Genomic DNA, 72,089 nt, shown 5'->3' on the forward strand with positions numbered 1-72,089 from the left:
ACAAGAAGAAACAAGAGCTTCTTGGAGAAGTCGCTGATCCTAGGTCTGGGGCAGGAAATGTACAAGAGAAGCCTGGAGTGTATTGTCCTACTAGAGAGCAAGGAAACTACCAAAGACTACTGGGGTCACGGCCAAAGGACTTGGGAGCCAACCTGAAGAGGCGCCCGCTGGCCAAAGATGAGACAACTTGAGTATCAGAAAAATAATGACTTCAATGGATCGAATGCATCAAATATGTTTAAATCCATAATTTCATTATAAAAATCTAATCACTTTAGCACAATGAGAGAGAGCCAATTCATTATTGTGGAAATTTGTAATTAAAAGGAAAGAATTGGTATGAATCCTACATTTCTGTATGGACTATACTACTGGATAACCAAACAGTAGATGAGGGAAATTTCTCTTTATAGAAGTACTGTATAAATGAAGCATGAATATATATGAATATACTGAACAAGCAAATATAAGTGAATAAAAAAGAATGTACTGAATAAATGGAGAAGTAATTCAAGTTAGCATATTACTAATAAAGTAGTGGGTCCAGGCATTGAGCAACATCCAGAGGCTTGATGTGATTTAGATTTAATCTGGGAGGGAGCAAGAATAATATGTCATAGGTGGTGTTGGTGGCCTCATTCAGAAGGCACATCCCAGAAAAGGGACACACCCAGACAGGATGTACCTTCTGAATGAGGCCACCAACACCACCTATGAATTATTCTTGCTCCCTTCCAGATTAAATCTAAATCACATCAGGCCTCTGGATACAACTATCAATTCATAAGAACATCTTAACCTGGACCATAGGGACACATCAGCAAAATTCAGATTGTGAGAAACTACATGAAAACATCTTGGTTTATTCAGCAAATAAATTACAAAGGGGAAAAAGGAGATGGAGAGGATTCCTATAATTTTAAAAAGTCCTGAAAGACATAGTCACCAATTGTAATATAGGGACTTTATTTAGATCCTGAATTAAATGAACTGTGTGTGTGTGTGTGTGTGTGTGTGTGTGTGTGTGTGTGTGTGTGTGAGAGAGAGAGAGAGAGAGAGAGAGAGTAGGAATTTGAACACTGAACATATATTTGATTACATTAAGAGATTGCCGTTTATATTTAATAATAGTATCGTGGTTACGTTATAAAAATATTTCACGTCTTTTAAAAAATGATATATATGTGTGTGTGTTTAATGTTTTCATCTATTTTTGAGAAAGAGCATGAGTGGGGGAGGGCAGAGAGAAGGAGACAAAGGATCCAAAGTGGGCTCTGTGCTGACAGCACAGAGCCCGATGTGGGGCTGGTACTCACGAACTGCGAGATCATGACCTGAGCCGAAGTGGCTCAATCGACTGAGTCCCCCAGGCGCCCCCACATCTTTTAGAGATACATCCTGAAATATTCACAGATGGCTCGCTACAAATCTGGAATTGCTCTAAAATAACGTGGGAGGACCGAGAACCGGCCCTGAACTGACCACCATTGAAACTAGGTGATAGGTATGTGATGGCTTATCAAGCTGTCCTCTCAACTTTGTCTATTTTTCATTTTCTATTATTTTTAAGCTAAAGGTCAAGCCATGAGAAGTGGCAGAGAGGGAGGAGGACAGGCGGAGGTCCTCTCAGGACTGACCACTCCCAAACGGGAGGAAGCTGCCACCTTTAGCAAGATCAGTCTTCTGGGATCTCCTAGTCTTTGGTCCTCAGGGACACGAGAACCCTGCCTCTGTGACTCCTGTCCTCAATGACCATCTCAGCACAAGCCCTTATTCCTAAACCAGTGAGGATGATTTTTTCTAAAAAAGCCTCTCTACTCAGAAGGCTAATCTGAAACACAGCTTAATGCTACTATGGGTTTTTAATTATTGTGGCCGTCAATTGATCTCAATGTTGTAGTGAATGGTTTTCGTATGCTTCTGGCCTAAGACTTTAAGCACAAGGCACAGTTGTAAACCTCCGATGTTCTCGTAGCCATATTTCCATAGCGTTTTAATACTTTACAGAGAAAGTCCCAATTACAGTTATTTGTCATAGCTCACACTGGGAGGTGACAGCGGTGGCAGTTTTGTGGAAGGAACCTTGAACTAGATATCGGAACACCGGGGTTTACATTTCATGACTCACTGGTTTAGCCTCAGCAAGTATCTTGACCAAGGTGAGCCTAGGTTTCCTTGTTTGTAACAGGGAGATGATGTGCCTGACTGAAATGGGTGTTTTGAGACTCAAAGTGAATAATACGTGAACATACCTTCTAAACTGTAAAATGTAAGGCACATATAAAAGATACACACTCACTTATACAAGTGAGAAAATATGCAATAATGTGAAAAGCCCAATCACTAGCTATTTAATTCATGGAGGCCTACCGAATTTTCATCATCTTCAAAGGCAGACTTCTCTCCCCCTTCTTTCTTCCTTTTTTTAAGTTTAATTTATTTTGAAAGAGAGCGAGAGTGTGCATGCACACGCTCACTCACACACATACACGCGTGCGCATACAGTGGGGGAGGGGCAGAGAGAGAGGGAGAGAGAAAATCCCAAGCAGGCTCCACACTGTCAGTGCAGAGCCCATGTGGGGCTCAGTCTTACAAACCCTGAGATCACGACCTGAGCTGAAAGCAAGAGCGTGACACTTAACCAACTGGGCCACCCAGGCACCCCGCCCCTCCCTTCCCCTTATTTCTTAGAGCCTGCTTGTGTCTGCAGTGTCTGTGAGCAACACAAGGGAGACACCACATACATACCCACAGTTCCGGCCACAGAGGACCCTTGGCACTCACTTACCACAGCAGAATGAACTGGAATGTGCTCCATGGCACTTTCCCCCCTCCAAGTTGTGTTCAGCCTCCATTTCCGGGCCTCCCTGAGAGCCACCACACCCTATACTCCAGACAGATGACAGCAGTCAATAAATGGCCCCCTGCAGCCAGCCACTTACAGGCATCGGTGACAGCATCTGACAGCAGGCTCTCTCATCTTGGATGGTGATTTGGAACTACCTACGTTTCAAATACACTTAGTTTTATCTGCTTGAAACTTTACCTTTATTAGAATTTGACCTTGTATGGATCATAGATATGTGGTTCTTCCCCTAATTTTTAGAGAGATTGGCTCTTACAACAGGGATGCTGCTACTTTCTAGGGTTCTGACTCTTGTCAATTTCACCCCAGACTGGGAAGGTGTCTAAGCAACAAGATCTATACATGAGTCACAGCCAGAGTCATTGGCAGATAGGATTATAGGTAAAATTGGACGAGGCCCAGTGTGAGCAAACAGCTGGTAAGAGAAGTAGCCAAAGGGTGGCAAAAGTTATAGCACTGGTGGGATTGGGCAAAGTTCAAGGAAGCCAGGAGGAGCAGGTCCAATAGAGGCTTGTTTAGAGGGTTGTTTAGAGAACCTCTCTCTGTTGACAGAGTAGATTGCAAAAACATTTAAATATCCTAGCTAGCAGGGGCACCTGGGTGGCTCAGTCAGTTAAGCATCCAACTTCGGCTCAGGTCATGATCTCAACGGTTTGTGAGTTCGAGCCCCCCGCGTCATGCTCTGGGCTGACAGCTCAGAGCCTGGAGCCTGCTTTGAATTCTGTGTCCCCCCTCTCTGCCTCTCCCGCTTATGCTCTGTCTCTCTCTGTCTTGAAAATAAATAAACTTTAAAAAAAAAAAAAAAACAAATAAATATCCTAGCTAGCTTCTTCGAAGTTGCTTGGACTGAAGATGTGTTCTGACTTCTGCCTCCGAATTTCACTGTTAGTCATTTGGCATTCAGTTCCAATTGCCTCTGCTCTGCGGGATCCTCAACCCAGTCACTTTCCAGGCTGGTGGTGGAGCACCTCTGGCCTGCCTTGGAGCTCCAAGACACTTCGGAAAAAATGATGCCAGAAGGCATAAAACAGAAGGTCAAAGATACACCCACAGATGCAAAGTAAACAGCATTGGTATTATGACTATCAAAGTAGAGTTCAAGGCAACAGAATTAAGCAGAACAGATTTTAAATAAGTAATAATAGTGATGAACCTAAACACGCCAAACAATCCGACATCAAAATTCATAAAGGACAACTTCTAGAACACGATGAAGCCAGAGATGTAGAAGGACCCACGTGGTGGAGGGCCTTGAATGCTTCTCAAGGAATCTGTATCCTACAGGGGACAGGAAACCAAACAGCCTCTCGGCTCCTTGTGTGCATCCTATAATTTCCTGCTTGTGTCAAGCTGTGTCTGTGAGCAACACAAGGCCGTGGTCCCTTATTCCCAGTATCAGCTACAGCAAACACAAAGGACATCCAGCTGACCACTCTAGAATGAATAGGAATGATCTCTACAGCGCGTTTCTCCATCTGAACTATCCTCATTCTGGCAGACACAGATCAGGGCCTACCTCCTAGATCAAGGCTTCTTCTCACCCCAAGTCTCCTATGGCCCCTTCCTCTCACCTCTGGGCCCCTGGAACTATTATCAGTAGAACCCTGGGAAATTAATCACACACCTTGCCTTGTGACCTATCTTCTTTCATATTATCTGTTTTAACTATTGCTTGAATCTCGCCCTGTCATTTCACGTGTCACAAGTTCATGTTTATCTCCCCAACTTGGCTATACCTGCCGGGGATCTGGTCTGGTCTACAGTTCTGTACACCTGCTCAGAGTGCTTTTTGAGGAAGAGGGCAGCTGGGCTAAGAGTCAGGAGACCGCCTCCGATCGGAACCAGCTATAATCACCCAAGGCAACGGAAAGGAGCTAATACGTGCCTGTGCTGATAAGCGGCATGGGAGGGATCCAATGGCAGTGAAATCTCATGAAGAATCAGAAGGGCTGATGAGCTGAGAGGAATAAGAAAGACTCAAGGACCTCTCCAACTGAGCCGGGCATGATCTCCAGGGTTCCAAGCGTGGCACTGACATCGGTGACCCGCATCAGCTAAGCTCTTCACACCAAGAGGGCACGTGTAAAAAAATTTACACCCCGAGCCATTTGCTTAGCTGGTTGAGGGCCAAATCATCCAGTGGCTCTGACGGCACTAGGATGGCACAGGGACAAAGGAAGCGGGGCTCACCAGAGGCCACTCCCCTGCGAGCATTCCGCCTGCGGTCCTGGCACTCCCAGCTAACTCCCCGCCCTGAAGATTATCCACGCTCTTTGCGGACTGAAAGTAAAGCTCCCTATGGCGGAGCTCAGGACACCCCTGGGGCCCCCAGAACCAACGATAAAATACTGGCCAACCTTGGCTGGAGGCCATCAGCTCTAGATGTCAGGCCAAAACGGGCTCCCCAGAAAGCCTGATTCTGCGCCTCCCACGTGTCCTCAGCAACAGGCCGCGGCTCTGCCGCACAACTCCCGCCCCGCCCCACGGTACCGAGGGGCAGTCCGTCCTCTGTGGCCCGAAAAGCCCTAGGAAGCTGGCCTCCCCAGGTGCCCACAGGCACAGGGAGTGGTTCCTCGCAGATCATTCAGTCTGAACCTCTCCAGGGAAGAGGGAAAACCTCAGGGACTCAGGAGTCGGAGACACCTGGGCTCATAGTTTTGTGACCGTGGACAAACCATTTCCCATCTCTGGGGTCAAGTATCCCTCCCTGCACAGTGGCCCAAAGATGGTAATAATACTTACCCAGCAGGTTGTTACCGGGGTTCCATGGCGCCCAGCACAAGTGGGCACTCAAGAAGCAAAAATAATTAACTGCTATCACTCTCCGTTGTGGTAGAGCTAGTCAGGGAAAGGTCTAGAAAGGGAGGCCATCTGTGAGTCTCTGGAGGACAGATTGCTGGGCTTCTGCCTCTCCCCCAGGACACGGACGCACACATCCACGCATGCTCACACAGGCCTCCCAGGGCTCGCCGGAGGCCTGAGCAGAGTCCCACCCCGGTCTGCCGCTCGCACAGGTGAGCCTCATAATTGTTCAAACCGTCCCCACAGGAGCCCCAGCAGAGGTTGAACTCCCCTTCCTGGCGGCCAGGCCGGGAGCCTACATCTTATCTGCATACTGATGAACATCAGTGGGAGAAACGTGCGGTTTTGATCCTTGTCGGTGTGCAGGGTATCCTTTGCCGGCAAGAAAAGAATTCAACGAGCAGCAGCATTTCAGTCTTCCAGCCCACTCCGTCTGCTTTCCCCCTGGAGCTACAGCCAGAGAAGTGGCCTGAGCTGTGCAAGAAGAGCTTGCCAGCACCGTAGGCAAATCTCGTGCAGGGACTCGGAGTCCGTGACCCCAGCCCCTTTGGTGTGTGTTCTGCTTGCCAGTTTCTAAGGCACTTCCACAGCCAGGATCCCTTTTAGTCCTCTGAGCAGCCCTGGAGGGGTAATGTTGCAGGCACCCACTTTACAGAGCAGGAGACCCGGGGCTCAGAGAGGTAAGGTGAGTCATTGGAGGTCTCCCCGCCCACCCCTCTTCTACCCCCTAGCGATTCTGAAGCTCAAATTCCAACCTGAATCGGGACTCCACACTCCACATTCCTTCTACCGCACGCCACTACTTTGTATCCCTTCCTTCCTTTCTTCTTTACTACTGAGCCCACAATCTCCACCGTGCCCTGATTTAGCCTCTTTTTTCTGCGGCTCTTGCTCACCTAAGGAGTTTTATGGTCACAGAGTATGGCCAAGCCCTCCGGCCACAAAAATGAAGACCTGGCAGCTTCTGTTTTTAACAGTTTAATTTCAAAGGAAATGGACCTCACTTAACTAAATTTCCCCTTCTATTTTTTCTGGCTATTAAAGAACTTGCATATCTAATAAATATTTAATAGGAATTCCCCTCCAGCTGAATTCAGGCCCCTCAGCACCTCATTACCATGTCTTAGAATAGTGTCCTCATTGTCACTTGCTTAATTATGCTAAGAAAGAGTTGAATTGTGTGGCTGTTGGGATCAGAAAGCGATTAAATTCACTTGGCGAGACTTTGGATATCTCATTACGATCCTCATTTAGCACTTCTAATGGAGTTATTTTTTTTCCCCAATACTGACTTGGGAAAGGCTGGCTCAGGGTAGCTAAGTATTTCCCTAAGCCCTGCACAACTTTGCACCGTGCCAGAAAAGATCAGAAGTTACTTCACACATCATTTGCACTCCCAAGAACACCAGCCACCCAATGAGCAGTGACGTAAAGCCCTGGAGAAAGGGGTGAGGCAGGTGACGGGAGACAGCGTTCAGATCAGGCAGCGCAGGCCCCTCTGGTGACTGAATCCTTCCTCGGTGGCGGTGGCGGCATCAAGGGCTCCTCCCTGCCCTGCTTGCGTTCCTCCGATGTCAGGAAACTCACTTCTCCCTGAGGCAGCCTGTTCCCTCCTTGGACCACTCAGTAAGTCCTTCTCTGCTTTCAGTCACTGGTCCTCTCCCCTCCGGGTCCTCCGTGTTGTTTTGTTCTGTTTCGTTTTTTGTGGTTTTTTGGTTTGGTTTCGTTTTTGGTTTTTTGGTCTCCTTGCTTTTTTGGATGACAAAGAAACCTCATCTCTGTCCTGGCAGGCAATCCTGAGATCCTTCATTCTTCATAGGACAGGATTTCCACTCCCTTCCTCATCCAAATAAGGCCCCCCTGGCTTCCCTCCTCCCTCCATTCCTTCCTGCCTTCTTTTCTCCTTGAGTGCCTGTCCGACTAAGGGACAGCATTGAGCAGTGAATATTGCAAACGTGACCTCTGCTCTCTCGGGACTTAGCGTCTAGGTGGGGAGGCAAACAGCACAGAGACATCTATACTCATAACACGAGCAGTATGTGAGTCACAACACGAGGGGCAGCATCTAGAATGTACTGCATGCTCTGTGCTGGGGATGGTCCATGGATTACTTCGCTTATTCCTCACAACAACCCATTCCACAGAGCAGGAAACTGAGGCACACGGAGGCTAAGGAATTTCCCCAGGATCACACAGTAAATAGCAGATTGAGGATGTAGACCCATGGAATGCACTGTTATTGGGTTGCCCTAGTACGGAACCCAGATTTGGATTCAGTACCCCCAAAGTCCTCTGACCAGTCAGGGAAGGGCGCCGCATTCCCCTCCCTTCCACGAGCTGGTTCTTATGACACTGCTTGCCTGTTGCTCATCCCAGTGGCCCCTCGCTGAGCCCCTCCCCACCTCGCCCTTCCCCAAGACTTTCCCTCAGCAAGCTCCTGCCAGGCCCTCGCACCCCGGCCCACGTGCTTGTAGGACCAGGGTTCGGCCAGAGAGAACTGCAGCCTGGAAGAGTGGCCTAAAGGGAGGCCCCACTCTCTGCTGCATGCTTCTCAGCATCACTGGGCCTTATTATTTGTAAAAGTCTGCTCCTTCTGTCCGTGAATAAAATAGACATAAGAGCGCTAAGCACAGGCCGAAGCCTGAGCAAAATTTATTTTGTTCTTCTCTCCTCCGTGGTGGACCCCATCTATTAGAAAGTATACATGCCGGGGTAGGCCAATACGGCCAAGTTGAAAAGTGTGTAACCCTCTGATGTCCAAGAAGTTGTGAGCCTGGGCAAGCCCCTTCCCTCCGTGGGCATCCACTTGCTGGAGAAGGAGCAGTTTGGGCCCCCCTCCACGGGCCTTCCAGCTGTAAGACAGAATGGGGTCAAGCCCACTTATTACATGCTCTGTCTTCCAAGAACATCTTTGAGTACCTACTAAGTGCAAACCCCTGTGCAGAGGGGTGATGGGGATTCTGGGGAAGAGTGGCCAAGGAGGCAGAGATAGCCACCGGATGCAACATTTTGGCCTTCCTGAAACCTCCTTTGTGCCCAGTTGCTGGCTTTTTGCAAGCCCAGTCGCGTGTCCCCGCGAAGCACCCACACTGCACAGCAGGCCAGAGGGGAGGGAGGCCCAACCTCAACCACAGGCTGCCTTCTAACAACTTCCAGGCTGCTTTCCCAATCGTCGCCCAGCCACCTGGGCTCTGGGACTAGAGTTCCTTCTAACTGGCCTCTGCCCAGACTAGGGAGGAGATGGAACTTTCTGAAACCGCACAGAACCATTGTTAGTATCCGTCACTCTTGGGGTTATTACCTGGCCTCAAACACAGTAGGAAAGGCAGAGGGGTGATATCTGAAAAGAAAAGATGTAGCTCAGAAGAACACTGAGACACATCCCCGGGACCAGCCTGCCAGCTGGCAGTCTGCATTGCGAAGCTTGTATGCTGATGTGGTCGTTATCTCAGGGCTGACTAGATATGGGAGAGCTCACCCACACCCTGAGAGCTGCCAAGGTCCTAGGGAGGGGAACAAAGAGACCCTTTACTGGATTACAACGAGAAAGAAAACTGCTGAGGCGCCTAGCCCCTCTCATCACTGGGTCCCTGGGAAGCCAACTGGCCGTGAGGAAGTTGCCTGAGGAACATGGAAGCATGGCTGTGGGTCCTTGTACGAGCCACACCCCTGGGGGCTTGGGTGCCTCCCTGGGTACGTGGGGCAGTTGACCCAGGCAGGCTTGGATCTCCTATTCAGCCCTTCAAATGCAGAGACCCACCGCGAGTCCTCTAAACTGGACGCCTGCCCGCGTCTTCTCCCCCTTCGGCATGTTGCTGCTTGCCACGCTGTCAATCCTCGTGTCTCTGCCTTCCCACCGATGCAGTCATTGCCACCTGGCCAACAAGGCTTTGCATACAGGCCTCACTCAGCAACCTGCTTTTCACACTTCTTCCCCCTGGGCCTCCACATCCCCTGTGCGGTAATGACAATGTAAAACAGCCCTCAGTGCCAAATCCACCCCGTACTGCCTTAGAGTCTATTGCTGCCGCTTTTGGCGGGGAGAAAAAATGAAACATTTTCTTGGAACTTCCGACCCAAATAGAGTCGTCTTCTCCAATAACCCAAACCTCTGAAAGGGCACACAGGCGGTAAGTACATAGCCCGAATAGACCCATACATTTGAATCAAGTGACTTGGCTCAGGAGCACTTTTCCCACAGGCACCGGGTAACGGAGGACCACAGGGTGGCAGGCTGGAGCTGGAAGGGCACAGCAGAGGGGGGGTCAAAGGGCGGGGCTTCAGAACTCAGGCTGACCTTGATTAGGCAGATGATCTCGAACAACTCCTTTTATCCCTCTAAACCTGTGTCTCCGGCTGCAATATGGTGCGAACAGACTTGGTGTGAAAAACAAAACAAAACAAGATGCTAAGGGAGGAATGTAATTGACAAATAATTTAATTGACCAAAAACACGGCATTTACAATGTGCCTACCAGGACTCTGTCCTAGACCCTTTACCGGCATTAACTCATTTGACGTGCATCGCAATCCTTTGAGGTAGATACCATTGTTATTCTCTTGTTATACAGAACACTAAGGCACAGAGACGTTAAGTAACCTGCCCAAGGTCACATAGCTGGTGAGCAGCAGAGGTGGGATCTGAACCCTGCTAACCTAGCTCCAGAATCCGGACATGTAACCGCCATGCTATGCTGAGGAACGGAGGCAGTTTTCACTGTCTCTGATTTACAGGTGGCTAATAGGCTTGGACTCCATATCCAGTGTCTCCCCCGTACTTGGCATTGCCTCTCACAGAGGCAGTGCTTGGTGCTCCTGGGAAGTCTCACGAGAGACTGGATTCTGAGGTCCACAGCATTGATCTTACACACAGCAATGCCCTCATTTATCATGATTCTTTGATCGATAGCTATTTCAGCAACTGGAACTTTGGGCTGGTACTCATGGAGATGACACTTGGCCAGGGCCAGTCTTCTTTCAAGAGGCCAGTGCATGTCCCCAGTCAGAGAGAAGCTCCAGGGCTCCTGCCATTCCCAAAGCATGAGCCTTTTTCTCTGCAGAACTGAGGCCACAATTCGAAGCTGTCACTTGGCTTTCGGATAATAAATGTCCGGCTTGGGAGATTAACGGACTTCATTTCCTTTTCCCTCATTTTATGCGGCCTACTTGGCTTACAGGTTGCTTTAAGAGCAAGAAAAGGAGTTGGAAGCACCTTCTTAGAAGCAAGGCAGAGCCCTGTCGGTCCCCTGCAATGTTTTCCACCTGTCTCCTCCTGTAGCGTCCCCTTCAGAGAGCGGGACTGTCAGAGGCAAAGTGCCTCTATCACACTCTGCAGCCTGGCACATGAATCTCCCTCTCCTGAGACACACACCAAGCAGCCAGCTCAGAACGTTCTCCCGCCCCTGAAGCTCTAGAATGTGTTTCACAGCCCTCTCGGAATTCTCCTATCTCAACACATTGAGGTAATAAAACTACTATCAAACTACAGCAACGTGGTAAAACAAAAATGCCTGATGGCTTTTTGTTTTTTCTTTTTGTAGCCTTTATCTCTGGGATGGAGAAACATTCGTGCAGACGCTTTGAGGAGGGAGCCCAGCCTCCAGAGCAGAGGATGCCTATGTCCCCCGCCCCTCCCCTTACAGGACACATGCTTTTAATCCACGTCCTCACCACTAAGGTCATGTTTCTAAGATCACTCCGGCGAGGAGAGGCAAGACTGCAACATAAAAATAACTCCCACATCATGCTTTTTTCCAGGTCGAAAAGGAACGCACGCACGATCAGAAATTCTTTGTGATGAAGCACAGGGAAAATGGTGGAAACAGAGGAAATGGCTGAGTGGATTAAATCTGGAAGTATGCCTCTGTAGATAAACAGCCCCATCGTGGGCTCTTTGAGAAGAGTCAATACAGGCTCCTTGATGGCATTCAATCAGGGAAATAATGGATGGAAGGAAATCAATATTCGCTGAGTTTCTAGAGAGCTGAGGGCACACTACTAGCTGCTGTCCTGCGTGCCCCCTCATTTCAGCTGCAGAATGCCCCCGTGAGGGAGGTGTTCGCTGGACAGATGAGGAAACCAAAGCTCGAAGAGGGCGTGGCTTCCCAGGGGTCAGATGACCAGGAAGGGGCAGAGCTGGGCCTCGCACATCATGATGCGTCGCCCTTTCTGAGGAAACTAGCGAGAGGCACCATAGGAAATACAGCTTATCATTTTGACGTGCAGAAACCTAGCATTTCCTGGAGTCTGAGTTCCTACAACACATAGTGCCTGTCCACCTAATGCCTTCGCTGAAGGAGTGAGAAAAGGTTTCCCTGGGGAGCGCTGGTATCCTTTCAGTTGCAGCTATTCAGTTCCCTGCTTCACTCTTCTGGCATTTTCCACAAGCCACAGAATAGATCCTCACCCGTCTCCGTTACTTAGGAATCTTGTGGTTACAAGTGACAGAACCCAAACTCAATCTAGCCTAGGCCTCAGCCCAAAAACCCACGTTTTAGATAAAAAATCCAAGGCCTGTAAAAGGCAAGAGTCCTCAGAAACAACAGGAAGGAGGGGTTCAAATACCATCAGCTAGTTTACCCATGAGCATGTGCACTTTCACTCAAGAATTCTGTGTGTGTGTGTGTGTGTGTGTGTGTGTGTGGTTAAAACTTTACAAGGTGGTGTAGCTTCAGGCCTGACTCTTTTGAGGTCAATTTCAAAAATCCTAGAGAAGAGAGTTTGTTCCAGCTTGGGATAATGTCTCCACCCGTGAACCAAACAACAAAGGCCCAGAGGGCCAGATCGGAACATAGCAGCACTGAGGGGAGCAAGGAGAGAGGCTCAGGAAAGGCACGTGAGACAGGCAATCCTACTGAAGCCTGTAGTTCATTTTGTGGGTTAGCTACCCTTACGAGCGCCCATCCTGGTCCCGTTGGCTACAGCCGAGGATACTCGAGTTGTACTGACTGTGTTTGACCAAGAACGACCTGTCGAGCTGGGGCTGAAGGTGAGACAGGCATTAGACATATCAGAGTAGACATATCAGAGACGTAGTCAGAATCCAGGAACTACAGACACTCTTAGACGTAGCAGTCAGCCCGTCACAGCCACGTGTAAGGGCTAAGGCTCAGAAAAGCTGTGCACTGGAGCATCAGCACACACTTGACCCTGATTCAGGCTCCAGCTAGTAGACAGTCCTGCCACAACCAACCCAAGGGTCATTAGGGAAATATTCTTATGGGAAGAACTTTGCCACGAAAGGACCAGCATGAGTCCTGCTCATCAGCCATTTTATTTAATGTCAGCTCATTTTTCCATATCCACAGAGACCATATATCACCTGCTACACTTGGCCTCCATTTCTTTTCCCGTCACCGGGAACAGGATCGGTGTCCATGTTTGTCTTCCCTGTGATGAAGCCCAAAGATGAACTCAATTCTCATTACCATCTCATCTGAGGTTCTGAGAATTTTCTCCTCCTTCCCTCATTTTCAGAGATTGCTGGCCGACCCTGGTCCGCAGACCTGCCTTGTATGGCAGGTGGTGTTTTAAAAACTCTGAGTTACTTGCCAACACTTAGAACTTACGGGATTTGTACATCAATATGCAAGTTTCCAGCTTCTCATGAAAACTTGGGAGACCTGGTCACACCTGGCCTCCAGGCCTTCCTGACAACATTCAGCCGAAGCTGAGTGAGGCCGACATTTCTGTGGGGCCTGTGCTCTCCAGGTCACCCTCTCTTGTCTAAAACCCCCTTCACTCACTACCTGCACTCATGCTCTGTCTGGTCTCTGTAGACCTTTGCCAACCCTTGCCTTCAGCAGATTTTTACTTCCACTGTGTAGAACGAGGCTCATGTATTTATCTTCTACCTTACATCACTTTCTTTTGGAACCTGACTGCTGGTAGATCATGAAGGGTCTGGAATGTTTTGCTAGAGTTTGGACTTTATCCCAGACCCTTCATGATGTACCTCCCAATGATGTTTCCAGGCCATAGCCGCCACACTCCACCATGTGCACTCTCTGCAGGCGCCGCACCCAGCCCTCCTTTATTCCCCAGGTACAGCATTGTGATCTCCCACCTCTGGCACACTTTATGCTCCCTGTGCTTAGAATGCCCTCTGCCTGGCTGCTCAACTCTTCTGGGCTCTAGCACAGCCCAGATGAAATGCATCTCCTGTCCACAGTCCTTCCAACCACATGCCCACCCAGGGCCACCTGCTAACCCAGACAGTGTCTTAGTGGAAATTGGAAAAATGTGCCCCTTCCTCAAGATTTGTTCTTTTATCTGCTAGAAAACTGTCCTGATCAATATCTACATTCAAATGCTTGCAGTGTGAATGCTTTCTAAATTTAGCATCTTTGTGCAATATGTGTGTTGCACAGCTGTACTTGGTGGACTAGCTCCTGCCAGGGTAGAAGGAGAAACTCCTCTGTGCTCCCGCAGGATTGCCTCACACCCCCACCAGAGAGTAGGAGACATTGTAGTATAATGGGCTGCTCAGGCCTGTCATCCCTGCAGACAGGTCAGGAGTCCTCAGAAGGCAGGAACCACATCTCAATGATCTCAGGATTCCCAGAACCCATGGAAGGCAGTCCATAATGGGCATCGAATCAGTTTTTCAACTGTTGGATTGTGAACACTTGGCAGCTGGAAAAGAGCAAGATCAGACAGCCCAAGGGCGTTACCAGAGGGAGGGGGTGTCAGCTCACAGGCAAAGGGGCCCAAGAACCCCTTCGAAGCAATTGGTTCTGAATTGTCAGGAACAATATTATACTTGGAGATCTATAATGCCATTAAAAGAAAAACCAAGGAAACTGAACTAAAATGTGTTGTGTTATTCCATTCTCCAAATGGATTTTTCTTTATATTTTCCTGACTCCTAATACAATCAAATAGCTTCAGCCTGACAGCCATCTTACTTAAACGAAAACATGATTTAATGAAATGATATTTTATGAGTTGTAAGCCAAGCAAATATTTGATATAAAATAGAGAGGGAGGGAAGGCGAGGAAGGGTAAGGAAGGCAAGAAAACGCAAAAGAAAGCCGCTTCTGGGGGGCGCACGCAGGCCCAGTTTACAGTTGTCATGCCTCCCAGTAGGGTTCCTGACTGGTGTAAGGGATGAGCAGGGAGAATGAGGTCAAGCAGGTAGGAAGAAAGAGACAGGAAAAGTCACAAAAGGCAGTACAATCAAAACAGTAAGCTTTGCTCAGCAGACATGATGGCACCACTGACCACAGAGCCCTTGGGTTGACAGGGCCTTTCTCCCTCCGCAGCCCACGTCTGTGGACTGGCTGCGCCCCCAGGGTAGTACCACCAGGACTTAAAAGGATCCAGGCCAAAGTGGCATCTTGTCCCTCCAAGGTCAGGAGTCATCTCAGAGCAGCCAGGTCTGAAGCCAGGGCCCTAACTTCCGGCTTAACAAGAAGTTCAGGGTCTTGTTGGGTCCGGCCCCAGGGAAACAATCCAGGCTCTTGCTTACCTTTTGTAGAACTTCTCTTCCCTCAGCGCTGCAGCCCATGCCTCACCAGTGGAGGAGTCAAGAGGTATTTTCCTTGCCCGGTGCTTTGAAACTTCCTTTCCTGTGTTTTTGGCGGAAAGAGAAGGTCTACTACCTCCTCCTGGACTAGAGGAACCAGAGGCTCCATAGAGCATCGTCCATTTCTAAAGAGCAAACATCCCGAGAGAACAGGACCAGTCTCCTGCCTCACCCCAGTGTATATTTCTTAAACCACAGCTCCGGCCCCATGTCACTGCCCTGTTTCGGGGCTCACACTATACCGGGCCCGGTGCTCGGTGTTTTCCAGGTAATTAAGCATGCAAACATCACCTCAGTCTCACTGGGCAGGGACTGTTATTACCCACCCCCATTTCAATTTCACAGATGAGGCTTAGAGCAGTTAATTCATGCACTTAAAGTCACGTCATTAAATAAGTGGTTGATCCCAAATTTGAACCCAAGCTTGCCCAAGGCCAAAGGCCCATACTTGTAATCACTAAATTAGGACTTCCCAAGAAGGGTGCTAGAGGATCTTGTTACAATGTGGATCCTGACTCAGTGGATCTGGGATGGGGCCCGAGATTCTGCATTTCTGGCAAGCTCCTGGAGGATGTTGATTCTGTGATCCCCAGACCACACTGGTAGAATGGCACGGCTCCAGAGTTTTGTATTTCCCAGAGGATAGACGCTATAATTGGCGTTCTTCTACCTTAGAAGCAAGAAGACTTGTAGCATACGTACTCTGTCTGGTCCACCGGCCAGGGGTATCATTCACCAAAAGCCATCAGGGCCGAGAAATGAGCATGATTTTCCCAGCCTTCCTAGGCAATGACAGAGGGAAGAAGCTAATAGAAAAGCCATCACTTCCACATCCCTACATTTATGGCCATTCAACGCTTCCTCCCATCTCCCTCCGGCAAGTCTCTGATGTTTGCTCCGCGTGAAACTGGGCCTAAGAGTGAAGTCCCAAATAACCTCCCCCTTTGAGCTGCTAATCGAGCACCTAAATAGCCTACTTCTTTAACCCACAAGTTGCTGAGATGGCCCCAGACAATAGGCCAGAGGGACTGTGGGGCTGTATGAAGACCTCCACCCAACACTAAATTCCACTGAGACGCTACACATCTTGTCACCAAAGCCTGTTTACACGAGTTTTGAAATCAGTGAATAACCAGGAAGTTGCTCTCCATGTGACCTCCTTAGAGACTTAGGAAACGTCACCTCGACAAAACAGGTACATCGGTGGAAGCTGTGAGTGTCCAGGCTCACAAGAGTGTCCCTGTAATAGTCAGAGTTTCCTTAGCCAGTACGTGTGCAGGTGAGGACTGACACCTTCTCGATAAAGCTGTTTTCTGACTTCTAGAGGTCACCCTTCCAAACTGGAAGTAGACAGTAGGTCCAAGTCACCCCTCCGCAGGTCTTTTTTATTCAGAAAACACATATAAGCTTTCAAATGTTTCAGAAATGTGCAAGGAGCAAGCCAGAAGGTAAGGGCACCACAATGTGAATGCTCAGCAAGCCCGTGCCTCCAGCAGAGGCGAGCATGACAGGCTCTCAGCAGACTTTGATAATTAAGGGTGTTCCGTTTCCTCTAAACAATGTTGTTGTGGTGCCTTTAAAGGAGGAATTCTACAACCCGCCTGAATCTTCTCAGTTCCACAAAGTCTCGGAGTTGACAACTAATAATTAATTAACAATGAACAGTGTCTTGCTGCCCATCACAGTGACTGGCACTCTCATCTCTGCAAAGAGAAAGATGTGCTAATGTGGCAGGCTTCATAATCCCCGCAGCTTTCAGCTCACTGCCTGATGTGACAGGGCAGATCTCTTCTCGGGACAACTCGGCAAAGGTGGGGCGGCGGGGGGACACAAGCGACAGCTTTCTGGAGCCAGGCCACAGAAGCCACCTGCCAACGGGGCAGAAGTGCACGGTCCAGAAGGTCCTTACCCAGCTCTTTTCATTCATCGATACCATTGTCTTCCTCTCTGCATTGCCCCTCTTGCTAACTCGGCCCAACTCTGCCCACACATACTGAGCGTTTCCTTGTGCGAGGCCCCGGGAACTCTGGAGGTGAGCATGCCAGGTGCTTCCGAGGGACCCGGCCGCTGAGCTGGGCTGGGGTCAGTGAGATCACAGAAAAAGCGTGTCATTGACTGTCACTGAGCTGTGTAACCCTCATCCCGGCAGGGCCGTTTTCTATTCTCTCCTTTCAAGACATGAACCTCCTCATTTGAGGAACTCCAGACTCAAATACACACACGTGAGCAGACCTTCCAGGTGACTGATACCCAGAGCCACCTACCTGCCTGGCATGGAACTTGGATTTTTTGGGATGGAAGACCAGACAGCTGGGGCCATTTGCTCAAGTCACTTGGGGGAATCTGTGCAACCGTGGCTACAGCGCAATCAGGAGGAGAAGCAGAATTAAGACACAACCGGCAGCTGCCTGGATGCCGGGGGTCCTGAATTCCAGCCTCACCCTGCCATGGACTTGCTGTGTGACCTTAAGCAGATCCCCTCCTCTCTTTGGAGAAACTAAGATGTCTGTCTGCCAAGAGATGGCATTGGACCGAAGGATGTTTGTTCCTCTCTGTGTGCCATCCCTGGAATGACACCTAGCCGCGCATGAGATACCTGGAAGTATTTGTGGCCTGAACAATCTGCTCTGGATCCTTCCAGAACTGTGAAATCATCCCCCTTGGTACTGCGAATCTGCCCTCACAGCTAGGCCCTCTGATGACAGAATCTTCACTTGAAAGGAAGATTATTTTTAATCAGGTGACAACCATTTGGGTTTCTGTTTTACTCTCTCAATCATTCTGCAGCTCATACTTGCTTCCTCCAGAAGCCGCTGCGGTCCGTAAACATAAGGAAAACATTCGAGATAAAAACCTGGGTCCCCTAATCCCCAGCCCAGACAAGACGTCACACAGCCTCACAGCCAATTCATACAAGGGAAGAAGGGAGCAGACAGAAGAATATTAACACTGTCAATCTGAAAACGTGAGTTTAAAATTAGTAAAGGGAAAAATATGTCAATCATGACTCAGGCGTCACCGATTGCTTTGCATGTTCAGTCCTCACACAACCAACCAACCACTTGAAATTCTTCATATCCAAAATATTTACTGGCAAAAATCAGGGCCGAGAGCACTGTGCCTGAATAAACACCCATCCCCCCCCGCAAAAAATAATCAAAAACCAAACCAAACCAAAAACACCAAAATGCCCAGACAGGGAGAGCCTGAAAGGAGAAATTTAAATCCTGCACCGACCTTTATCTATTACCCCACCATGCCCTGAGGATGTGGAGTGAGGCAAGTCCAGGACAGGCAGGAGGGCCGTCATCGCAGGGCTGTTGGGGGCGGGGGTGGTGGGCAGATGGCGCAAGGCAGGAAGGGGAGCGAGTCCTTTGCTCTTCACAGGGACCCCAAAACCCCACCCCTGGGACAAAAGATGAGAGAGAAAGGAGCGTGCTCTTGAAGCCCATCCGCTCACCCTCCTCAGTCGTCATGGTATAGGGGCCCCAGGAAGAAAACAACTCACCGAGCACAAGTGCTAGCTCTCCAGAGACTCCAGGAGCCGCTGACCACCCCCAATGCACACTTACACATTTCTTTTCTTTTAATGTTTATTTATTTTTGAGAGAGAGAGAGAGAGAAAGAGAGAGAGAGCGCAAGTAGGGGAGGGACAGAGAGAGAGGGAGACACAGAATCTGAAGCAGGCTCCAGGCTCGGAGCTGTGGGCACAGAGCCCGACGCAGGGCTCGAACTCAAGAATGGTGAGATCATGACCTGAGCTGAAGTCAGACGCTTAACCGACTGAGCCACCCAGGCTCCCCCTTACACATTTCTTATGTTAGGTGCAGTGCAAACATCTAGAATGGAAACGAGTTTAGGAGGCTCCATCTCAGCTCTCCTGCAGACTCTGTGTGTTCTTTCTTGGGCAAATCCAGCCCCTTTCCGGCTTTGGTGTCTGCACAGAGGGGCTACAGCAGGTGATCTCATAGGGACCTTCCAGTCTGGTCATGACGTGGCTAAAGCAAGGTCAGGGGCTGTGGGAACACAGGAAGAGCCCCCTCTTCTTGCCTGCACCGGGTAAAATTGGGGACGCATGCTCCGAGAAAAGAATTCAGCAAGTATTCAACACAAGTTGCCCTGCACTTGCTGTGGGCATGACCAGAAACTTCTAAATCCAGTCCTGGCCTTAGAGACACTCGATTAGCCTTGAGCAAAGTACTCATTATCCAAGTGACCCAAAGCCACCCCTGCCTCCCCTGACACTAATGTCCTGGCTGATGCAGGCCTACTCTGTCATCCCCACAGACAGCCTGTCAGCATCTCATAATTAGGAAAAAGCTGTTTCTGCAATCATCAAGAAGATCCATTTCACAGAGACAGCTTCTGCATGTGAGATGGTATTTCAAACAAAAAGCTTTCAAATACCAAAATCTGGGCACTCCACCAAGTCATATCTTGACAGTCTGGTCCTAGATGACTCAATATCCTGAACTCACCTTCCTTTTGCTCCAGACAAGAAATTGCCCTTCTATTTTCAGGACTACGACTGTTCGAACCTTAAGTAATTTGTCAATCTGGCTGAAAATACCATTTGCAATGGGAAGAAGTCTCAAATGAGACAATAGAATGATGTTACTTCCTAAACAGAAAGAGTCCTCTTCACTAACATATAGGTAAACACACGCGCGCACGCATGTGCGCACGCACGTTCTAACATTGAAAATCAACTAGAAAACTTATAAATAGGGATACCGTATAGCAGTTTCTGGATTATAATTTAATAAGAAACCCAATATGAAAGGCAAACATTTAATCAAAGTAAATACGGTCACTCCAATCATGACCAGCCACGTGCCTGCTCATTTCGGATTCACAGGGATCCAAAGAGACCATTGAGACCTAGAAAGTGAGTGGTAAGAGCTCTGAAATGGGTATTAGGTGTTTACACAAGAGCCATCAAAGGAGCCGAAGAAACTGCCCACCTGACTTTCATTTTCGTTCCATAAATCTTGCACAGGTGAAGGACTGAGGGTTTTCTGCCACTAATCAAAGGAAACTTTCTTTTCCAGCAAGGTCTAGGGTCACATGACTTAATCTGCCCAATGTAAATGATGTGGATTAAACTAAGCTCTCAACTCTTCAGTTGGAGAAAAGAGGAGGAAGCAAAGCAAAGGGAACACTGATACCTCCCCCATCTGACTATGTGTCACTTCCTCTTGCAAGAACTTGAAGGCCAACACCTGTAGCACGTCCTTCATTTTTCTTTCAGGTCCACATCCACTATACACAGATGAGGTTTATGGTCTGTGGGCCAAAGGCAAATAAAATGGAATAGAGGCTGCTTTGGTGGGAAAAGATGAAGGAGGTTTCCTTTGCAGTTCCCATGTTCGATGATAAGTTCATTAGCAGAATTGCTATTATATGAGTAATAAGTACTCATTATAGAAAAATCTGGAAAAGACAGAGAAGTGGAAAAAGACAGTTGAGTTTCCATCCTGAAATGACCAGTGTTAACACTGATATATTTCCTTCCGCCTGTTTGGTTATAAATCAGTGCTGCTTGTTTTACATGGTTGTAATCAAATCATATCTACATTTTCATATCTCACCTTTCTCACATATAATTATGAGCATCTTCAGACAGAAAGTTCACCATATATGGTACTTAAAAGCCTGAGATTTGGAGGGGGGGTGCCTGGGTGGCTCAGTCGGTTAAGCGTCCAACTTGGCCTCATGGTTGGTGGGTTCGAGCCCCTCACTGCCTGACAGTAAGGAACCTGCTTGGGATTCTCTCTGCCCCTCCCCTACTCGTGCACATACACATGGGCTCTCGCTCACTTGCTCTCTCTCTCTTTTTCAAAAATAAATAAACTTTATTAAAAGGCCTGGGCTTTGGGATCAGATGGAGCTGGGTTCAAATTGCAACTTGACTGCTCACTGGCTCCTTGCTTTTGCACAAGTGACTCAACCTGTGAGCCTCAGTGCTCTCCTCTACAAATCAGGAACGACAATAGCCTGGTTCCCATCACCAGGGTTGTTCTGAGGCATAACGAGTTAATTCTATAAAACACTTAGCACAGTGCCAGTGGTAACTCCTTAGTACACGTTAGCTGATGTTATTTTTACTAGCATTTTTAAATTATCCAATCTTTTATTGTTAGCCACTGCATAGCTTCCAAATTTCCCATTTGGACAACACTGCAATGTGCATGTAAATAGTTTGAATTCTTTTCCTCAGAATATATTTTCCAAAAGTGAAATTCCTGGATATTCTGTGGTTATTGATATGCGTTGCCAAATTTGTTGGCCAGATGACTTTTGCTCTACCATGAATCAGTGTGGAGATATTATCAAGGGCAGCAGAACCAAGTGAGCTCAAGGGACACTTGAAGTCCTTAAAGATCTTAGGGCTATGAGGGCCCTTGAGGAACACCAAATGCAATCCTGTTTGGATTATTAATGGGATACAGCTGTCCATATGGATGACCTTGGCGTCATTTGAGTTGAGACCTCGTTGACCACCGGGCAATGTACATATGAAGCAGCATGTGGTGAGGCACTACTGAAAGCCCACAACATCCATGCCCAAAGGCTACTAAGCATTTGGTACCATGGATTCTAGCCTCCCCCTGAAAGTCAAGGGCATATCTTTCTACCCTCTTGTCACATCTCTCTCCAACAGGAATATTTCTGAGCATAGTAGTGGGGTATAACCCATGCTGTTCCTTTATCTGAAGTATTTTTCCCCAGTTTTTGGAATGGTTCCCTCCTTCGTGTGCCTTATTCTCAACTTCAATGCCAAGAGGCAAGAGCACCCAGCACTGAGTAACTGCTCCATGGCTCTCTATAGCTGTGCAAATTCGTTTCATTCCAAGAACTCATCATGGCCTGTAGTCATGTCTTTGTTCACTTATTTATAGTTGAGCCCCTCAGCTAGACTGTTTACTCCATGAGGGGTGGACTGTGTCTCAGTCTTGCTTGGTTGTATCCTTAGTCCCCCAGCTAGCAAAGGGTCTGGCACAGAGTAGGCACTCCTCTACGCCATTGACTGTTTGATACTCAGTGCCCTCTTGGTCACATGGGCAGCTGGGCCTTGAGCTGGGCCCTTGGGGTACAGGAACAAAGAAACACACATCTGCGCCTTTAAGGAGTGCCCATGGCTGTCTCTCTGCACAGCTGTTTCAGCAAGAACTAGGAGCAAAATTCTCTAATGTTAGAGAGGCAGCCGGGAGCCAGAGTTCACTAATGGACATCCATCTGTGGGAAGGTTTATTCCACCACCCCCAAGGCACACGCTCATGGCTGGCACCTGTGGGATTTTGTCTGCTTTATAAAGCCCTCATAACCTATTCCTTGGGATGCCCTTTGAACCTCCCACAAGCCAAGGGCTGAAAGGGCTGGTGCAGCAGAGCGAGAGTAAAGGAAAGATGGGGGTAGGGGACAGAGGGCAAGAGCCTAAAGTCTGGGTTCCTGCCTCAATGGTGCCTCTTATGATACTGGCTGGGTCATTCCTGAGCTTAGGTTTTGTCCCAAATAGTAGTACATTAGACTCTCCCCTGCCTCTTGGGAGGCTTCAGTAGTCATGTGCACAAAAGGTAAGGGTGCAACAGGAAGGCTGAGAGGTCATTACAGTAAGCTGGGGAGAGGAGTATGCCAGCTCAGTGACCTCGTGGGACCCCTCTGGAGGATGTCAATGGCAGAGATGAAAAGAGAGAGTCACACCTTCTGCACCTACACCTATGCTTACCCTGGCCGAGGAATTCTCGTGAGGCCTCCTGAAATAGCCCCCAGGTTGGACTTCCTCCTCAATGTGTATTCAACAGCTCTAAGAAGAAGCTAGTCGTTTTCTTCGAGGCAAGTTTTCTAATCAAATAAGCAGTATCTCCACAGCAGCCAAAAGAAATCTTTAATTGATGAACACCAAAGCTCAGACAAACCACAAATGCCCCATTCACCATATCAGTCCTACAGAGGAAGTTGTGCTTGTGTCAATTTCCCCTGCCATGTACAGCTGCAAAGCTGGCTTATATTACTAATTACATGCAGTATGTGTGTCTCGGGTTATAACAGATGGTGTTTGCGATGCATGCAGAAGCTTCAGATAGCCAAATGGCGCAGCCATGGAGATTTTCCAAAAAGAAGACAAAAACAACAACAACAAAAAACACTCACACCAGTGAATAGCTGAAGAGTGTTTATATTGCTTTCTACTGTGGCAAAATAGAGAACATCCGATTCCTGTGAGAGCTCTACTGACTGGGAGAAGCCAGCCAAACATGAAGGGGCAGATGCTACTGAAAGACAGTACCTGCAGGGCGTGTTCTCACCCGTTCTAGAAGAGCTATTACCTTAAAGAGGTGGAAGAACAGAATTTGGGCCTCCTCATCTTGCTAATAGATCTGGAATTCCCTCTACTTGCCAAGGTTGCCAGATCCATAAGTGGACTGCTCTAATTGGCAGAAAACCTTGTTCTAATAGAACACCCAAGATTTCTTTCCTGTAACTCATAAAACCAGAGGGGGACATGACTGTAGCCCCCTTACTTCACACCAGAGATACCTGAGGCCCAGATATGGGAGGACAGTCAGCCCAAGTCTCATGGCTAGATAATGACTTGCACTAGCCCTCTAAACTGGTGCACCCCACCAGGCTCCTCACATACCTAGAGGCAAGCAGAAAGCACCTACTCATGTTTTTACCATTCTCCAAAACCCACCTGCCCCAGCTTATTCCTGACCTGCTCCTGCTCTAATATCCTCGTGACTCTTGCCTACCTCTGGACCTTCAAACTGAGGCTTGGATTTCATCACTAGCTCTCTGTAAAGAACTTAGACTTGCCTCCTCACCCTGGCCCATACCTTTGGATCCACTGTCTCCAACCTACAATCCCAGTAATCTTATCTGAGTCATTGCCCAGCCAATCCAAACCATGGCTTCACCACCCCTAACGAGGAGGAGATTCAGATAGAGACAAAACCAGTACCAGAGTCTAGGTCTCCTGATTCTGAGACCAATGAACTTTCCACTATGTGATACTCCTTCCCTTGCCCCTGCATTGCTATTAATTCCACCTCCACAGCAGCCCGTAAATCTAGTTCCTCTTGTTCATCATATGAAGATGGTTCTCATGCCCCCACACCACCTTAATCACCCCTACCTGAGCCTTCCCTCTTCTACATGAATTGTCCCTAGCTTCTTCAAGTTGACTTCATAATTCATTGTTTCCAGATCTTCAGAGGGCTCATAAACTCAATCATCATCCTCTTTCTGTCACCTACAACCAAAAGAAACATGACTCCAAGTTTCCTGAGATTTTCACACGCATGTTTCCTCTCTTCCTTCACTTTGCTGCTTTATAGCCAGTGTGGTACCTTTCCTTACTGAATGAAATGGAAGACCAGGTATCTGTACAATCGGAAGGGTAGAGACAAGAGGAAGTGTGATAATGTTAGAGACCAAATCTTTTACTTACCACTTTGCTGAGTGCAAGCCCAAGCCTTCTCTGGGCTCCTCCAAAGATCCCTCCCATCCCATGAAGCTCAAACAAGAGTGCACAGTAATTCACCACCTTGCTTCTTCTAAAGATCTCCACTCCAGATGTCAAGCTCTGGAGCAGATGAGTTCCTGGGGTGGAAAAGAAGTGCTTGGGAAAATCACAGGTCTGTGATACAGTCTGAATATGTCCAGCTCCCAGTCTCTGCATTGAAAGTGTGAAAGGGAATAGCATCTGTGTTCTGCCAGAGAGAATCTAAGAAACCTTGAGCTGGAGGTGACACAAACTAAATGTTTGGGTTTGTAATGATTGGCAGCAAGGTCATCAAGTTGGTAGCTAACTAGTCACACAAGAACAACTTCTAAGCCAGCTGCTTCCTAAGACGGGCAGCATTGTCCGAGAAGATGGTCAATGTGATGGTGAGTGGACAGCAATGTTCCTGGCATAACTGTCCCCAAAGTGGCTAAGATGTGGTCTTGCATGTCCCATTGCAATTAGAGGAACTACGGCCTGCTAATAGCCTTGCAACTGTAAACTCCCACAGAAGGGATTATGGGTTCCTACTAATACAGTAATGTTAGAGTGAGTTTTGCTCGATTACATACTTGGCCTCAAGCCTTCTATTCAAGGCATTATGACAGCATTCTCCCAAACTCATCTACCAGGAAATCTGGTTTTGCCTCCTACACTAGTCCTAGAAAACCACCAAAGAAAGATTTTATTTGCTCACTGAGTTTGCACTTACTTGCTTTATTTTGGGAAATGATGATGTGTCTAGAAGCACAAAAAGATGAGGCACAGGAACATAATGTCACCCACTTAGCCCAGGGAAACACAGTCCTTACATATTTATAAATCCTTTCTGCACACTAATTGATTACTAATCTTTTGGAGGAAATGCTAACAGCCCAGATGGCCGTAATCCGAAGGAAGGGAGCTAGTAAATAACTTCAGATTAAGCTGAATAATAATGATGAAGAGGGACTTACAGATCCTGCTGGGGTATACACCTAGATGGAAAGAAAGAATCAATTTTTTTTGTGGATTTTTAGCAACTACTTTCCCACTAAGGAGCCTTTGATGAAGCAGCCTCCTTGCCTAGTTACAAATCATCTAAGAGCCTGTAGTTGGCCCCTTTGAACTATTTAAGCAACCATAGAAAATAAAGGGGTGGTGCTTATTAAATTAACGTTGATCTGCAAGTGAAACACTTTGTGACTTCTTCAGGAATGGTATCATGAAAAAAGTGTGAGGCACTCACAGAAAGGACTTGGCATTTTCCTTCATATCACTGGTGCTGTATCACCAGAGCTACTTGAAGAATGGACTTCACACTGCTCAAGCCAATAAGTAGGAGGAATAGATTCACGCTGAGGTCTTCTGATGCTAAGTTTTATTATCTACTACACATCCAAAATATAAGTCATGGATCTCTGCCCTCAAGACAAGATAACGACTACCTTTAAAAAATGTGCAATCACTCTAGAGACAGACAGCAGCCAGGTACATGAGAAAGAATGTCAGCATCTGGCTCCCTTTTTCCCAGGACTATCTTGACTTTAAATACCCTACTGGATAGTATCCCCACAAACCCTTTAATTGTCCTTCTAGCCCTTCAAGTGCCAATATTTCAGCAAATAGTGACAGTCAAGTCAGTAATCATAGCAATACCAACTTTAACAACTCACAAAGATCATATATCAGACCACGTGTCCTTGGTTCTCCACTGATATTGACAACATAATGCTCCAGATTTGAGAGAGAGACATTCCTATAAGTTGGTTTTCAGCTAGAGGTCTTTGATTGTAAGCAACCAAAAAAGATTCTGGATAACTTACACACACACACACACACACAAATGGAAATGTCCTGGAAGCCTGTAGAAAAGTTCAAGAGATCAGAAGAAAGCTAAAGAACCAAACTTGAAAGAGCCAAGAACCAGGGTGCTCCAGAGGGTCTGGAACCACTCAGCAGCTTCACCCAAGCATATACCACCACTGGAATCCATTCACTCATCAAATACATATTTACAAGTACTTACCATGTGCCAGGCGTAGTTCTACATGCTAGGGATACAGCAGTAAGCAAAACAGACAACACCCCCACTCTCATGAGGTTTCCATTCCAGTAGAGGGAGATAGATGATGATGATGATCATGATGGTGGTGGTGATAGCTCCAATTTACATCTACTCTGTGACTAGCACTGTGCTAAGTCATGCCAAGAACTGTCCTAAGTACTGGAAATACAGCCAGGAAAAAAACCAATAAGAATCCCTGTCCATGTGAAGCTGACATTATAGTGAAACAAATGAATTTAAAACACCCAAAAATCGAAGTCCTAGGGAACAGCTTACGATTAGTCATGCTTAGGTCATATATATGCCCTCAGGTTTGCCAGGGCAGTGAGAAGGAGGAGGGCAGGAATCCAGATTTATCATCAACTAAGCATGAACCCAGTGGAAGAAAAGTCCCTAAGAAGAAATTAGGGAACTATGAGGAAAGGAAATGGATGGTAGGCAGTGGAGGGAATGAGCCATTCATGGTGCAATGGAGACTACTTCAACTGGGCCTTACTGGTGTGTCAGGATCCTTAGTAAAAACATACCGGAAACTAGATTACATAAAAACAGAAATAAAATGATATTTTGGATTGCTTGAGCTTGAATATGGCCCCATGATTTACAAGGTTAACTAGAGGATCTTGGGCAAATTACTAAACCTCTCTATGCCTCAGTGTCCTCTTCTATGAAATGGGGGATGTTGTTAATATCTACCAGTAGTGATGTCATGAGGAGTAAATGAGTTAATATTTATAAAGTGCTTATAACAGTGCCTGAAATATAGTAAGTACTCTGTTGAGTAAATAAAATAGAATACTTAATCAATGCAAAGTCATCCATAATATATTATGCAAAAAGAGTAGGTTGCACAATAGATGCCCAACATACTCCCAATTTTTAATTTAAAAAGTAACAGTTATGATAGAAGGATGTATAAGAAATATGCATATCAAGTGGTTTGCAGCAATTATCTCTATCTGCGAGTGGGAGATATGGATAATTTCTATTTTTTCCTTTTTTTCCCTTTTTCTGTATTTTTGAAATTTCTAGTGTTAATATTGATTACTACCATAACTTTTATGTTATTAGAAATACATCTATATCCAAACACATACAAACACCCAAATATCAGTAAAACAAATGTGTTGGCAGATGGGGAAGTGACCAATTGCAAACATGTTTAACTTGCTTAACACCTTAACGTTACTTCAGTAAGACACACTGAAGGGAAAGAAAAGTCAGGAAAATTCCTGGCTCTAAAATAATGATAATACGGGCACCTGGGTGGCTCAGTCAGTTAAGCTGCTGACTTCGGCTCAGGTCATGATCTTGTGGTTTGTGAGTTCGAGCCCTGCATCAGGCTCTGTGCTGACACCTCAGAGCCTGGAGCCTGCTTCGGATTCTGTGTCTCCCTCTCTCTGTCCCTCCCTCACTCATGCTCTGTCTCCCTCTCTCTCTCAAAAAAAATAAATAAACATTAAAAAAATTTAATAAAATAATTATAATAAAGATGCTGTCATGATTATTGAGAGGCTAATATTACAGTAGAAGAGAAGCAATCAGCAAGAAGGATCCCATCTGAACACTGGGGTCCCACAGCCCCTAGAGCTGCTCAAGACTCTCCTGCCTAATGGGATAGGACAAAGCCTGACATCGTTTAAAGAAAGTTTCTGGCAACCTGTGAGACAATGTCAAGTGATTTAACACACACATAATTGGGGTCACAGAAATGTAAAAGAGGAACGAGAGAGAGATACATGAATATACTTCGGAGTGATAACAAACTTCTCACCAGAAGCTATGCAAACCAGAAAACAACTGCACAACAACTCTAATGTGCTAAAGTAACTGTCAACTGAGGATTTTATACTCAGGGGCAAGAGCTTGCAGAAACAAAAGTGAAATGAAGAATTTTCCAGACAAACAAAATCTGCCATGACTCCTTGCCATCAGACACGCACTACAAGAAACGTTAAAGAAATCTATTCAAGCAGGAAGAAAATGATACCAGATGAAAACGTGGATCTATACACAGAAATCGAGAGAACTGAGAAGGCTAACTATGTGGGTAAATATTTACATTTAAATATTTCTTCACATTCTTTTAAATTTCTTTAAAAGCTAAGTGACTGTTTGAAGCAGCAATAATTATGCGTTGTTGTGCTAGTAACATATGCAGAAGGAAAATGTATGAAAATGATACCATGAAGGATAGGAAGGAAAATGGAAGAATATTGTTGTGAGGTTCTTAGGGTGTATTAACGGGGTATAATATCATTTGAAGATAGACAAATAGGGGCACCTGGGTGGCTCAGTCAGTTAAGTGCCAATTTCAGCTCAGTATGATCTCGCTGTTTGTGAGTTCGAGCCCCGCATCAGGCTCTGTGCCACCAGCTCAGAGCCTGGAGCCTGCTTCGGATCCCGTGTGTGTCTCTCTCTCTCTGACCATCCCCTACTCATGCTTTCTCTCTCTCTCTCTCTCTCTCTCTCTCTCTCTCTCTCACACACACACACACACACACACTCTCTCTCTCTCTCTCTCAAAAATAAAATAAACATTAAAAAAAAACCCAAAGAGGTAGAGCTAATAAGCCAAGAGAGGAGATTAAATGGAATGCTAATAAAATAGTCTAATAATATCAAAAAAGTCAGGAAAGGAAGAACAAATGAACAAAGAACGTGTGGGGAAAACAGAAAGCAAATAGTAATATGTTACATTTAAATACAAACAAGTTGGTAATTACATTAAATGTAAATTTATATAAGAAATCCACTTTAAATATGAAGACACAAATAAAAGGATGGAAAAATCTGGACCACAAAAGCACTAATCATAAGAAAGCTGATTAGCTATATTAACACCAGACAAAGAAGACTTCAGAACAAGGAATATCGCCCAAGCTAGTGTGGGACATTTTATGATTATATTTATGATTATAAAGGGGTCAATTCATCAAAAAGACATAATAATTCTAGATATGTATGAAATCAATAACAGCACGTCAAAATACATGAAACAACAATGGACAGAAACAAAATGAAAAATGGGGCAAATCCACAATTACATTGAGAGACTTCAATTTTCTGCCTTCAGTAATTGACACAAGTATACTAAAAAAAATTAGTAAGGATATAAAGAATAGAATGACATCATTAACCAATTTTATCTACACAACATTTATAAAACATTCCATCCACTCACAGCACAAAGGACATTCTTTTTGAGTTCGCATTGGACATTTCACCAGGATATACCATATGTTGGGCCATAAAACATGTCTTAATATATTTAAAATAATTGAAATCATATAGAGACTTTTCTATAGCCAGAGTGGAACTGAATTAGAAAGAAATAAAAATATCTGGAAAAGCTCCAAATATTTAAGAGTTAAAAAAGGCACACTACTAAATGTTACTTTTGTTTCTAGTCAAGACAAAGTATCATGGAAGGTACTTACCCTTGGTAAGTATTCAAAGTATTATGGAAGGTACTTGAAATAGCTAAAAAAAAAAAAAAAAAAAAAAAAACTAGACAAAATACACAAAATATGTCACTTAAGACAATGGACATCAGGCAACAAAAAAGAGTTATCCCTGAAATATGGAAAAATGAATGAGGTGAGCCTTAATATTGCCCCAGATTACTACCTGAAGAAAGTTTCCAGGGTTCAGCACAGGGAGGGGGAGCCTAAGCAGCCTCTCTGAATTAAGTACACGAAGGTGGGAGCCTGAAGAAACAGAGGTGACTAGATTCATATAACAGAGTTTCAGAGGGGGAAAAGCTGCAAAGAGAGAGAGAGAGAAGTCCAGAGATCTTCAGGGGGTCTCTCTAAAATATTCGGGAAAATACTGATCAGTGCAAGTGATGAAACTACCCAAAACCAGGAAAACAATCACCAAAAAGCATTATAGGGAGCAGTGCCCAGAGATCATACACAGGCAGAAATAGTATCTGTTGTCCAGTTAGTGTGAGAAATCTCATAACTCAGGGAGCACCGGTTAAAGCTGTGATTCCCAATGGAAGGCAATTTTGTCCCCAAGGGAATGTTTGGCAATATCTGGAGACATTTTTGGTTTCCCAATCAGGTGCATGCTATCTAGTATGTAAAGGTCAGGGATATTGTTGAACATCCTACAATGCACAAACAGCCCCCCACTCTAAGAAATTATCTGTCCCGGCGCGCCTGGGTGGCACAGTCGGTTAAGCGTCCGACTTCAGCCAGGTCACGATCTCGCGGTCCGTGAGTTCGAGCCCCGCGTCAGGCTCTGGGCTGATGGCTCAGAGCCTGGAGCCTGTTTCCGATTCTGTGTCTTCCTCTCTCTCTGCCCCTCCCCCGTTCATGCTCTGTCTCTCTCTGTCCCAAAAATAAATAAACGTTGAAAAAAAAAATTAAAAAAAAAAAATTATCTGTCCCAAAATGTCAATAGTACAGAAGTTGACAAATCCTAGGTTTAAATAATAAAAAGGATCTTGCCTCAGGGGTAATCAAAAATTAACTCTGGACTAAAACCATGTTCCTGCCCCAACTAACAAAACTTTCGCTCATGCAAGACCAGAAAAGATCAAACTATTTCCACATAACTGCATCCCAGAACAAAGCTCAAGAATATTTATAGGAGGGGGCTCCTAGTTGCCTCCGTAGGTTAAGCGTCTGACCCTTGATTTCGGCTCAGGTAATGCCCTCATGGTTCATGAGTTCAAACCCCACATTAGGCTCTTTGCTATCAGCGTGGAACCCACTTCAGATCCTCTGTCCCGCTCTTGCTAGCCCCCCACTTGTTCTCTCTCTCTCTCTCTCAAAGTAAATAAACTTTAAAAAAAGAATATTTATAGAAGTGTCAAAATATTCAGTATCTAATAAGGTGAAACTGACAATACTTGACATCCAATAAAAATTTGCCAGACAGGCAAAGAAGAAGAAAAATACAATCTGTAACGAGGACAAAGATCTATTAAAATTGACAAAGAAATTAAATAGAGAATAAGTTAATAGAAAAGGACATTAAAACAATTATATAATTGTATTCCATTTGTTCAAGAAGCTAGAGGAAAGATTGGACATGCTGAGTAGAGAAATGGGACATATGAAATGATCCAAACCAACTTCTAGAATGTCTAAGATGAAAAATATACTGGATGGGATTTAATGACAGATGACACATTGCAGATGAAAAGACTATGAAGACATGGCCATACATAACCATCTAAAACGAAACACAGAGTGAAAACAAACTCAAAACATAAATAAGTAAACAGAGCATCAGTGAAATGGCACAACTTCAAGCAACCAAATATATATATATATATATATATATAAAACTAAATATAAAAATAAAGTTTCCAGAAGACAGAGGGGAGGGGGGAAATTCAAAAACTATTTGAAGAAATAATGGCCAAGATTTTTCAAAAGTTAATGACAACTATGAACCAGCAGAGCCAGGAAACTCAACAAACCCAAAAACAAGAAACATGAGGAAAGCTGCACTAACACATCTCATAATCAAATTGCTTGAAACCAGTGATAAAAAGAAAATCTTAAAAGTAGTCAGAGGAAGGAGAATGATACAGAAAAGACGTGTTGGCAAGGAGATGGAGAAACTGGAACTCTGGGGCTTTGCTGGTGGGAAACGTACAACAAGGAAGTATTGTGGAAAACAGTATGGTGGTTCCTCAAAGAATTAAAAACAGAATTACAGCATGATCCAGTATTTTGAATTCTGGGTATATACCTGAAAGAATTGAAAGCAGAGACTTGAACAAGTATTAACAGGTATTTGTAGATCTATGTTCACAGCCACGTTACTCTCATTAGCCAAAAATTGGAAGCAATCCAAGTGGACATCTCCAGATGAATGGATAAATTAAAAAGTGAAATATACATATAGTGAGATCTTAGTCAGCCTCCAAAAGGAAAGGAAAGGACAGATATTTTGATACATGGTACAGTGTAGATAAGCCTTGAAGGCATTATGTTAGGTGAAATAAGACAGTCACAATGGACAAATATTGTATAATCTGAGTTATATTAGTTAATAGAGTTGTCATATTTACAGAGCCAGGAAGGGCAATGGTGGCTTCAGGGACTGTGGAGAGGAAGTGAAGGGAAGCTGTTATTTAATAGGGACAAAGTTTTTGTTGTGCAAGATAAAGAGTTCTAGGGATGGATGGTGGTGATGGCTGCACAGCAGTGTGAATGTACTTAATGCTATTGACCTGGACAATTATAAATGTCTAAAATGATAAATTGTATATTACATATATTTTACCTCAATTAAAAAATGAAAGAAGATGATATTATGAATAACTTTATGCCAATAAATATGACAACTTGGATGAAGTGAATAAATTTCTTAAAAGACAGACTACCAAGGCACATCCAAGAGGAAATATGTAATGACAAGTGTTGAACATATTAAGGAAATTGAATACTTGTTAAAAACCTCCCACAAAGAAAACCTCAGGTCCAGATATCCTTCAGAGGTGAATTCTAGCAAATATGTTTTAAAAATTCTATTCAAACACTTCCAGAAAATTAAACAGGAGGGTCAACCTCCCAATTCATTCTATGAAGCCAAACCAGATAAAGATTTTTTTAAAAAAAGAAAACTACAGGTAGATATCCTTCCTGAATATAGCTATAAAAACTCTAAAAAAGTTATTCAATCCAATCCAAAAGCACGAAAAAAAAGATGGTACATCATAACCAAATGCAGTTTATACCAGGAATGCAAAGTAGGTTTAACATTCAAATATTAATTAATGTAATTTACCACTGCACAAGAATAAAGAAAATACATGTGACCATCTCAATAGAAAGAGAAAAAGTTATTTAAAAATTCCAACATCCATCAAGATTAAATCTGTCAACAAACTTGGAATAGAAGGAAACTTCCTCAATCTAATAAAGAACGTGCTTTAAAAAACACTATAACTAACATACTTAATAGTGAAAGATTGTTTTCCTGCCAAGCAAAGATGTCTACTCCTACCACTTCTATTTAACATTGTACTGGAGATCCTAGCCATTGCAATAAGGCCGTAAAGTATATATAAAAAGAAGAAATATACAAGTATATTATATATAAAGAGAGAGACACAGAGACAGGGGCTGGGGGGAGGACAGTATGTATAGAGGAATAAAGATGAAGATAACATTCATATGGAAGTCCAGACTAGGGATCCATAGACAGAAAGTATACTAGTGGTTGCTTAGTGCTGGGGGGAGGTTGGGGACAGGGTGTAGAAGGATGATAGCTAAGAGATAGAGGTGTGTTTTTTTTCTTCATGTAATGAACATAATCTAAAGTTGACTGTGGTGATGGTTGCAGGTTAGCAAGCCTGGTATCACTATACATGTATACTGGAATTGAACAATCAAGTAAATGGATGGCAATGATGGGAACCAGCTTTCTCACTGTCAGAATGGGAAGTACAGCTAAGCAAGGGGAGAAGGCTAGAATGATTGATGTGGTAATGGAGAGTTGGCTACATCAGTATGAACCCATGTTAACTTTAATATATATGCAGATGGCTACATATAGAAATATTTATAGATGTGTGTTCATGTGTATATACTCAGGTTAGTACATGCACATATATATGTTTCTTTGCTCTGTCCGTTGAGGACCTAGAAGCAAGAACCCCAATAGCAGTGAGCACGCTTAATACTTGGTCTTAGTTTAACCATTCTCCAATAAAAGGAACCAGGGCTCCTTGGAGAAATGGCTGATTCTAGGAAGGGTTAAGGATATATATAAGGTGATCCTAGAACATCTTGTACAGTAAGCAAGTGCTCAAAAGAAAACCTCCTACATTGCTGGAATTATGTCAAGGGGATACATACACAGACTGAAAGAGCTCTCAGCCACAGGAGGAACAATGGGAACAACAAAATAACATATTGGATTATAACCTGAAGTATAATATAAATGCACATGAGTCAATATTATATAATCATATGAGTGAATGAATAAATAAATGGGAGGGAAGAAACCAATCTCCCATGTAGTAGAATTCCAAATAATTTATGTAAACATTCCCCCCTCAAAGTGGTGGAGTGTCAATCCTCATGCCTTAAATATGGGCTGGGCATAGAGCCTTCCTTCCAGAGAGTACAGACGGTATGGGAGTGATTTTATGGTAGATAATCCTAACATTTTCTCATCCAGGTCAGCATCAACAGCGAGGAGTCATATGGGTAGCCTGTACTTACCCTTGACATCATGTGATGAAAACGGCACTTTATCTGTGATCTTCCAAAACCCCATTAAAGGACAAAATTCAACTGGGTAAATTTGCAGACCTAATTGGCTTTATTAAGCAATTCATGAATTGGGCAGCATCCTATCTAGCAAATCAGAGAGATATTCAAAGGAGTGTACAAAATGGGAGGTTTTTTAAACAAGGAGGGTGGGACTAGGAAGTCACCAGCAAAAGAAAAAAAAAAAAAAAAGGATTGTTTCTGGCAAGATCAGCTTCCCTTAGGGGGAATGGCAAGAGGTCTTACCATGCAGATTATCTCCTCTTCTTTTGGGAGGCAGAGAGGGCCCATGTGACAGATGACCACACTGGTACTGACCAGAAAATTCCTGACTGACCAGTTAGGAGTACCTTCTGGGGGAGGTGCAAACTATAGTTAGGTTAGATATTAAGCCCTAGTTTGGTGACTTGGCCTAGAATAAGTGACTCCATCTTGTGACTGTGGTTTTCTTCTTAACAACCCATAATCTAGGTCTAATCATGAGGAAAACATCAGACAAGTCACAATGGAAGATCATTCTACAAAATACTTGACTGGTACCCCGCCCCCCCAAACTGTCGAGATCATAAAGAACAAAGTCTCAGAAACTGTCATATTCCAGAGGAGCTCCAGGAGACATGACAACTAAATGTAAGGTGGTATGTGGTGAGGGAAACAAAGGTAAGAAAGATGTAGTTTACATTAAATTCCCTTATGGCCTGCGGCCTATTGATAGATGTCAGGACACCTGCTGCAGGTAACACTCCCCAAGGCGTTTATGGCTGCCTTAATGCCTTAATGTTTACGCCTTAAAAAACTAAAAGCAACCTTATCTTGACAATAGCTAAATCTTCTGGTCCTGTGAGACCCTGCTTTCAGCATCCAAAAATTCCTTGGAAACTAACTTTATCTCTACTCCTCCCCTCCACCCCCTGCCCCACGAAATCTAAAAGTATATCATCAGTCGCTCCTCACAACCCCAGTGCAGCTCTTCCTGCCCATGGGTCCTGTCCCCATACTTTAATAAAATCACCTGTTCGCACTGAAGACATCTCAAAAATTCTTAGTCGTTTGTTCGTGAACCCCACTTCAAATTTCATCAGTATATGTCCCAGATGGGATCCTGGAACAGAAAAAGGACATTAAGTAAACACTAAGGAAATCTGAATGAAGTGTAGACCTTCATAATCATAATGTATCCATATTGGTTTATTAATTGTGACAAGACTACCATACAAACTACTCTCAAAGTTTATTTTTTAAAAGAAACCTGATGCCCGATCCCACTCACCAGAGATTCTGATTTCATTGGTCAGCTTTGTGGCCTGAGCACTGGGAGTTTTCAAAGCCCTCCAGGTGATTCTGAGGTGCAGTGAGGTTTGAGAACCACACTGGATGCAGGCCAGGGGCTATCTGCTTATCGACCAGGTCTACTGGCCCAAGTTTAATCTGTAAAACCGTATTTCTTCAACAGTGTTTCCCTACTTCAAGCATAAACAGGTGGGCCCAGACAGAATATCTTTCCGTATTCTCCTAGATTAAATGGTGCAGTTCAAAAGAGCTACGAGCTACTGAGCACTTGAAATGTGGCTAGTATGGCTGAAGAAGCAAAATTTTCATTTAATTAAAGTTAATTAATTCAAATTTAAATACCAACATGTGACTAGTGACTAGTGATAGGTTGGACAGCACTGCTCTATACAAAAACAATCACGTTCCTAAGAAAAGATTTCTTAATGCTCTTTTTTGGCTCTGGACTACTTTCTTCTGTCTCCAGCTTTTTCTCTTCCTACAAGTTGGAGTCTCCCATTTGCCAGGAGGCATTTTTACTTTAGAACAACGGTGCCCGTGCGGAGCTACCGCGCTCCCCCACGTTGGCAGCAGAAAGGCTCCGGTCCTCCCTGGCCCTCCTCCACCTGCCGGGCCTGCTGCCGGCTGTGGGAAGCAGCCGTTGTGCTCTTGGATGAGAGCATTTCCTCCAAGCCTCGACCACCCCGCCTTTCTGGAGGAGGATGGTTCAGTCCAACTCGAATTTTTCAACTGCTCTCTGGAGTTCATTCCCAACTCCTAAAGAAGAAAGGGAAGCAGGGTCTCCTGGTGGAGGGCTGCAGATGTTCTGATATTTGTCTCTGTTTAAAAAATAGTTTCTCCCCAGCCCTCTACCATATCCACGAATTTCTACTATACTGCACAGCGAATGGCTACATTAAGCATTTGCAAGGTCTGCACCATAGTATCGCTGATAGCTCAGTGGCAGAATACGATGACACCACAGACTGCCTGGCCGGATGAGTAGTAGGGGGAAATAAGCATTCTGGAGGGAAGGGATAGATGGAGCTTTATCACAGACCACTCGCGGACTGCCGGCTCCTACTGAAAGCAAAAACCAAAACCAAGGTTTGAGACAAAGCGCTGCCAAGCTGGGGCAGCGCACCTTGTCCCTTACACGTTGCGCTGGAAGTTCAGCTGTCTTGGCTGAACAGGTGTGGGGTTTGTGTGGTTCTCACGAGGCCAAGAGGCGGGGGGAGGATGGGTTTTCTTAAAAGTAACAGCTTCAGCAGCTGAGGCTGTCCCAGGCCGATTTCACAGATCAGGACGGAATCTAGGTTATCACGAGCAATTTGCAGAGGAAAAAAACGAACTGGAATTAGCAAGGCCTCTGATCATCCGTTTTGCCACAACCACAGGACTTTGTTCAGGGCCGGTGGCTTCAGGGCTTGTTTTTGTTTTTAACAGCTTCATTGACATAGCGTTTAAATCCTATAAAAGTCACCGATTTTAAATGCACAAGTCAATGATTTTTAGCAAATTTGTATTTGTGCAACCATCGTCATTTGAGTTTTAGACCATTCCTTCTACCACAAGATCTCTCGTGCCCATTCGGTCACTACCACTACGTATCATCCCCAACCTCCCCCAGGCCTTAGGCAGCCACTGATTTACTTGTCATCTCTATGGGTTTACCTGGACACTCCGTGTAAATGGAATCAGCAATATGAAGTATTTTGGGATTGGCTTCTTTCTCTCGGCATGTTTTCAAGGTTCATCTATGGCACAGCACGCATCTGCACTTCATTCCTTTTTATGGTGGAATAGTATCCAATCGTGTGGCTGATGAGGGAGTGTGAGGCAGGCTGAGGGCAAAACCCAAGCTAGCACCCCGCCCCCTCCCAGGTGGGACACGTGTGATATTCCTTGGACACTCCCAGCTACCCCAAAACAAAACAAAACAAAAGACAAAAAACAAAAGGTTAAACTGATAAGTCTCCACCCGTTTACCAGAAAAGGCAATCCCATCGACAGCCTAAAGTCCAGGAACTCTCTACTATCTTCAAGTTAATGTTTTGCTAGAGGGAAAGACAACCTTAGCTTGACAACAGCTAGGCCTCCAGTAAGTCTTGACCGTGTGAAGTCTCTTTGGAAACTCCCTCTCCCCGGACTCAACCCCCAGCACTTACAGTGCAGCTCTTCCTGCCCATGGATCCTGTCCCCATGCTTCAATAAAATCACTTTTTTTTTGCACCAAAGACGTCTTCAAGAATTCTTTCCTGGCCATCGCCTCCAGACCCCACAAACCACCCCACCATCACCCCAAAACTTCATCATGGCTATACCACATTTTGTCTATCCATTCATCAGTCAATGGACATTTGGGTTGTTTTGTCTACTATGAATAATGATGCTATAAATGTTTGCGAAAGAGTTTTCATTTGAACAGATATTTTCAATTCTTTTGGGTATGTGCTTGGAGTGGACTTGCCAAATCATGGTAACTCTAGGTCTAACCTTTTGAGGAACTGCTGAACTGTTTTCTGAAGTGACTGGGCCATTGTGCATCCCCATTGGCAATGTATGAGGGTTCCCTTTTCTGCACATCCTCACTGGCATGTTATTTCTCCTTTCTAAGAACTAGAGCCTTTCTAGGAGGGGTGAGGTGGCATATCCTTATGTTTGGATTTACATTTCTCTACTGGCAAGTGATGTCGAAGAGCTTTTCATGGGCTTACTAGCCATTCATAAATGTTTTGCGTTGAAATTTTTAATGGAGTCAATTGGGTATCTTTTTATTATTGAATTGCAAGAGTTTTATTTAGATTGTGGATACAAGTTCCTCATCAAACCTATTTGCAAATACTGTCTCCAATTCTCTAGGCTATCTTCTTACTTTCTTAATAATGTTTCTGGAAGAATGTAAGTTTTTAATTTTGAGGAAGTCCAATTTATGATCTTTTCTTCTTTTACTGATTGTGTTTTGTAAAAAATCGTCTCTAAGCAATTTTCACCTAATCCCAGGTTAGAAAGATATTCTCCAATTTTTTCTACTAAAGTCTTTACAGATAACAAACTCCTATCCTTCTACCTCAACCAATATACCTTCATAACAACATGGAAGGCCAGGCTCAAATGGAAAATTCTTGGACTCAAAATTCTACACCTAAATGTAGTGACATGGAGAATACCAGCTTCCAGCAACTGACCCACCAACTATATCCCCCTTGAGTCCTCACTCTGGGCTCTCCCTCACTGAGATGGACCTCACGCTTGCATCTGTGGACTTACTAGCCCATGCTTGTGAGTTTCATCCCCACTGTCCCCAAATGGCAAACAGCTGCCTCCTGGCCACCCCTCAATCACATAGGTGCCCATATCAATTGCAGGTGTGTCCCCAGAAAGGCAGGCCTCAGAAAGGAGCTTGTGAAGACTCTGGAAACAGGCTTGTGGCTGTTTAGGCAGGGAATTTCAGCTTCCCAGGTATCTATTGTGTTGTCTAGAAGGAGGCCAGGGGCCCTGTGCAGGCACATCTCTTTGGTTCCACTGTCTCTTCCTCAAAGTGATGCCCTCTAAAGCATAGGGACCAGAGTGGGCCTCTTGTATGGGTCTAAGTGTGGCTGCCAAATCCTCAGGGGGGAGAAAGAGGAGAACTAATGGCCAGTGGCCCCAGGAATTTGCCCACAGGAAGCCTTGCTCCTCCGTGGACTCCTATCCAACACTGAAGACAGAAATGGGCAGCTAGGGCAAGATGACCAAATTAATCCATCTCTATCAAGGCAAAGGGGTGGGGGAAGCAACCCTCAGAGGGAATGATTTGGTCTTAGACCTTACAAACCTGGGCTACTATTTACCACCACTTTCCTGTCCTTTAAGACTTAAAAGCCCTCATCAAAGGAAAAAAAAAAAAAGAGCAGAATTTTTTGGTAATTTTCTATGGTAATGAATGGTCACTAAACTTATTTGTGGTGACCATTTCACAATATATACAGTATTGATCGTTATGTTGTATGCCTGAAACCAATATAATATGTCAAAATTATACCCCCCCAAAAAAAATTCTCAGGGACACCTGGGTGGTTCAGTAGGTTCAGCAGCTGACTTTGGCTCAGGTCAGGATCTCACCATCCGTGAGTTGGAGCCATGTGTCGGGTTCTGTGCTGACAGCTCGGATCCTTGAGCCTGCTTCGGATTCCGTGTCTCCCTCTCTCTCTGCCCTTCCTCCTCTCACACTCTCTCTCTCAAAAATAAATAAACATTAAAAAAAAAATTCTCTGAACATTGCCTATGTCCCCTGGGGCACAACATTGTCCCTGGTTGAAAACCACTATCTTAGATGGAATATTCTACAGCCTTGACAATGATAGGTTTACAAATTATATGTAATAGAAAATGCCTATGTAACAATATAAAAAAGCAGAATGAAAATATATATTCATAACAAGGCCACAATTCCTCTAGTTGTTTGGATGGCCTGAAGTCCCTCTCAGAATAGAGAGCCCCAGCACATTCCCACCTTCACAATGAGCTGCCTGGTTTGAGCAGAGCCAGAAACTCTGTTTATTCATGCATGAGCAAGCTGCTGATAGGAAGGCAGTGCAATGCGGGGCGACATTCAGCTCTGGACTGGCCATGAATTAGTGTGCTTATGTGTTGCAATTCCCTTGGTGCAGGTGGGACATATGATACTCATTCACTCAGCACCAAGGGCTGGCCGGGGACTCAGGACCAACTCAGCAGCAGCAATCTGTCATCTGTCACACACCTTCTTGTATTGCCTTTCTCAGCTTGGCTGGAGCCTCTGAGACACGCGCAAGGAACCATTTCAAAGGCTGCCCTAGACACTATAACTCTGTTGTGGTAGAAGCTTACAGAAGACAGATGCCTCCAAGAGAGGGATGGCAACCAAATCTTGGGGCATGCAGATACCCGGCAAACTGGAAATATTTTTGAAAAGGAAGAGGAATTGGAGTTGGCCCATGCACAATGATAACAGATGAGTGCTTTCAGGAACAAAGAAACATACAGCTGCCAGAGCTTCGATGAGCTCCCTATTAGATGCATCTATATTATAGAGACAGAGACAGAGGATTGTACCTGACAGTGTGAAACTTAAGAGGGAAAGAATGTGGTGAGCCACAGCATCCCAGAGATGACTGCCCAGGTCCCATTCAGAGCACTGATTTCTATTCTTTATGGATTTGGGGAAATACTGGTACTATCTCTCCATAAAACAATTATGATCAAGTTATGGACATCCTAATTTTTTCTCTCTTCAGGGTTCTGTTCACCACCCATCTTCCTTTCCATTGCCCATGTCCAAAAATTGTGATGGCGTATGGTGTAGAAAATTCACTTTAGTAAATTTTGGGTCTTTAAATTATTTATGCATTTAACGAACACTTCCTGAGGTTTACGATGTGCTAAGCCCCATGCTGGATGTTGGGACTATCATGATGAATGGAACAAACATGGGCCCTGATCTCATGGCATCTGCATTCTATCAAGGGAGAAGGGTAGACAGAAATAAACACAGAAGCATAATAGAAATGTCATCAAGTAATGACAGATGACTATGAGGACAACATAGCAGATTGGCAAGCAACTGGAAGGAGGGTGGTCAGAAAAAGCATCTCTCGAGATAACCTTTGAGCTGAGAACTGAATGGGGAGAAGGAGGAAGCCCTGCGAAGACCTGGGGGGAAAGCATCATAGGTGAAGAGAACAACTGATAAAAATGCCGTGAAGCAGGAAGGAGCTTAGGTTGTCGGAGGAACAGCAAGGAGGAGAAAGAGGAAAAGAAGGAATAGTAGAAGATGATATTTGAAAGGCAGGTGGAAACGGGTCATCCAAGGCCTGGCAGTCCATGGTAGTATGTTAGGATTCTATTGCAAGTAAAATTATAATTCTTGGGAGGGGTTTACGCATCCATCCCTCCATCTTTTGGTACTAGCATCCCAATTTCCTCGTTGGAAATGTCTTCTTTCCCCATCGGGAACAGTCCAGTGGGACCATCAGTCTGGATGTACCAGACCCTTGGCACAAGACCAAGCTAAATTAATAGAGTGCACTCTTGCTGGAGATTTTTTCCTGTTGATTTTATAACATCTTTATTGAGATGTAATTGACACACCATACAATTCACCTCGTTAAAGTGGACAATTCAATGGTTTTTAATATATCCAGATCTGGGCAACCATCACTCCAGTTGATTTCAGAATATTTTCATCACCTCAAAAAGAAACCCTGTACCATTTAGCTCTCGTTCCCTCTACCTTCTTTCATCCCTCCCCCACTCCAGTCCTAAGCAACACTAATCTATTCTCTGCCTCTGTAGGATTCCCTTTTCTGGCTATATACCTTGAATGACATCATATAATCAGTGGTCTTTCATGTCTGGCTTCTTTCACTTAACTTTCTAACACTTTTGAGGGTTATCCATGTTGTCACATGTATGAGTACATCATTGCTTTTAATGGCTGAATAACATTCCACTGTATGGATAGATCACATTTTGTTTATTTGTTCTTCAATTGATGGACATTTGGGTTGTTACTTTTTGACTATTATGACTAATGCTGCTATGAATGCTTGTATACAAGTCTTTGTGTGGTCATATGTTTCCCATTCTCTTGGTTAGACACCTAGGACTGGATTTGCTGGGCCATATAGCTACTCTATGTGTAATATTGTGAGGAACTGTCAAACTGGTTTGCACCTTGGCTGCACCAATTTACATTACAAAGAGCAATGTATGAGGGTTCCAATTTCTCTATAGCCTCACCAGCAGTTGTTATTTTCCATTAAAAAAAAATTACAGCCATCTTAGTCAGTACCTAATTATGTTTAGAAGCATCTAGAAGCGGTACCTAACTGTGCTTTTGATTTCATTTCCCTAATGCCCAGTGATATTGAACATCTTTTCATGAGTTCACTGTCCTTTTTCTATCTTTTTTGGAGAAATACCTATTCAAATCCTTTGCCCACTTCTTTAATTGACTTCTCTGTCTTTTTTTTGTTGAGTTTAAAGAGTTATTTATATATTCTGGATGCTAGATCCTTATTAGATATATATGATTTGCAAGTATTTTCTCCGAAGATTTAAATTACAGTGCATCAGAGATTTTAATCATGATGACATCTACTTTATTTTTTCCTTGGTTGCTTGTGCTTTTGGTGTCATATATAAGAAACCATTGCCTTGGGGTGCCTGAGTGGCTCATCGGGTTAAGTGTCTGACTTCGGCTCAGGTCATGATCTTACAGTTTGTGGGTTCACCACACATCAGACTCTGTGATGACAGCTGAGAGCCTGGAGCTTGTTTTGGATTCTGTGTCTCCCTCTCTCTCTGCCTATCCCTGCTAGCTCTCGCTCTCTTTCTCTCTGTCTCTCTCAAAAATGAATAAACATTAAAAAAATTTAAACAAAAAAGAAACCATTGCCTAGTCCAAGGTCATGAATATTTACAAAATGTTTTCTCCTAAGAATTAGTTTTAGCTCTTATATTTAGATCTTTGATTTATTTTTTGTATATGGTGTGAAGGAGTTTCAGATTAACTTCTTTGCATGCAGATACCCAGTTATTGGGATATGTTGTTGTTTGGTGGTTTGGTGACTTTTCTGAACTAATTCTGTAAATCTATATTCTTTGTTGTGTGTAGCCACTAAAGTCTCTCTTCTTTTAGCTTAACAATCAGCTGATGATTGGAGAAAGATTTCCTTAACCTGATAGGACACTGCTCCATCCCAAATTTTCTTAGCTAGAAAGTCACCTAATTTATAGTGGGTTTGTGGCATCTAAACACCATCTAAACAGTCCTTGGGAATGCTGTCAATAATTTTTATTAGGATGAATTAAGGTTCTTCTGAGGGCATTTAGTTGCTTCCTGCATAGTATGGGGGAAAGGAAACACTGCTGTGAAGTAGGTGGCCTAAAGGTGGTTTCTTTGTCTATGTTTTATTAGGGGGTGACCCTTTCACCCAACATATATCACACCTCTCCCCATTCAGTTTCTGGCAATCTAAACACTGATGTTGTCACACACACACATACACACACACACACACACACACACACACACACACACAAACACAAAGCCCTTTTCCTCCTTGCTTATTGGTTAAATGTTAAGAATGAAATTTTGCATCAGTGTTCAGTTCTCAGCCAGTCTTTATCCATAATGTCTGGCTAACTTGTGGGCCTGTCACTGTGGGTCCCCAACTCTCCAGAACCTCACCTTCTCCCTTTTCACAACCTGTCTCTTCTCTTCCCTTATTTCCCTTCTTCTTCATGATCATAGCACCCTCTCTCTCTCTCTCTCTCTCTCTCTCTCTCTCACACACACACACACACACACCCCTACCTCCTGGAATAAGAGGCTTCTCAAAGGTTGACGATTTTATTTTAATCATCATCATCTCTGTTCCATATGGTGTTAGACCTTGTAGGATTGTCATTTGGCAGGGTCTTCTGGGCCTGAACTCAGTGATCTGAGTGTACGCTACTACTCAATTTTTGTAAAAGGCTGAAACTTCTTGTTTTTTTTCACTCTCTTCACCTTCCTTGGAATTGTTGTACCAATATGAGAGGATTTTTTTCTTGACTTTCCACAAAGCAGTCTTTTTATTCCCCTCTGTATCTTGTTTACCTGGAAGGGCAACAGGGTGATTCCAGAAGGGCAATGGGTTGGAGGAAGAAGGTGGGGACTGAATGGAAAGGAAGGTTTCATGAGAAGGGGCACAGGTTAATGTGGAGTTTTGTGCCAGGCAAGGAAAGGGTGGGAGTCTTGGGGGAAGGGAATCAAAGGGAAAGAAGAGGAGGGAATTGGGTGAGGTGGTCTCACCTTGCCAGTCCCTGTGGATCTGGGTTGATAGTGGTTCTTTCTCTTCTTCTTTTTTGTGTTTGGGGTTAATTGTCTTGTGCTTAGTGTTGGTTGTTTCATAACTGTGCTCACTCCCTCTGGCTTCCTGGTAACTTTAGCCGTGTTGAAACCTCCCAATGGTCTTCTCCAGAGCTCCTGACCAGACTGTAAAATACCCCTTAGTGGTACAATGAGGAGCCACACCCTTTGGCCTTGTTTGTTCAGTTAGGCACTCGCCCCAGCCAGTAGGGGATATGCTGGGTGGGTGGGTGTGAGCTTAGACATCACAAAGAATCACTCCTGGCTCCTCCCTGGGGGTGGGGGTGCTGGGTAAACCAAGAAGGTCTGGTTGGAGAGAGTGGGAATTTTCTCAACAACCCTTTCAAGAGCTTTCCTGAACTGACCCACCATTCTTTCTCATCATCTGCACACATGGCAGGCAGAGGGTGTTTCCTCCAAGCCCTGCCCTTTAGCCACTCTCATTCTTTGTTTCATTCTGTTCTTGCCTATATTTCACTGTTGCCTAATATTTTGGATGTCTTACCTAAAATTCTTCCAAGATAATGTGACTATGTTTGTCTATGGAGATGCTAATCACCCCACTTCTTTTCAACAGTTGTCTTTTATGCACCTTGAAGACCATTCACATCTTGGCTATTACCAGGAAACTTTTCCCACTGTCTTTGTCAAGCTCCTCAGTTTTCTATTTTATAGTCTGAAATTGCTGCCTTTGTCAGCAGTCAAAACAGTGTGGTACTGGCATAAGGATACACCCACAGATCAATCCAGTAGAAGTGAGAGTCCAAAAATAAGCCCATATATCTAGAGATATTTGTTATTGAGAACAGTGTCAAGAACATTCAATGGGAAACAATAGTTATTTCAACAGATGGTGTTTTGACAACTGGATATCCATACACAAAAGAATGAATTTGGATCCTACCTCACATCATATACTCCAAATGGATCATAGACCTAAACGTAAGAGCTAAAACTGTTAAACTCTTAGAAGAAACACAGGCAAAAATCTTCATGACACTTGAATAGGCTATAGTTTCTTAGGTATGACAATAAAAGCCAAAACAGTAGAAGGAAAATTTGATAAATTGACACCAAAATTAAAACCCTGTGATTCAGGGGTGCCTGGGTGTTTCAGTTGGTTAAGTGTCCAACTTTGGCTCAGGTCATGATCTCATGGTTCATGGGTTCGAGAGCCCTGTGTCAGGCTCTGTGTTGACAGCTCAGAGCCTGAAGCCTGCTTCAGATTCTGTGTCTCCCTCTCTCTCTTCCCCTCCCCCACTTGCACTGCCTCTCTCTTTCTCTCTCAAAAATAAGTAAACATTAAAAAATTAAACAAACAGGAAAAAAAACACCCTGTGATTCAACAGACCTCATGAAGAAAGTGAAGAGACAGAAATGAATGCACAGAACAGGAAAAAAAACTATACGTCATATATCCATAACTAAAATTTATCCAGGTAATATAAAGAACTCTTTCAACTCAATAATAAAAAGACAACCCAATTTAAAAGTGGGAAAAAGAATGAGGAGGTCAAAGTTTCACTCCTCACAGATGACATGATACTCTATATGGAAAACCCAAAAGATTCCACCAAAAAACTGCTAGATTCATGAATTCAGCAAAGTGGCAGAATATAAAATCAATGTACAGAAATCAGTTGCATTCCTATACACCAACAATGAAGCAACAGAAAGAGAAATCAAGGAATCGATCCCATTTACAATAGCACCAAAAACCATAAAATACCTAGGAATAAATCTAACCAAAGAGGTGAAAAATCTATACACTGAAAACTATAGAAAGCTTATGAAAGAAATTAAAGAAGGCACAAAGAAATGGAAAAACATTCCATGCTCATGGATTGGAAGAACAAATATTTTTAAAATGTCAATACTACACAAAGCAATCTACGTATTCAATGCAATCCCTATCAAAATAACACTAGCATTCTTCACAGAGCTAGAACAAACAATCCTAAAATTTGTATGGAACCAGAAAATACCCCAAATAGCAAAAGCAATCTTGAAAAAGAAAACCAAAGCAGGAGGTATCACAATCCCAGACGTCAAGCTATACTACAAAGCTGTGATCATCAAGACAGTATGGTACTGGCACAAGAACAGACACTCAGATCAATGGAACAGAATAGAGAACCCAGAAATGGACCCACACACATATGGCCAACTCATCTTTGACAAAGCAGGAAAGAATATCCAATGGAATAAAGACAGTCTCTTCAGCAAGTGGTGCTGGGAAAACTGGACAGCGACATGCAGAAGAATGAACCTAGACCACTTTCTTACTCCATACACAAAAATAAACTCAAAATGGATGAAAGACCTAAACATAAGACAGGAAGCCATCAAAATCCTCGAGAAAGCAGGCAAAAACCTCTTTGATCTTGGCCGCAGGAACTTCTTACTCAACACGTCTCTGAAGGCAAGGGAAACAAAAGCAAAAATGAACTACTGGGACCTCATCAAAATAAAAACTTCTGCACATCAAAGGAAACAATCAACAAAACTAAAAGGCAACTGACAGAATGAGAGAAGATATTTGCAAATGACATATCAGATAAAGGGTTAGTATCCAAAATCTACAAAGAACTTATCAAACTCAACACCCAAAAAACAAATAATCCAGTGAAGAAATGGGCAAAAGACATGAATAGACATCTCTCCAAAGAAGACATCCAGATGGCCAACCGACACGTGAAAAACTGCTCCACATCACTCATCATCAGGGAAATACAAATCAAAACCACAACGAGATGCCACCTCGCACCTGTCAGAATGGCTAACATTAACAACTCAGGCAACAACAGATGTTGGCGAGGATGTGGAGAAAGAGTATCTCTTTTGCATTGTTGGTGGGAATGCAAGCTGGTGCGGCCACTCTGGAAAACAGTATGGAGGTTGCTCAAAAAACTAAAAATAGAACTACCCTACGACCCAGCAATTGCACTACTAGGCATTTATCCAAGGGATAGAGGTGTGCTGTTTTGAAGGGACACAGGCACCCCCATGTCTATAGAAGCACTATCAGCAATAACCTAAGTATGGAAAGAGCCCAAATGTCCATCAGTGGATGAATGGATAAAGAAGAAGTGGCATATATATACAATGGAGTATTACTCAGCAATCAAAAAGAATGAAATCTTGCCATTTGCAACTACGTGGATAGAACTAGAAGGTATTATGCTAAGAAAAATTAGTCAGCCAGAGAAAGACAAATATCATATGACTTCACTCATAAGAGGACTTTAAAAGACAAAACAGATGAACATAAGGGAAGGGAAGCAAAAATAATATAAAAACAGGGAGGGAGACAACACATAAGAGACTCTTAAATATGGAGAACAAACAGAGGGTAACTGGAGGGATTGTGGGAGGGGGGATGGGCTAAATGGGTAAGGGACATTAAGAAATCTACTCCTGAAGGGGTGCCTGGGTGGCTCAGTCAGTTAAGCGTCCAACTTCGACTCAGGTGATGATCTCACGGTTTGTGGGTTCAAGCCCCGTGTCAGGCTCTGTGCTGACAGCTCAGAGCTCAGAGCCTGGAACCTGCTTCAGATTCTGTGTCTCCCTCTCTCTCTGCCCCTCCCTGGCTCACACTCTGTCTCTCTCTCTCTCTCTTTCTCTCTCTCAAAAATAAATAAACATTAAAAAAAATTTTTAAAGAAAAAAAAGAAATCTCCTGAAATCATTGATGCACTATATGCTAACTAACTTGGATGTAAACTAAAAAAACAAATTAAATAAAGTGATAAAAAAATAAAATAAAATAACAAAAATAATAAATGAATGAATGAATGAATAAATAAATAAATAAATAAATAAAAGTGGGCAAAAGACCTGTAAGATGCTTCTCCAAAGAAGATACACCAGTGGTCAATAAGCATATAAAAAGGTACTCAACATTATTAGTCACCAAAAAAAATGCAAATCAAAACCAAAATGAGGTACCACTTCACACCCACTAGGATATAGATAAGTAAAAAGTAAGCTAATAACATGTATTGATGAGATTGTAAAACATTGGAACCCTCATACCCTGCTTATGGGAATGTAAAATGGTGCAGCAGTTTGAAAAAAAATGTGCAGTTCCCCAAAAAGCTAAACATAGAGTTACCACATGACCATGTGCGTATCGTTGCTACAAACATTCATGAACAAGTTTTGGGCAGATGCGGTTTTCATTTCTCATGGGAACTCCGCTCCTAGGTCCATACCCATGAGAAATGAAAACTACGTCCACACAAAAACTCATACACGAATGTTCCTGGCAGCATTATTCCCAATAGCCAAAAGGTGGAAACAACTCAAATGTCCACCAACTGGTGAATGGATACATAAAATGTGGGATATTCTTTGGCCATAAAATAAATGGAATTCAAATACATGCTACACCATGCGGGAGCCTTGAAAACATCATGCTAAGTGAAAGAAACCAGTTGCAAAGGACTACATATTATGATTCCATTTACATGAAATGTCTACAATAGGCAAAGCTATAAACACAAAAGGCACTAGTGGTGGCATAAGGCTAGTCAGGGAATAGGGAGATTGGAAGGTGATGATTATGGTGTGCAGAGCTTCTTTTGGTCATCATGAAAATATTCTAAAATTGATTTAGATGAAGACTGCAGAACTCTGTGCATGTATTAAGACAACGAATGGTACGTTATAAACAGGTGGATTGTATGGTAGGTGAATCATATCTCAATAAAGCTGTTAAAAAAAAAAAACAATGAACAAGAACCGTCCTCATAAAGGTAGTTTACTAGTTAGTGCTTTATAACCAAAAAGTACTTTGCAATCAGACCTGGTTCTGAGTCTTGACTCTACCACCTACAAGCTGTGTGGCCTTAGGTGAATCATTTCCCCCTTTCTGGCTCTCAGTTTCCTCTTCTGTAAAACATGCTTAACAGTACGATCTACCTTATACGGTGATTGTAAGGGTTAAATTAAATGGTGATTTTTCAGACGTGAAAATATGAAGACCCCAAGAATATATTTGTGGACTCTTGAGCATATGCCCCCTGGTCTGAAGTTTAAGAAACGCTGCCATCTCTGTTCATCACAATCACCAAAAGCAGTGCTGAAACAGACAAGGAAGGCATGTATCACAGTTCACTTATGTGGGGTCCCCAAGATCATCCAGAATATACTCACTCATTAGATGTAACAGAACAGGGGCGCCTGGGTGGCTCTGTCGGTTAAGCATCCAACTCTTGGTTTCAGGTCAGGTCGTGAGCTCACCATTCATGGGCTTGAGCTCTGAGCTTGGGATTCTCTCTCGCAAAATAAATAAAGAAACTGAAAACAAACTTACAAAAAATAAATAGATCTAAACAGAACATTTTATACTTACTGCAGAGAACTCACTGACCTTAACCTCCTTGAGAATATCTCCGTGGCAACTGTCACTCTCATATTCCGCTGGAGGAGTATAAAGTGTTACAACTACTTTGAACAACTGGTTGGCAGTCAGTTTACCTACAATGGAATATTAGTCGGCATTACAAAGGAAGGAAATTCTTAAACGTTTATTTATTTATTTTTGAGAGACAGACAGAGAGAGAGAGAGAGAGAGAGTGCAAGCGGGGGAGGGGCAGACAGAGAGGGAGACACAGAATCCGAAGCAGGCTCCAGGCTTCGCGAGCTGTTCAGTACAGAGCCCAGCCTGGAGGTTCGAACTCACAAACCGTGAGATCATGACCTGAGCCGAAGTCGGGTGCTTAACCGACTGAGCCACCCAGGCACCCCTCGAATATGGCTTAGTGCATGATAACAAGGAGGTGCATGAGGAACATTTGTTTCTTTATTCTATTTTCGTGAGATGCAAGAGAAAAGAAAATATGCATTAATAAAAACTTCTTTGAAGTGTAATGCTTGCATGCCCTGCTTAAGTATTAAAACTGCCAGTTGTTCATATTCACAAGACTATTTTCTTGCAAAAGCTAATTTGACTGTGACTTCTAATGAGACGTAAGTGGATACAACGACTCAGGAATGGAAGAGATAGAGAATTATCTGCAACTTGCATCTGACTCATCAGTATGCCGGATTAGACTCCTCAATAGCCACTGGCCATAGTATGACTGTTGAAAATATGTCCAGGGGTGCCTGGGTGGCTCAGTCGGTTGAGCGTCCGACTTTGGCTCAGGTCATGATCTCGCGGTCTGTGAGTTTGAGCCCCACGTTGGGCTCTGTGCTGACAGCTCAGAGCCTGGAGCCTGCTTCAGATTCTGTGTCTCCCTCTCTTTCTGCGACTCCCCCACTCGTGCTCCGTCTCTCTCAAAAATAAACATAAAACAATTTTTTCAAAAAGGAAGAAATTCTGAACCACACTACAACATGAAACCCTGAGGACATTATGCTAAGTGAAATAAGCCAGTCACAAAAAGATAAATACTGTGTGATTCTACTTCTACTGTGTGATTTTCCACTTAGAGTAGTCAAAATCAGAGACAGAAAGTAGAATGGTGGTTGTCAGAGGATGTGGGGAGGGTAGAATGGGGAATTGCAGTTCGATGGGTATAGAGTTTCAATTTTGCAAGATGAAAACATTCTAGAAATCTGTTAAACAACAATATGATATTGTTCATACTACTGAACTATACACTAAAAAATGATTGATGGCACATTTGATGTTTTCTGTTTTTTAACCACAATTTTAAAAAATAAAAATAAAATAAAGCACTTTCTAAGTTACAAAAAGAAAGAAAGAAAGAAGGAAAGACAAAGCTTCTCACCTCAAGTCCAACACAGCGGTCCTCCTCCTTGGCTGCATTTTGGAATCACCTAAGATTTAAAATTTTCTGATGCCTGAGCCCCACCTTAGAGACTCTGACCACCTTTGTCTGGGGCATGGACGAATAATTTAGGTGACTCTAGAATTTAGGTGATTCTAAAATACAGCCATGACCACTGAACTAGAGATTCAGAGTTGGTGTGGAGGTCTCCCTGGGGGCTCTGGATGGAGTTTCCAGGCCCGGTGCACTTGAAGGGGCTGAGATGAAGTAGTCAGTGGGGACGGAGAGGAGATGGAATCGGCTGAGCTTGCTGATGATTGGAGTAGTTGTAGGGCACCATGGGTAACTTCTGGGTTCCTGACTGGAACACAGGAAGGATGGCAGCGTGATTGCATCAGGTGGGGAGACCTGAGGGCAGGGGCTTTGCAGGGAAAGACCATGGGGTCGGTTTAGGAGACCTGTGGACACTGAAATGCCTGTCAGAGGTCTGTGGAGAGACAGTGAGCAGGGAATTGGATCTTGCAGTGTGGAGCGTGGGGACAGGTCCGAGGCAGAGGTCAATTTGGATAACGCTGAAAGGCACAGGGATTGATGAGATCACCCTGGAGAGGAAGTGTAGCGCAGGCACGCAGAAGTTTCGGAACCGGACTCGTGAGTACTCCAATTCCGGCTTGGGAAACGGAAAATAAGAAGGGATTTTTTTAAATGGTAAACATGAGAGGCACCTGGGCGGCTCAGTCGGTTGAGCGTCAGACTTCTGCTCAGGTCACCGTCTCACAGTTCGTCAGTTTGAGCCCCGCATGGGGCTCTGTGCTGACAGCTCAGAGCCTGGAACCTGCTTCAGATTCTGTGTCTCCCTCTCTCTGCCTCTCTCCCGCTCATGCACTCTCTCTTGCTCTCTCTCTCTCTCAAAAATAAATAAACATTAAAAAAATTTCAAATGGTAAACATGATAATGGGTAATATTTATTAGCAATCAATTTGTGCTGAGCCCTACTCTCCAAGCCCTGTTCTCAAAACTTTACTGTTTTAACTTGACACACAATTGTTTGGTTGTGGGAAATGAAGCATCCAACTACATTTTGATTTTTGGCAGCTGAGAGCTTTCAAGCCCCATCCCTCCCTTCCCTTTTGCCCCATATCTGAGTGAGTCAGGTGCTCTGTCCCCCAGCAGAGATTTCAAACCGTGAAAGGCCCTGCATCCACGCACAAAGTCCCACCCCAGCTCCACTCCCCATGACAACAAACACCCGAAGCTGCCATTCCCCCCTAATGGGAACCTGAGCCCTTCTCCTTGGGACTCCTGCTGAGGGTTCCTTTGTGAGTAACCAACTGTTTTAGTTTCCTACGGCTGCTGTAACAAACTGCCAGGAATCCAAGGGCGTAAACAATAGAAATTTATGCTCTCACAGTTTCGGAGTCTGGAATCGGTGTCGCTTGTCTGAAATTAAGGTGTCAGCAGGGCCGCACTGCCTCTGAAGCCTCTGGGGAGGAAGCTGTTCTTAGCCTCTTTCAGTGTCTAGTGGTTGCCGGCATTCTTTGGCTGCTGGCCCCATCGCTCCAATCCTCAAGTCAGAACCGGACTCGTGAGTTTCTGTCTTCACGTTTCTGTCTGCTCCGTCTTTGTATCTCACATCACCTTCTTCCTCTGTGTGCACCATCTTTGTCTCCCTCTTATAAGGATACGTGTGACTGTGTTTAGAGCCCACCCAGATAATCCAGGATAATGTCCTCACCTCAAGATCCTTCACTTCATCACATCTCCAAAGACCTTTTCTTCCAATAAGGCAACACAGTTTCCAGGGATTAGGTCCCAAAGTCTCGAGGAGACACTTTTTTCAGCTTATCACAACACACGTTGGTGCCTATGTGTCACTTGTCCCAACATCCAGAAATTCTTGAGTGAGTGAGGACTCCCCAGTATCCATCAAGGGATGGTAGGCACCCCCCCCCCAAAAAAACAGTAATATTATTCCCAATTCACAGATGACATGACCAAGGGGACACTAGAGGCTGGGAAACTGGGGCAAGATGTGTTTGGTTATGTTTTGTTTCAAAAGGACCCCTGCCTCATTACCTGAAAAATCTCTTGGCTCCTTAACAGAAAACAGGCAATTAGTGAGAAGGCCATCCACAGGGCAATGAGCTAGCCTGGACGTGTTGGAGGAAAAGGGAAAACAAAAGTTGAGACCCAAAGGAGCCTACAGAACCCTAAGTATAGAACGAGCTGATTGTGCTGTTGAGCAGAGCAAATACCCTGCACACACACACTTTGCAGTGGGCAAGTGGCTCCAAAGCCGTAGTGGATCTTCAGCTCTATTTATATGAAATTAAAGCTACAGTTGTTTTACATCATCCCACTTTGAGGAAGCAGCAGATATTCAATGTACATTAGTAGTTACCCGGACAGCACTGCCTCTGACATACTCTTTCATAATTATCAGGCTTAGTTGACATTTTGTTCTTCACAGTTCTTTGTAAAAAAATTTTAATGTTTATTTATGTTTGAGAGAGAGAGCGACAGAGCACAAGTGGGGGAGGAACAGAGAGAGAGAGGAAGACACAGAATCCAAAGCAGGCTCCAGGCTCCGAGCTGTCAGCACAGAGCCCGACACAGGGCTTGAACCCACGAACCATGAGATCGTGACCTGAGCCGAAGTCGGATGCTCAACTGACTGAACCACCCAGGTGCTCCTGTTCTTCACAGTTCTTTACTGGTTCCTCCTCCGGCTCCCGCTAACATCCTTCAACATTCCTCGGTGAGGTCGGATTCCATTCAGTTTTCCCACAGAAGTGAAGAGATCTGGCTTCAAGTCCCGCGTCTACCACTAACTGGCTGTGTGACCAACACAGAGCAAATCCCTTCTATCTGGGCTTCAGACTTCAAATCTGAAAAGCAAGGAAGGTGTATGGCCCTGTTCAAAAGCACACAGTTCTTTATGGTGGCTAAAACACCCTGGACCCTCCCCAGAGAGAACTGATCTAAAAGGAAGCTCTTAAACCACAGCGCCGCTGACCCCCACAGGAAGCTGCTGCCTTTGCAACGTCTCAAGTTGGCCCTGCATCTACTACGTGGCATTAACGCAAAGAAAGACAATCACTCTTCTTTGGAATGACTGTAACAGATTTCATTCTTGGCAATTACTGTAGGTGGGAACGAGAAAATTCTTTCATGATGAACAAAAGCTTTTGTGTCTTTTCCACACAGTGGAAAACTGCCTAGATGGACACAGCAAACTGCTCCGATGGAAGACTTTGGAATGTCTAATTTGAAAAACAGGCACGTGGCACTACAGTAAAGGTCTCTGCCTCCTTTCTCCTCTAGCTCATTTCCTCTCCCTTGCTTGCTCCAGTGTGCCAGGTGTAAACAATCTCTCCTCTGGAAACTTTAAAACTTCACCATAATCATTTTTATTGGTTTTAAGCAAGTACCAAATTAATTAGCAAAATAGTGCAGCCAAATAAGCGGCTTAATGTACTCCCAGGGTAGACAGCCTTTAAAGAGTCTCTTTATTCCATACTGGCTAACCCATCTCCCTCTAGCATAGGACACTGGGGAAAGCATGGGCTTTGAGCCTGATAAAGTAAAGCTGGAATCCCAGCGCTATTATTTCCTAACTGTATGACTTGGGGCAAGTTGTTTGTTAACCTTTCCGGGCCTCTACTTCCTCCTCTATCAAATCTGTCTTATCATAGCTACTCACTATGGTAAGTGGTTTACATGGATTATATCACTTTAGCCACACAGTAGCTTCTGAGGTTGGTGTCACCTGCTTTTATTGTGAGCATTATGTGAGATAACTCAGGTAAGCAACCAGTGGGTTGCTGAAGAAAATGGTAGCCAGTTACTACTGTGTGCAGCTTTGTGCTGGTTACTGTGGCGGACGTCAAGAAGTATTTACTCATCAAACATAAACTGAGCACCTGCCATGTATTTATTTTAAAAAGTGGAGCAGGAATGTTCCAAGAAAGTATGTGACTCAGTTTCTCAACCTTGACTGGTCCTCTTGTGTTCAGGAGGATTTCAGGTAGGTTGAATTAAATACCCTCCCTGGCTACATGAGCCTCTAGGAGTCGTGGGTTTGTCTCCTGTATTTCCTTGTTCTCTCCTCTAGTCTCCTGCTCTCAAGGCCATAAACTTGGACATAATCCTCTGGGGCGGGGGAAGCGTCACCAGCATTGCTAACAAGGCTGGATATAGACCACACCAAAGGCAGAAAAGATTTAGAACATTCAAGTGGTCTGTGCAAGAGAAGGTAGGGGCTTACACTCCCCTTCTGCAAACCCTTCACAGAATGGCCACCCTCCAAGTTGGCCTTGGTCCACTGACTATCCCTCCCATTTCCCCCTTCTGCCCCACATGCTCCTTGCAGAGCTTTGCCAAACTCCCGCTTTTTGATCTTCTTGGCATTCTTCAGGTTATTTCCTAGGTCTGGTGGAAGACATCTGTGCCTGTTGAAATTCACCTCATCCTTACAAGCTCGAATGGCCCCTCTGGGGATGGTATCAGGAGTGAAAGCTGAGGTGCTTTTCCATGGTATACAGTGAAAATAGCAGCTCTTTAATATGATGAGAGCTGATTATAGCACTTTAATCCCTATTAAAGCCATCACAAATGTAAGGTTAATTTTTTAAATAAAAATGAGAGCGGTATTTATGTAGTCTGCATAAAGCAATTGTGAACATAAATCAATTAATAAAAAGTTAGTACTACACACCAGATGTCAGCTTATCGCCAGATGCCAATATTTATAACCGTATCTATCTATATCACAAACATACCCTGCTGCATAGATTAACATATAAACACTTTTGAATCATATGATTACATGTGATTTATAGATTTATATAATATATATATATATATATATATATATATATTAGCCAAGGGAAAAACTATAAAGATGGTTGAGGTGCTCAATAGCCTAAACAATACAGGAATACCAAAAACGAGAATATGGTACCTAAGTGTCAGTGAATTAAAGGCAGAAACATAGTATGTAAAGACCTCACACTCGTTCCAAATTGTAAAAAAATAAAATAAAATAAAGTAAAAGTTTGATCCACTTAATTTGAGCCACGATAGTGGGTTAGCTAGTGCCCCCGCCCATTCATTTCCACCTGGAACCTCAGACTGTGATCTTATTTGGAAGTAGAATCTTCGCAATTGTAATTAGTTAAGGATCTCAAGATGGAATCATTCCGGATTTAGGGCGAGTCCTAAATCCAGTGACTGGCATCCTTATGAGAAGAGGAGAGGACATGGGGAGACACACAGGAGAAGGCCATGTGAAGACAGAGGCAGAGCTTGGAGTGATGCAGTTACAAGTCAAGAACCACTGAGGATTACCGACAAGCACGAGAAGGCAGGAGAGAGGCGGGGAACAGGTGCTCCCTCAGAGCTACCAGAAGGAACCCACCACACCGACAACTTCCTTTCAGACTTCTGGCCTTCAGAACCACCAGAGAATACATAACGTTGCTACAGTAGCCACAGGAAACTAATACAGTGACCTTAACTCGGATATCCAAACCTGATGAAGCACCAAAACCGAGAACTAAAAACCTAATTTGTGAATATAGAAGCATAAATTCTAAATAAAGTATTAGCAAAGCAATTCCTGAAGAATAATACACACTAAAAGACTAGTTTACTGTGACTTGGCAGGTTTTCCTTTAGGTGTACATAGGTGTTTGATAATTAGAAAAACATGTGAATAGTATTCATCACATCACAATCAAAGCTATATGACCATCTTGATAGGTGTCAGGAAGTTATCTTTTAAATTTTTTAATGTTTATTTTTGAGAGAGAGACAGAGAGACAGAGAGACAGAGAGAGAGACAGAGAGAGAAAGAATGAGCAGGGGAGGGGCAGAGAGAGAGGGAGACACAGAACTTGAAGCAGGCTCCAGGCTCTGACCTGTCAGCACGGAGCCCGATGTGGGGCTCAAACTCACAAACCGTGAGATCATGACTTGAGTCGAAGTCAGACACTTAACCAACTGAGCCACCCAGGTGTCCCAGGAAGTCATCTTTTAAAATTCACATACAGGGTCGCCTGGGTGGCTCAGTCGGTTGAGCATGGGACTCTTGATTTTGGCTCAGGTCATGATCTTGCAGTTCATGGGATCAAGCCCTACGTTGGGCTCTGCACTGACAGTGAGGAGCCTGCTTGGGATTCTCTCCCTCTCTTTCCTCCCTTGCTTAGCCCCTCTCTCTCTCTCTCTCTCTCTCTCTCAAAATAAATCAATAAACGTTTTTAAAAAATAAAATCCACATCCATGAGTTCCTAATAAGTATTATTTTTTTTAAGATTTTAGTTTTTAAGTAATCTCTAATACCCTACATGGGGCTCAAACTCATGACCCCAATATCAACAGTTGCACACTCCACCAACTGAGCCAGCCAGGCACCCCCCAATAACTATTCTTAGTACAATGTGATTATAAAGACATTGCCTTAGCGGGCCATACAATATGCATCTGAATGCATATATGTGTGTGTATCTGTGTATACATACATATATTTCCCAGCTCTGTGCACTGAGATGACCTAGAGTCAATGGCCCCAGTAGCAATGAGCATACCTAGTGCCCAGATGTTGACTTCTAAATACCATTCTCCTTGGAGAAATGTGCAGGCACAGCAAATGTACAAGATGAACCTGAAAAAGAGCAAGGTATAAAATAAATATCCACACTGAGGCCACACTGAGAGATAAATACATGACTGAATAAATAAATGAGAGAGAAAGGAGAGCTCTTTCAATTCATAAATATAGCGGGAATGATGGACACAGAAAATTATCATTTAGCAAACACCATGGTAATAATTGTTTCAAGAAAAATCATCAGCAGATGCTAAAATTAGTGGATAAAAGTATAACGAGAAACAGGATATTTACATAGTCTGAAAACATATTACCACAAGATATTTATAATTACTGAGGGAAAAATTGTAACTCCACAGTGAAGAAACCTGGAAAACAACGATCAAAATTAACATCACTGGTATCAGGACATATCAACATGAGGCACCTCTTGACAGGAGACCCTAAGAAGGGCACAGCATCACTTCTGTGGTATCCTCGCCAAAAATGGAAAATCTGCATTTAACTGAGGAAACCTCAGACAACAAAATGGAGCAACATTCTACAAAATAAGTGGCCAGTTCTGTTCAAAAGTTTCAGAATCAGTAACAATAAAGTCTAAGGTACTGTCCCAAATCATAAAAGCCAAAGGTTTTTTTTTTTTGTCCCCTGAAGATCGGAAGAGCGTCGTCCCTAATAAAAGGTATTAGTGGAACAATTGATAAATTCTGCATAAGGTCTACAGATTGGTTTATAATATTGCATCATGTTATTTCTCTGGCTTTCATACTTGTACTGTGATTATGTAAGATGTTAACATTTAAGGAAGCTGGACAAAAGGTACATGAGAATTCTTTGTGCTATTTTGCAAATTTTTGCAAATCTGGAATCATTTCAAAATCAAGAGTTAAATTAAGAAATAAACTTAAAGAACCAAAAAATGTTTTAACTCTAGTGTATCTCATACAGCAGAATTTTATGCAAACATTAACCTTAGGGTTTTCTTAAAGTAATAGGGTGCCAATGAGGAAATGCTCACACTATATTAAATGGAGATATATCACATTCTACTTCTACTTAGGAATGCAAGTGAATGAACTCGAAGAACTACGAGGATAATTCAGTTAGGTGGTTACAAAATAAATGTACAGGACTTATAGTGATTCTGTACGCCAGCAATAACAAGTTAGAACATACAATGTTAAAAGAATATCCCATTCACAATAAAACCTCTAGAATGCTAGGAAGAAACTTCCACTTTAGTAAGAGGGATATGAAGTCCAAGTGAGTGAGGAGCTTGGACAGAGTTGGTAGAATTGGTTAAAAATGAGGAAAAAAATGAATCAGTATCTTGTACGATACGTTCTTAAGCGAGCAGAATATGCCACCCCCAAATACGCCACTTTGGCATAAGGATTATTTTGAGCTAATTATTTTGAGAAACTGCAGACACAGGAGGAGCTCTGAAAACAGTAGAAGGGACCCTTTTGTAAAGGAAATTTATATTAGAAAGGCGGCCTGTACCAAGAAGAGAGCTGTTACCAGAGATCCCTTTTTCGTCTTAGAGACTTATCTGCATGGCAGGGCAAATTTTCTTCAGGAAACATTTTCACTTCTCACCTTCCTTTGAGTTGTCTCTGCCCCACACTTTGGAAACCCTAGGCCCCTATCCCTTTCCGTAACTCAGGATGGTATATTTACCTCAATAGTCTGGCCACCTTTTGAGTCGCATATCTTTGTGGGACTCCCATATGTGCATGCATGTAATTAAAATTGTTTATTTTCTCCTGTGAATCTGTCTTTTATTACAGGGGGCTCTCAGCCGAGAACCTAGAAGGGCAGAGGGAAAATTATTTTTCTTCCTCCACACCATTATAAATACCCCATAACTGTGAATTAAATAGTTAAATGTGAAATGCTTAACCACTGGGGTAAAATAAGCTGGGCACTATTTAGGTGAATGCTTAATCTCAGGGGAAGGAATAGTTCTTTAAGCATAAGTAGGTAAAAGCTGTAAAGAAAAAGACTCCTAGTTTTACCTACACAAAAGTTTTAAATTTATTTATTTCAACATGAGCATAAGGAAAAACAAAAGAGAAATGCCAGATTTAGGAGATTTAATATATGTGACAGGCTCAATACCCTTCATAGGTTAAGAGCTCTTACAAATATACAGGAAAAAGGACCCCAACAGAAGAAACAAATTGGCAAGAGACACAGACAGAAATGACAAAAGAAAGACAGGGAGAGACAGAGAGCAAGAGAGAGGGAGAGGGAGGGAGGAAAGAACAGAGGGAAGGAAAGGAGAGAAAGAGATGTATGCCTTTGCTAGTAAAATATTGTTTGGTTTGCATTTCTTTGTCTACAATATTTTTATCTACAAAATGGACAAAAGTAAAGAGAATTATGTGAGGTTTGTGAGCATGCAGAGTTAAGTGCACTCCCATAATGTATTGTGGATGACGATGTAAATTCGTGCAATTTCTCTGAAGTGCACTGTGGTGACATAACAAGAACCTTAAAAGAAATTCATTCGCCTTGACCTAGAACTTCCAATCATTCAGTGGACATATCGGAACTGTCTCCAAGAAAGTATGCGTAACATACAGTGGTACTTACAGGAGCAAGATGCTGAAAACAGTATAAATAGGCAACACCAAAGACACAGTAAGGAAACCTTGGCCTGTTTATCTATAAGGAAAACTACCATGCAGCCATCAAAAATCATCTGACAAAACTGTGGGGATTGTAAGAAAAATACTTATGAAATATAACATATTGTTAAGTAACATACGATATAGGGTAAAGTAATAAAAAACAGACTAAAAAAAAGAAATAAAATATAATCTTAATTTATTTTTTTCCATTTTTTTAAGCTTGATTTATTTTTGAGAGAGAGAGACAGACAGACAGAATGTGAGTGGGGGGAGAAACAGAGAGAGAGAGAGACACAGAGTCCGAAGCAGGCTCCAGGCTCTGAGCTGTCAGCACAGAGCCCGACATGGGGTGGGACCCACAAACCGTGAGATCATGGCCTGAGCTGAAATCGGACACTTAACCAACTGAGCCACCCAGGCGCCCCAAATATAATCTCAATTTAAACATATATGTTCACAATATATAAACATCTCCACCATTTCGCTTATTTCAAATGTAATAAGAAAGTCTGTCTTGAATACACTGGGAAACTTCTGAAAGCAAGAACTTTGAAAACACAGTGGAAATTGAAATGCTGTGATGTTTTAATCGAAGAAAATTCAATTATATGATTTGAAATCATATATGTGTATCTATATAATCCATTTATTCAATAAATATTTATCAGGCACCGATTATGTGGCAGGAAGTCTAGCAGGCTCTGGGGACACAATGGTGAGCGAGGGCACAGACCTGTCCTCCCGGCATTTACATTCTCGTGCGGCAGTTTTAGCCAACATATAAATGTGCAAATAAATATATATCTACAGATTTCAGTAAGTGCCTTGAAGAAATATTACAAGTGACTACTACAGTGCATCAAGAGGGCTGATTTTTTAGGCGTGTGAGCATGGTTTGCACAGCATAGCAAAAGAGCTAAAAGTTGTTTTCTAAAATGCTAAAGTGATTCTTCTTTTCATAGGACCCTTAGCAATGATTAGTGATCTTTCCTTGTTACCACTTTTGCCATATTTTCCCAAATGTCAGCAATGAACTTGTATTCCTTTTATAATCAAAAAAGAATAAAACACTTCGCAATACACTTCACCAAGGAGGTAAAAGACTTGTACGCTAAAAACTATAAGACACTGATAACAAAAGCTAAAACAGACACCCATAAATGGAAAGACATCTCGTGTTCATTGACTGGAAGAATTAATATTGTTTCAATGGCCATACTACCCAAAGCAATCTACAGATTCAGTGTAATCCCTATCAAGATCCCAATGGCATTTTTTACAGAAATAGAAAAAACAATCTTAAAATTTGTATGGAACTACAAAAGACTCCACATAGCCAAAACAATTTTGAGCAAGAACAAAGCTGGAGGTATCACACTTTTGGATTTCATAATATATTACAAGCTACAGTAATCAAAACAATATGATACTGGCATAAAAACAGACACAGAAACCAGTGGAACAGAATTGAGAGCCCAGAAAAAAAACCCACGCATATACAGTCAACTGACCTTCCACGGGGTGCCAAGAGTACACAATGGGGAAAGGACACCATCTTCAATCAATGGTGTTGGGAAAACTGGATATCCATGTGCAAAACAGTGAAATTAGACCCTTATCTCACACCCTACACAGAGGTAAGTCAAAATGGTTTAAACACTTAAACGTAAGGCCTGAGTCTATAAATCTCCTAGAAGAAAACATAGGGAAAAAGCTTCCAAGACCTTGGGTTCAGCACTGACTTCTTGGATAGGACACCAAAAGCACTGGCAACAAAAACAAAAATAAACAAGTGAGACTGCATCAAACTAAAAAGCTTCTGCACACAAAGGAAACAATCAACAAAATTAAAAGACATTTTCAACCTACAGAATGGGAGAAAATATTTGTAATCTCTATATTTGATAAGGAGCTAATACCCAAAATATATAAGGAACCCTTGAAACTTAATAGCAAAAAAAGCAAATAATTAAAAACTGGGCAAAGGACTTAAATAGACATTTCTCCAAAGAATATGTACGCATGATCAACAGGTATATGAAAATGTGCTCAATGTCAGTAATCATCAGAGAAACACAAATCAAAATCACAATAACAGGCACCTGGGTGGCTCAGTTGGTTAAGCTTCTGACTTCAGCTCCAGTCGTGATCTTGCGGTTTTTGAGTTCAAGCCCCGTATCAGGCAGTCTGCTCTCAGCACGGAGCTCACGTTGGATCCTTTGTTCCCCTTTCTCTCTGCCCCTCCCCGCCCTCTCTCTAAAAAATAAATAAACATTTTTATTTATATTTTTTTAACATTTATTCATTTTTTGAGAGAGAGACAGAGAGACAGAGCAGGAGTGGGGGAGGGGCAGAGAGACAGAGAGACACAGAATCCGAAGCAAGCTCCAGGCTCTGAACTGACAGCACAGAGCTTGACGCGGGGCTCGAACTCACAAACTGTGAGATCGTGACCTGAACCGAAGTCGGATGCCTAGCCAACTGAGCCACCCAGGAGCCCCAATAAATAACATTTTTAAAAAACCACAATGAGATATATCACTTCAGACCCGTTAGGATGGCTATTATTAAAAAAACAAAAGACAGAAAGTGGTTTCAAGGATGTGGAGAAAAGGGAATCATTGTATACTGTTGGTGGGAACATAAGTTGGTACAGCCACTATGTTCACTATGGAGAACAGTATGGAAGCTCCTCAATAAATTAAATAGAACTATCATATGATCCATCCATCCCACCTCTAGGTATATACCCAAAGGGATTGAAATCAGGATCTCAAAGAGATCTCTGTGCCCCCATGTTCACTGCAGCATTATTCTCAATAGGCAAGGTATGGAAACAACCTAAATGTCCATCATCAGATGAATGGATAAAGAAAATGTGATTGTCGTCATCAGCTGGGGATACTCTGACAAAGTACCATAAACTGGGGGGGGGGCTTAAACAATAATTTCTTTCTCACATTTCTGGAGGCCAGAAGTCTGAGATCAGGATGCCAACATGGTTGGATTCTGGTGAGGGCCCTCTTCCAGGTCTCAGATAACCAACAACTTCTATCCTCACATGTCAGACAGAGAGCAAAATAACTCTCTTGGGGTCCCGTTTATAAGGGCACAGACCCAACTCAGAGCCCTCATGACCTGATTAGCTCCCAAAGGCTTCACCCCCTAATAGCACCACATTAGGGGTTAAGGTTTCAAAGTATGAATTTTGGGGGGGTGGGGGACACAGACCTTCAGTTCACAACAGTGATATATACATACAGTGAAATATAATTCAGCCCTTAAAAAGAAGAAAATCCTGCCATTTGTAGCCACATGAATGAACCTGGCAGATAGGATGCTAAGTGAAATAAACCAGACACAAAAGGACAAATACTATATGATACCACTTATAATAAGGAATCTAAAATAGTGAAACTCATAGAAGCAAAGGTTAGATGGTGGTTGCCAGGGGATGGGGTGAGGGGAAACGGGGAGTTATTAGTCAAAGAGTATAAAGTTTCAGATCTGCAAGATGAGTAAGTCCCGAAGATCTGTTGTACAGCCTAGGGCCTATAGTTAACAACACTGTGTTGCATACTTAAAAATTTGCTAAGACGGTAAATCTCATGTTAAGCGTTCATATCATAAAAAATACTAAATAAAGAGGGTAGTGGGAAAACTTTTGGAGGTAATGGATATGTTTATAGCATAGATTATGGTGATGGTTTTACCAGTGTATACTTGTCTCCAAACTCATCAGGCTTTTTACATTAAATGTATACAGCCTTTTGTATGTCAATCAGACCTAAATAAAGTGTTTTTTTTAAAGAAGCAAACAGTAAATGTAAAAGAAAAACATAACAATAATAGAATAAAATAGTTTAAATATTACTCCTTAGTTTGCCAATCTTCCAAAAGTCATACTGTCTAACAAAGGCATCCTGTATATGCCTCACTGCAGTGTCCTGATGAACACATAGCCTTGTCCAAACTGCTTTTCAACTCATCTTTTAAGCTTTGTCATGACATAAATACCCCTGTAATTGGCTGACTGCAAATACAAAAAGAAAGTCTGCTTTGACTATACTGGAAACCCACTAAGAGCAAAAACTTTAAGAGTCAAAATTGAAATGCTGTGATATTAACAAAAAAAGAATTCAATTACAGTTGACCCTTGAACAACACGGGTTTGAACTTGAACTATGCAGTTCGCTTATATGTGGATTTTTTTAAGTGCAGTACTTTAAATGTATTTTCTCTTCCCTATGATTTTCTTTTTTTTAATTTTTTTAATGTTCACTTATTTTTGAGAGAGAGAGAGACAGAGTGCAAGCAGGGGAGGGGCAGGCAGAGACGGAGTCACAGAATCCGAAGCAGGCCCCAGGTTTGAGCTGTCAGCACAGAGCCTGATGTGGGGCTCGAACCCATGAGCGGTGAGATCATGACCTGAGCTGAGGTCAGACACTCAACCAACTGAGCCACCCAGGTGCCCCTTCCCTATGATTTTCTTAATAACATTTTCTTTTTTCTAGCTTACTTTATTATAAGAATATAGTATATAATATACACAACATACAAAATATGTCTCAATTGACTGTTCATGTTACTGGCAAGGCTTCCAGTCAACAGGAGGCTATTAGTAGCTAACTTTTGCAGGAGTCAGAAGTTATACGTGGATTTTTTGCCAGTGTGAGGGGTCGATATCCCTAACCCTTGCCTTGTTCAAGGGTCAACTGTATATGATTCGAAATCATCTTTGGAGTAAACTCCAGTTATATGAAAAAGATACTGGGATGATTTGTGGATAGCAGTATCCTCTGACATTTGTAGGATGTAGATTCAGAAGAGAAATCTGATAGACAGTGAATAGAAAAGAGGCTGGTTCAGACAAGGTGTGATCCCTAAAGAACAATTAATGACATCAGAAAAACAACAACAACAACAAAACAATGGAAATATATTGTAGCCCAGTCAATGCAGAGGTTTAGGACCATTTATGGTAATCTCAAATTGAAAAATGGTCAGTGAGCAAAGGGCCAGAAATCAGGAGGCTTTCAATCAACTACTGTTAAGTTGCTTCAGTGGTTAACTAGAGCTAGTTCCAAATATCGTGGTTTTCCTCTTTTCTGGGTACACACGTGGTAGGATTGAAATTCCTCAACCCATTTGGAGAATTCAACTTGTATCTTCCCACTTGGGTTGACCAAGTTCTTGCCTGAGCCAATGAAATGTCCAAAGAAGTTAAGGAGGGACTGGTGCCATCGTGGTCATAGAACCCTGTATCAGGATGGAGGTTCTAGCAGTGTGAACGAAGACAATGAGCAGAAATATGGTTTTCTGCTAAGCCACTGAGATTTGAGGGTTATTTGTGACTATATCAAGACCTAACCCATGCTGACCCATACTGTTATTAATCCAGACCATCAGCTGTCCTGGATCAAATTTATCTAAACCTTTATTTCTAGTAATGGAAAGTTTGGTTGCTGGTATCCAGCCAGTAAAAAAATAAATAAATAAAAGGACACTGGTCTAACTTTCACGGAACAGTGAGAAAGAATAGCTCATAAATAGCTATTGTACAGGCTTTGGGGTGTGGAAAAAAATAAGAAAAGTGTGTTCAAGTTCTGGCTACTACGAGCTCTGTGCCATGGGCCAGTCACTGACCTCTCTGTACACCAATTCTTTTTAATCTGCAAATCACATAGTAACAGCAACTATTTCTCAGGGTTATTGTAAATGGATTTAAAGCACTTGGCACAGTGGCCAGAAGACAGCAAGTGTTTAATGACTATCAACATCATCATCATTATTGTTACAGTCAAACCTGGGATTGCGAGTGTTCCGCAAGATGAGCAAACATTTCTAACAAATTTTAACTTGATAAACTAGCGATGTCTTGCAATATGAGGAGTTCATGATGCCACATGATCACAACTGAGCCAATGGTTCCTGAGTCCACCGTGATCTACAAGTGCTTTGGATGACAAGCCTTTTTCCAGAACTAATTACGCTCGCAAGCCAAGGTTTTACTGTACTTCTCGGTATGTATTTACAATCTTCCTTTTGAAATGCCATAAGATCACTAACTTGTTAACCTTGTGGCTGCCCACAGAGATAAGCATTTTTTGCATGTAAATATGCCATATTTATTGAAATCTCTGTCTCTGCTCAATGGAAGAAAGTACTGTGGGTAGAAATAAAATATCAGCCTCAATTTGTACATATACCCAAGCTCTTGTAAGTCATTACAATGTGTTTTTGAGAGTTGCCACTTCACTGCTCTATAAAAAGCTTCCTGGAAAAAGTATTAACAGATGGCCTCTTACTCTCTGAGACTGTTACTAGCACACCAGATGGCAGCCCAAATGAGAGGATTCAACTTCAATTCTCCAAACTGAAGGAAATGTGACACTAGCTTTTTAATAGGTGTGCAGCATTAAAGGTAGCAAAGAAATGATCAGTTAAGATAAAAACTCATTTTCTCTCCTTATTTCAATGTGGAATACAGTCTCCATTGTCTCACTAGCTTGCCAGATAGTTCATATAAAATGCTGGAAATGGTTTGCCCAACACAAACAGAAATTTTATTTGAAATGACTGACAGATTTATGAGGTGTAAGGCTAGTCTAAAGAATGAAAATACAAGGCAGTGCCCCAGGGACGAATGCTCTGTGCCACGGACACTCCTTTCTCTCCAGGACCATTCATTAGTTTGCAACATTTTGCTCTTATTGTTAGAAATATTAGGCCTCAGCTCAACTGTCAAACTTTTGACAGGGAGGTAATAACTGTTCTAAGATACTTATCATCTTTCCAGATGTCCAGCTCACCTACCAGTGAATAAAAGTCTGGTCTGGTGGCTCTATTCCCAGGCATCACTACCCAAGTTCTCCCAGGTGCCTTTGCAAAACAACCCTATCCCATTAGGGTTCAAGAAAAGCCAACAGAATCTTCATATTGGCTTAGGAAGTTGTCCTTCTACCATCTTAGATTACACGAGTCAATGAGGATGTTTGTAGATATCAGAGAATCCCCAAATATCAATGTTTCAAGACGCCATGGGCCCCAACCCCAAAGGTGGTACTCAACTATGCCATTCTGCAGGCCACTGTGGATCTTCAAATATGGATGCCAGTGGGGCATGTTGTATGGGTGGATTTTTGGCAAGGTAGCATGAAATATGGTGTGTAGCATGAACACACAACATTGAAATATGTATGTATATATAGCCTCTGACTCAGTCATTTGGGGGAAATGGTAAATCACAGCCTCCCTGACTACACAAGGCCCTCAAGGGGCTTAAACCTGGGAATTTTTTAGCCTTGACCACTGTTGTCCTCTCCTGTCTCAAGTGAAGCTATAGCACAGGGCTGGGGTAGATACAAAAGAAACATGACTTCCACAAGCCAAATCAAATTTCCACGAGTTCCTTCCAGTTTTCTTGTGAACTCTTAGGACAGCTGGAGGCAGTAAAAACGAGGGATTAGATCCAGCCCCTGCTCTCATGGACCCTCCATACCTGTGAGCTATAAGCTAAGACTATGGGAACTCTACAATTGGAAGAGACTGACAAGGTTCCAGGGCTCCAGGGAACAGGTACAATCTAAAGAAAGAATGTGTCAATCAAGGGGACTGACCAGCATAGGAAACCAAGTTCAAATAAGTACAAGTTGTCACATATAGTCAGCATTATCTAAGGTAGAGTAATCCTTGATCTATGGTCATTAAAGAGATGATCTTTGCTCTGGGACAGAGATTACTGAGCTCCCTTGGGGCTGGAGTAAAAAATCCTACCCTCAGGCCACCCACTTCTCCAAGCAATATTTGGCTACATGATTCTGCTTCCCAGGTCCGTAGATATAGAGAAGGAGGCCAAAAGCATTCTAGCTACTGAGAAGAAGGAAGCCCAGTTATAAGTTCTTTCACTTTTTGCTCTATACATCACTGTCTGGTGTTTCAGTTAGCATGAGTATATGCTCATTTCTGATATCCTGACACAGTTCAAGTCTGAGAGGCAGAATCTGGAACTGCAGTTCTTAACCTGGGGTCCATGATCTTTTTGAATAGGTGTTTAGGAGTTCAATGAACTCCGTGGAGCCATATGTATCACCATGTGTGTATATGTGCATATAAGCATGTGAGGATATGAAGTAACCCATAGATTCTTTCAGATTCCCAAAGTGGTCCATGACTCAAAGGTTAAAAACCACTTTTCTAGCTGCCTCATTGGTGAACATGTGAAGGTGCCAGGAGGGTGGCATGCCTGGAGAGGGCATGGAAGCTCCGTGCTGCCCCCACCCCTATAAAACCTCGCTCTGTGCAGCTTTTCCATCTGTCTGCTCCTGAGTTGTATACTTTGTAATAAACCAGTAACAAGTTTTTTAAAAACACTTCTCTAGAATGTGGTGACCCAGTTAAGGAGTTGCTCTTGAGAAACCCTGCCTGCCACTCACCATCCCCCCTACATGACACCTGGGTACCTAGAGGACATCATTGCATCTCCCTAATTACAACAACGCAAAGCCTGAACCACAGCAGGAGTGCTATTTCTTCTATCCCTAAATATTGTCAGAGAAGGTTTTACCACTGCTCTCAGTTAGGATCCAAAAAAACTGTCCTCAAAGCAAAATAATTCCTCTATTATTTGCCACCAATTCCTTACCCTACAGATAAGGTTGTCTTTTCTGTGCTGCTAAGTCTTCATATAATTGGCTCATCTTCCAAGAATTAGAAGAGAGGTCTGGTGGAAGACTAGTTCTTCTCAATCCAAAAAACGTCTGGATTTTTCTTTACCACGTGATGCGTTAGGGCTCAAAAAGAGGTTACGTTAATCTCATAGTAATTAAATGAAAACATGATTGCCAATGAACAGCAGAGGACAATGTACAAACTTGCAAACCACAGAGATACCTCTCAGACAAAGAAAGCATTTATATAAAGTCAAATATACTGATAATAACATCGCATATTTATCATGGTGGTGGATATAGGCAAATCCCACAGAGAAAGCCTTCCTTTTGGCTTCAACATTGGCTGCCATCCAAAATTCACAGACTATAAACAATGAAAGCCTTTCCATGAAGAAAGTTAGGAGTGGAACTCACTTGGGGTCCCCAACTTTCTGAGGAAGTGCTCAAGCCATAAGTCAAAGTAACATTTTCATCAGCCCAAGGTGGCAGGCAGGATAAATGACCTGGCCATGAATGCACACGTTGAGAAGGAACTGAGGGGCCCTCAGGAAATACCTGCAGAGCGCTGACGCCCATCTCAGCGGGCCTGTGCCAGAGAGGAAGGCCCCAGTGAAGGTGTTACACCACAGTGGGAAGCTGAGCTCCTCTAAGCCTGTCTCCCTCCCGTGAAACACAACGGCTTCATTGTTGACTTGCTGGGGAAACAAGTTTGTGGTTTTACAAGCGGCCTAATTCAGGGAACGTGCTGGCTGGGCTTTTATGTGATACAAAGCTAATGAAGGTTGAAGATGGGCCTAAGTCAGGTCATGGGTGCAAAAGCCTAATGTGGCCTTGTCCAGGAGACTGGAATTTTCTCTGTGACTACTGCTGCCCCAGGTGAGCAGATGTCCACATTATTTTACCCCATATTTTCCTGAGGTGTTGACGTTTTCCAGCTTTGGAAGATGTAAATTTGTGATGTGTGAAATGAAAAGTACAGTACCAGTTCCTTTGAAAACCTAAAAGAAAAAAAGTCATTTAGAAAAAAATTCTTTCCCTTTGAGGTCACTGGGTTGATTTCACCTCAGTCTGGCTGTTAGCAAACCTCATTACAAAGACTTACTTTCTAAATATTGAAGTTTCTGCACATTGAGAGAAGAGGGGAAAAGAGGCTGGAAGAGAGATGGGATGATCAGAGCTCTTAGCAGCTGGGCTGACTGGGGTCCAGACCCCAAAGAAGGAGTCCATTGTTGCTGGAAGACCTAGACCAGTGGTCTCAAATCCACAAGGAGCTTGAGGGAATGATCCCTCCTCATTCTTTTTCCAAGCACTGAAATATCTACAGGGTATTCTGGGGATACAGAGTGGGGAAGAAGTCACTTCCTCCCACCCAGTGAATCACAGTCACACTCCACATATCTTCTGGGCTGGGGTCTCTTTCTTGGGGAGAATGGAAAGTTGGAGATACGATGATGGACATCTATGCCTCCCAGAATACTTGCAACCAGAGACCTAAGGTTCAGAGAGGACTCTAACACATAGTTCCCCCACAAAAAGAAGTATCACTGGGAAATTTCTTGGGCACTTGTAGATCCTTAATTAGAGCTTTCCTGTGGGCAGTGATGGGTAGAGAAGCCCCAAATCATGTAGAGCTGCAGATGCTGCGTGCAGGGTTGGACTCTTTCCCACACACCAAGCTCCCAGTGCCTCCATCAGAGTTACAAATGGCTCCATGCTGTGGAATAATCCACATATAGTAATCACACATGCAAAGGCCAAATACACACTTTACATATACTGAATATGTAAAGTGTCTGGCACAGCTGAGAAGGGTGAACACATCATAGATAGTGACCGTTATCCCATGATTGAGCCTGTGACCAAGTTCTACCACTGGATTGACTTCCCCGAGGGCAGACGTCTCTTGGGATCTCTTGCACTGTTCTTGGAAGACAGCATCAATGCATTCAGTGCTCAGTAAATGTTTTTCAATGAATGGATGAATAAAAGAAAGAATGAGTGAATGAATAAAAGGAAAAGCACTGCATAGGCATTGCTTGAAACAAAGAACTTTCTCTCATCCTCCACATCAAATCAATAGTGCTGATCTTACCTCCCAACATCCTTAGAGCCATCCCTCACTTCTCTCACCACTGCCCTACCCTGTCATTAATTCCAGCTTGGCCTCTTGGAAAGTCTCCTAGCTGGTCTCTCCTCCATGTATCTCAACTCGCCTTCCAATTTATGCTTCATTCTACTGCAGTCAATGGGATCTATTTAAAATTCATAGCTGGCCATCCAGGCACCTGGGT

General features: G+C 43.4%; 2 long non-coding RNA genes across 4 annotated transcripts; one reads left to right on the forward strand and one right to left on the reverse strand.

Moving 5' to 3' along the window:
- Positions 1-13,249: 13,249 nt before the first annotated feature.
- Positions 13,250-41,370, forward strand: LOC121025113 (uncharacterized). The gene is made up of 3 exons (XR_005787952.1): positions 13,250-14,123; positions 24,894-24,907; positions 41,358-41,370. It is a non-coding gene; the product is annotated as an uncharacterized LOC121025113 (long non-coding RNA).
- On the reverse strand, positions 23,358-58,707 carry LOC121025112 (uncharacterized). 3 transcript variants are annotated; one of them, XR_005787950.1, is made up of 6 exons: positions 58,468-58,707; positions 50,514-50,620; positions 50,297-50,440; positions 37,936-38,082; positions 36,005-36,094; positions 23,358-24,450 (listed from the first exon to the last, which is right to left on the reverse strand). It is a non-coding gene; the product is annotated as an uncharacterized LOC121025112 (long non-coding RNA). The 3 variants fall into 3 exon arrangements; XR_005787949.1 differs by having other exon boundaries at positions 50,297-50,620; XR_005787951.1 differs by lacking the exons at positions 23,358-24,450; positions 36,005-36,094; positions 37,936-38,082 and adding an exon at positions 44,908-45,265 and having other exon boundaries at positions 50,297-50,620.
- Positions 58,708-72,089: the final 13,382 nt, after the last annotated feature.

Source organism: Herpailurus yagouaroundi, unplaced genomic scaffold, assembly GCF_014898765.1.
Source record: "Herpailurus yagouaroundi ecotype Mexico unplaced genomic scaffold, PumYag 67503, whole genome shotgun sequence".
Classification (NCBI taxonomy): Eukaryota; Metazoa; Chordata; class Mammalia; order Carnivora; family Felidae; genus Herpailurus; species Herpailurus yagouaroundi.